Raw genomic sequence first — 72,089 nt, forward strand, 5'->3', positions numbered from 1 at the left:
GGGGATATTCTTTTATGCTAACTCTGTAAATACGAATACATAATTACAGCGTGTGTATGTATATAGATAGATATAATATGCATGGAAATGCAAACAAATTTGTATTTATTAGGGTAATCCATTTCATGAGAAAAAAATAGATAATGTAATTTTTTACAGACTTTGCTTACGTCCTAAGCACAGTTCCCCTTAGAGGGTACAAAGTGAGTAAGAAACTTTCGTCCTTGAGTGCGATTTTTAAAAATAACGGGAGGAAATTTAAAAAAAAAAATGTTCCACAAAAGATTACAATTCTTAAAGACAAAGTATTACTATGCCCCTTGTTTGCATTGGTGAAATTTATTGCAGGTTTCATATTTAAAACATAACAGAAAACTGTTATTTCACGGCATTGACTCACTTTCAATAGACAAAAAATATAACAATTCATCAATAAACAAGTATTTTTATTAAATGGGCGCTCCATTGATTGAATCAGCTCCTAAATTAAGAGCACACTTTTTGTTCGTACAATTTTTTATTTTAATTTATTGGGAACTAGTTAAATATCATCCTAATAAAATATTTGAATATAATACAATGACATTTTTTATCTTCTACCTTTTGCAATTAAATCCTTTTTGATCGACCATTTTTATTTGAATTAGTAAAATCAAAAAATTCTTCAGTCACACCACTTGGAAACGACACAATTATTATTATGATTGTTATTATTTTTACCACATGAAGTAAGAGAGAAATATTTTTGAAAGAATGAAAATAAAGTGTAATAAACAAATTCAAATATCGGTAATGTTCAGTTTTTGGATTCAAAATTCGACGGTTCTTGTATTTTTTGAATAATATAGCTTTTACCGTCTTACTTAATCGCTTTGGACGATTGTTAATAGATCAATGAACATAGCTACGAGTAAAATAAGAGGGACTTCTTAAATATGAAGTTAGTCTCCATCCCTATAGCTTATACACCACGGATAATAAAAGCATTTATAATGACGGGAGTTTATTTGAAGAGGACTCACGACGCAGACTGCGTTGTTGAACATTTTTAGAACTTTTTGATTTCAGAAGGTTGTTTTATCCCGTTTTGAGAAGATGGTCCGTATCAATTGAGAGGGGGCACCAGCGTCCTTGGGAGGGCGGAAGGGGGATGGGTCCCTCTGATCTTGCTAACATCATTACAGAACCTTAAAAATAACAGAACAGTCTTAAAACTTCTGAAAAATGGAAAGAAAAAAAAAACATTTTCAATCCTTTCAGACGTGGCGTTCGGTATACCGGACATTAAATTTAAACAGCTGCTGATCATTTGTAATTGAATAAATTACTTGATTTTTTTCGTAGTTGACTCTTTACAGGCTGCTTATTATTATCTGTTCAAGAATTTTTCATTTTGGGATTGACAACATAAAGAAATAGGGGTTGGGGGAATGGGATTGGTTCATTTTCCCAACCACGGATTCTCGCCGCAAAAGCGAGTTTTTTTTTTTCTGATTTTAAAAAAATATATATAATGTTATATTTTTAATTTCAATATTCTCTAAATAATAATGTTTTATTATTATTTAGAGAATATTTTACAAAGAAGTTTTTTTGATTTTTCATCGTTTCATTATCTGTAATATGTATTACAATAACATATGTCCGGATTATTGGACGTATCATAACTCTTTTAATTTCTCACCTATAAACTTCAAATTTTGTCTATAAGATACTCTTTACCATAGTACACTGTCTACCAAATAAACACTTTTGGTTAAGTGTTTCAAAATTCCGTCTGAAAGGGTTTTAATAATGATGGATTCAGAAAATCTAAAGGTAATCTCAAAACCGAAAAGTTAATCACTTTATCCGTTACAAATTTATCTCATTGAATTGAAAAAAAAAAAGAAAAATACTGAAGCAAACTTTTACAAAAATAACAACAAAAAAAAAAAAAAAAAAAAAAAAAAAAAAAAAAAAAAAAAAACGATGAAGTTCTCCATTCAAATTTTTAGCCTTGTTGCGAGATAATGTCTGATTTCATTTTTCTTTGCTTTTTAAGTCTTCCTTAATAATCGTAACTTATCCGTTTCATAGCATTAAAAATATTAAAGAAAAAAATTTCAAAAATTCACAGAAAGACGGTAGTATAATTCGCCATCTTTTTTTCGATTTTGAGGCTCGTTGCGTAATTAGAAGATGTAATCAGATTATTATTATTATTATTTATTTATTTATTTTTTTTTTTTTTGAAAATCTTCAACCAATCACATTTTTTCTTGGTCATACTAGTTGTTCTTGTTTTTTTTTTTTTTTTTTTTTTTTTTTTTTATTGTTATAAATGACCAAACGGAGCCTGCATGCTTTTCGTCTTCAGTTTGAAGGCTATTTTTTAAATGGCTACGAAACGATACTGTAACGACATCGGAATATCCAAAGTTATTAATGTGTTTCAGTTTCATACAAAAATAACGCTGTATGAAAAATAAATAAAATTAAAAAAGTTAAATTGTACTCGAAAGGAATTTTCTGGCTTTGAATTTGATTTCAGCATGCCAAAATATCCACAAAACATTCAAACCTTGGAGACAGCTATTTCAACTGAACCGTTTTTCTTTCTCTCTTTTCGCCAAAATTACCCTCCCCCTATTGTTCTTTTTAACACTATAAATTAATTGCGAATTAAACGAACTTTGCGTTTTTGTGCTAACAGCTTTGAGGCATTATTATTGCACACTCATATCAGTCGCAGTCATTTTTAAAGTGCTGTTCAATATTTTTTATCTCATTCAGAAAAGGTGATATCATTCAAGACGTTTTTTGATAAAAGTCTCCTTGGGTGCGAACGGGGGAAGAACACATTTCGCGCAGTCATGGCTTACAAAAACGGTTCGATTCAAACGGGTTTCCAGGATATTCAAGTTTATACTGTGGTAAGTTTTCCAAAACACATACTCTTTAGAAAAAAAAAACAACTCATTTTAAGTGTGCTCCCATAAATAAGTCTTTCTGGTTATTGGAAAAATTCTTTGTGTAGGGTAAACAAACCAACTAATGAATGAACAATTAAGCGCAATTTCATTTTTCAAAATTATATAATATCGTTAAAAGTTGTCTCATTTGTCAGATGACAGGAAAAAAACTTTTAGATGATAACTACGATTGTTTTTAAAATTTGGGAGAACTTTTACAACTTAGCATCATGTTTTAGGTATTGTTGAAGCGAAAGCAAATAATATCCCAACGAGTAGACAACACAGCATTTTCAAGTCGTTTTCTTCTTGGAAATGTGTGAGAGGAAATTACTACTACCAATTCATCTAAGACAAATATCTTAAAAGATAATTAAAAAAAAAAAACACGAGCTATACATTCCCGCGAACAAAACCCTATTATGCTGTTTTACGAGGGGCAAGTTTTCGTTATTACCCCCCCCCCCCCCCGTACAGACTGCGAAGGGGAACCAGGATGAGAGGTTGGCAGATCACTGTGACCTCTTAAAAATGTCCTTATTTGACAAACTTTGTCTGACGTTAGGGCAAAATATAACCATTTGGCAAAAGTTGAGAGTTATATTCGGCAAAATTATCATCCTTTGACAAAATTTGGGGTCCCATTCGACATTTTGAGAATTTCAACCCTCCCAAAATTTTAAGTCTTAGGCGCCCCTGAGAATGCGACACAGTTCTCTAGTTAAAAAATTGAAATCCCAATTTAAGCCACACCATCATCAAATAGGTATATTTGGTGTATTTATATTTTATTTTTATTTTATTGAGCAATCAAGAAGTGCTGCTTATTGATCTCACTTTGACGAAAGCCTGATATCTCTCTCTTAGACGTCTGCATCTACTCAGGGATTGGTTGTTAAAGTCACGTGAAACCTTTCTAATTTCCTTGAATATCAACAACAGAAATAAAAACATGACCTTGACTTTTTATGCTAAAATTTATCCGATTTTCTACTCTAGTTTTGGTTGTAGAGAAATCAAATACTCTGTCAAAAACTTGCATGATTTCGAAACATTTACCTTTTATTTGTGTCACAAGAAAATTCGCGAAACCGAAAACTTCATTGAAACAAACAGGTAAACTTTCATCTGTAATATCTTGCTCTCATAAAGTTGTCCCAAAATTTTTGGTAACTCAAAAAGATTGCAAATTTTTTATCGATCAACACATTCAACTTTAAAAAAAAAAAATCTCAGTTTTTTCTGTAATAATTTTTAAATGAAATCACGCATTTATTTGGAGCTCACAATGGGGTTATTTGCGAAATTTTAAAAGTATTTTTTTTTCTAAAAGAGCATGCTTAAAAATATAGGACTTAACTATTTTTTAAATAATTTGACAAAGTTTAATATTTTTTAACAATTATTTTAATCGTTGCGTAGATTGATATTCATTTTTTAGGCTTCTGCACATGACATCACAAGTGATGAAATGCCATTCACTAATGCCATTATGCAAATTCACTAATGCAAATTATTATGTTCTGGCAACATGGTTGTTACCAAAACGTAGCCTGCCAATGGAGTAGCACGCCAAAGTACATCACTTATGACGTCATAAAAACCACGCCTTATTTCCAAATCGGACATTTAAAAAATAAATAAATAAAAAGTAAGTGTTGGGATAGTAAATTTTTTTTCTGACTCCATGTTATTCTTTTTTGCTTATTCTATCAATTTCAGTGACTAAAAGCAGTACTTTTGACTGTAGGAAACAATCCCATTTGAAAGTTTGATGAACGTAAAACTAACGTTCTTAATCCATTTGCAGGGAGTGTAACATTTTTACTTACATATTTCCACTTTTTTCCCGGAATTTTAAACTTTGGCTCTTAAATTTTCTACATTCGAATATGTACCAACTCTCTAAAAAAAAAATAACTTGTATTTAAAAATTAGTGATTTGCACCTGTTGTGGGTGTGACCGTATATCACTCCCGCAACTGGTGCAAATCATTTCTTTTTCAAGAACAAAACATTTTTTTTTGGAAAGTTGATATTACATATTATGATACATAATGGTTGCTTTTATTCGAATACACTCAAACCTGTTTTTGTACTATCATTTTTTTTGCGCGATTTTTTTTTGTACATTTTTTTTTGTGTAGTATATGAAATCGTCAATTAGATACTCAATTGTCGAAATTATTTTTAAAACGAGGGCGAGGTAGTATCTTCAAGTGACGACAGCGGTTCCATGATGGGAGGTCACTGTGACCTCTAAAAAATTTCCTTATTCAGGAAATTTTGTCTGACTATTCGGAAAAATTATCATCACTTCGTTTATTTTGATTTCGTTTAAAGAAGCAATTTCTAGTTATTTCGTAAGTTTTTGGGTTATTTTATACGAGATACCTTTTTTATGCGATCCATATCCACCGCATAAAAAATAGTTTTTAACTGTGTTGCTAAAACAACTTTTTATAACTATTCGTGAAGTTTCGAACGATTTTTGTAATGCGATTTTTTTATGCGGTCCCTATTCACCGCATGAAAACAGGTTTGGGTGTATGCAAAAAATAAAAGCTATAGTTTAAAATTCCGTGAATAAAGGGGAAATGTATGCGTAAAATATCTCACACATGCAAATGGAGTGAGCAAATTACAAGCAAAAATATCGTTAATTTTTTCTCTTTCCAGAAATTACCAAATGTATCAACCAAGCACTTAACTCTACTTCACCGCTTGGGGTCGCGTCTATTGGAACCATCATCCAAACAAAGCTTGCATTCGACGAGCTCGATCGGTAGCGACCGGTAGGTTAATCACATGACAGCTAATGACGTCAGCGTATGCTAAAGAATTGGATCTGACGTCATTATTTGTCATGTGATCAACCGACCGATAAGCTACCGGTCGCTCAACGAACGCAACCAAAAAGAGAGAGAAAGAGGGTCTTTACGAAACCATGCTATTTTTAGAGCAGCTCAAGCAGCTGAAACTTTTCAAAAAACGCATCTCAGAGATTGTAGGTCGAATATTGGTTATGAATGAAAATGAAAAGGCTAAAGGGAAGGCGAAGTGTTTTTCCATTAGTTGACAATGCCACTATCGGAAGTTATTCTAAACGTAAGATAACTTATTTTATTTTGCTGATAAATGGAAGAGGTAGAAGGTGATAAGTATAGAATTAAAGTTTTGTTGCAGTTTTTGTCATGCGTTCATATATCGTCGGTGCGTGCTGCAACTAGGTAACTGCAAATTTGAAAATAATATAACTCTTCTTTTTTGTTGAAAGTTTTTGTTCGAAAGAAAACAAATTCTTCTTTTGATAAAGTTTAGAAATGGTAGTTGAATAACATTGAAATCAAAGCTTCACATTGCAAGAAAAATCGTGAAAAATTTTTTCGGCAAGTTTTCCTGAACAGTATAAGAGAGGGGAAGAAGAAAAAAAAAAACTGAATTGCAGTTGCCCGCTTGTAGCATTTACCCTTCGATATATGTTGCTTGTGTAAGAATCAATTTCAAAACTTGAAAATATAGAGTAGAATCTCGGATTAACCGGAGTGGTCAGAACCGGACTTTCTTCGGTAACTCGAATATTGCGGATTAAAGAGAACAATTAAAAACGGCTGTAGGAGAACTTAGGAATTTTAACTCTATATTTTAACGTGTATGCATTTACAAAATAGTTACCAAGTGTGACGTCTGTAATTGTACTGCCAAGTGAGAAGCATTAAATTTGTTTAATAAATGTTACTTGAGTCAAAAACATTGTGAGCTGGCACAATTTGTACTTAATAAGGCATAATATAGTCAACTTTGACCTTTATTGGGTTATTAATAATGCAGTTGACAATATTTATTGAATTAGTTTGGCGGAATCGCATTGTTTTCAAGCGTATACAGGGTGTTCCTTTTTAACCTTTATTTTCGCAACCGTTGGTCCTAGATGTATACTTCCAATTGCAAAAACGTTCAAAATCAGATGCAGAGTTAAGATATTGAAAGTTTGAAGTAAAAATAAAAATAAATCAAAAAATACAAAATTTAACTTTTTATAAGTGCCCCAGGTCCCATAACTTATGCTTTGGGAAATAATCTCCATTGAAAAATAATTACAACACAAAAAGTTTGAAATTTGTACGACCAATATTCCTCGAGATATGAAACGCAGCGTTTTGTGACTCATACCACTTTTCACTTGCTGTCAATAACACCTTTTGGGGGGAAAATATAACGGCTAACAAGTGTTAAAAATTACATGTGTGCATAGTGTGGTTCTTCAAATTGTTCGAGGTTTTGTGGTGTGTTTCTGCGTATCACGTCATAGTATTTGCATTTATTTTTGAATAGCAACGAAAAATATAAATACCTTGTTTTTCTTACTTTGATGACCTGTCATTCTTCTGAAAGGACGATAAGTTCCAACCGCATCTTCAGTATGGTGCCTTAAAATTTTGAACTGGAGTATCTCCTTGAGTTTTGGTTGCAAAAATGTCAAGTTTTTCATGTCAGTAATAGTTTTTAATGGAGATTATTCCCCTAAATATGATTTAGGGGACCTGTGGCCCGTGTAAAAAGTTAAATTTTGTATTTCTTGATTTATTTTTATTTTTACTTCAAACTTTCAATATTTTACCTCTGCATCTGATTTTGAACATTTTTGCAATTGGAAGTAGACATCTAGGACTAACGGTTTCGAAAATACTGGTCTTGCAGGTTAAAACGGAACACCCTGTACGTACATGTACACTATATGACCAAAAATATTGGGACACTTTCAAAAATTCACATTTTTACGGATTTCTCGAGAAATAAAAGACCAGTTGCCCCGTATTTTTTTCGCATAAAAGGTATACTCCAGCTACCATTTTCCAACAAAAAATAAATCTACTATTCATTCAGGGGACGATAAATAAATTGAGGAATCAAAAAAATGTTTTTTACCGTTTTTCATTGTAAATAGCTGGGAATAAGCTCTAAACTTCAGAAATAAGTTAAAACTTATCTAGAATTTATTTTCATATTTTCGTGCATACTCACAGAAACATTAGCATTTCTTTCAAAAATGCAAATTTTGTTTAAAGGTTTTCGTCTTATATCACACAGAGTTTACCGTTAAACGTTACTAAACTTTTAGAGTATGTAACAGCATATTAGAGAAACATAATAATAGAATTTGAAGTTAAAATATTGAAAATGTAATGAAATATGAACGTTTAAAGCAATTAATTTTTCACTGCGCATGCGCGAAAGATACCAATTTATAATCTTCATAATTGAAAGCCTAGATATATCCTACATCTCATCAAAAAATTCCACCTTGATATCTTTAAAATCTAAAAAGTTATCAGCGATCTAATGAGCCAAATTTTAATTTGTACCAAATCTTTCTATCTATATTTAATGCTGAGTTATCGTCTATTTTATGTTCAAGCATCCATGAAAAAAAGAGGGTTTTTCGAAAAATCAGAGTGCCATAAATAAAAAAAGTAATAGAGATAAAAATCTAAAAATTTGGACTTTTGATTACCTCGAAGGATACAATCGATGAGCCAAATTTCAAAGAAATACAAAAGGGTGAGGGAAAAAATTTCCCAAATTTTAGATCACTTGACATGGAATGACCCGCTGGTGACGTGACCCTTCCAGATCAGAATAAACCTAAGATGTCACCTTAAAGATTGTATTTTCATTTTCTAATTACTGTCAGTCCATATTCCATATAAACATTTTCAAAATATGATAAGTAATAATGTAATAAAAACTCTAATTATAAAAAGGTGCTGCCGGTCAGCTACATTAACCTTATTTCTATTATTAAAATTATCATTATCACGCTATTGCGTCATTTATTCATTTCAATAAGAATAACGAAATTGAGTACATGCTAGAACTTTATAGATTTTGATTGCTTATGAGCAGGGTGTCGCGGTGATTGGGCATAGGCTTCGTATTTCTTTGGTATCAGGTTTGAATCTGCAGTTCAAGTATTCAGCCGGTGGATTTTCAAGACACAGAAAACCGTCAGGATCCTTGTGGCATGATTGCTGCACAAGATCCTTTGAGCGCTTGCTTAGCACAGACACTCTGAGACAAAAAGAACGAGGTAATTTTTTTTAATCTAAAAAGTGTTGATTTTCAAGAACGCATACCTAAAAAAAACACTGGAAATGTGACATATATGTATGAAAACAATTTCACAATGAATTTAGTTAACTTTCACTTTTATTCGGAACACATTTTTCCTGCCGTTTCCGAGATATAATCGAAAATCACAAAATTTGGCTCTTCCTTCCCACCTTTAACTTCTTTTCCCCCCTCCTAGGGTCGGGGAATTTCAGTATGTTCACTTATTAATTACTTCTAGCAAATTTCTTACTGAGGAAGTGCTGGCTTTCTGCACTTACTCAGTTCTCTTTCGTTAAATAAGGCCATGGGTATAGAGCTAATTCATACTGCATATACGTAGTTCTGCAAATCTTCGTCAGATTTCTTGGTAAGGGGCTGTCCATAAATGTTGTTACACTTTTTTTTAAAAAAATAATTTTGACCCCTTCCCCATTTGTCACAAAGTACTTTTCAGAAACTAATTTTTACAAACATATTCGTATTAAAAAATGCTTGGTGTCACACTTTTTACTCTTTCCTTCCCCCTTGTCACAAAGTCACAATTTCTCCGAAAACCCCTTCCCCCAATCCCCCTAGAAGAGGGACATCATTTTTGTGGTAGTAATCAACAAATACTTCTTCTTGTCAATCAGGATTGTCGAATTGAGGAAAGAGAAAGTGCGCCATCCTTTCGAGTTAGTTTGAAATTTGTGAATGGCAAGTATTCCATTTTTTTACCATGAAAGTGCGTGCTTGAAATTCTGTAACTTTTGATTGGTTGAACAAAATATAACAAAAGAGCATATCAAATTAAAGGAAATTTAAAACTCTGCAACTTTGTCTTCGACTATTTTCATAAATACTGATCCTGGGAGGCACTAGGAGCAAATGTTTGACAAAAAGAGAGAATTTTTCCAAAAATCCTCAATTTTTCATAAAATATAACCGGAAAATTGTTGGAAATTTGACAAATATGCGTAGAAACACTTTCATAGAAAGTTTATTTAGCTTGAATTTTTATTTTAAACGCATTTTTTGCGCCGTTTCCGACATTTTCTCGAAAAACTCAAAGTTTACTTCCTCCCTTCCACCTTTAGTTCATCCCAGAGGCGAGGACTTTTAGTATGTTTACTTATTAACTACCCCTAACAATATTCTGAAGTCAAAAATTATCGCTTATTCCATACAAGCTACACCCCTGTTTTGAGTACTCATTGAATGGACTATATACAGATTTTCGTTACAAACAAATTTGAGTTCATGAAGAATTTTTTATTTCATTTTACTTCCATGTTTTGTATCCTTTCTAAATTGGCAGTTTTTTAAATTTACCATTAGATGATTTTTACCAATTTTTCAACAATGTTGGACTTTGCAGATGGAAGTGGAGCAGAATAATCATGAACCATTTTTACATTCTTCGATATCTAATACATAGAAGGTAGTTTTCTATCAATAAAAATTCTCGAATTTATGTGCTCAATAGATGAATCAGTTTGACCATTTCCGGAGAATATCACTCTGTATGTGTGTGTGAACGGTGTTTGGTGGTTATGCGTATTTAGGGCTTCAAATTCAAAAAAACTTTCAGAAATATGCCCCCTCACCATCATTAAAGACCGTCTTTAGTTTTGTTTTTAGGGCTCAATTTCAAAAAAAAAAAAAAAAAAAAAATTTCACGGCAAAACCGTGAATTCCTTTCTTTAGATGCATTAGTATCTAAATTCATCTGCAATTGAGTTTCTGGAATTTCAATTTCTAAAAACTGCCTGCGGAAAGCCCCTCAACTTCTAACATAAATATTACGAAAGATCGTCAAAAACTCTTTTTAAAGATACAAGTGCGAAACTTTCCCAATGCTGCTCCTCTCTTCCTCTCCCTTCTCTGCAGTTCTCACAAACAATATTAAAAATAGTTTTAAGTTTCGTTTTTAGGGCTGATATTCTGAAACATGTCCAGGGGAGATCTTCCGAGAATGCTTCCCCAAACATGATCAAAGGTCGACTAAAATTACCCTTTTTACAGCTTTAATTTCGAAAATTTGCCAGTCTGTAACGTTACCAAAGATGGCGTACAATCGGGTTTTTAGCACTAAAATTTTAAGAAATCTCCATCTCTATCCTTAACATGCTTGTAAGCAATCTACAATTACGTTCTTGGAGTTCCGATTTCAAAAAATTGCCGCGGAGGGCAACGGAACTTCTCTGCCTAACATTACCAAAGATCGTTTAAAACTGCGTTTTTAGACCTACAATTTCAAAAACGTTTCGGGGGGAGCCCCTGGACTCCCTTCTCCCTATCATTACTCAAGAGCATCTAAAACTGCTATTGGAATTTTGATTTCGGAAGTCGAAAGTGAGTGCAATCGAACCTCCCCCTCCCCCCAAACATTACTGAAGACCGCCCAAAACTGCGTTTCAGGACGACAATTTCAATAAAAGTGCGTGGGAGAGCTTCCAAACATCCCCCCCCCCTAACATCATCGAAGGTCGACTAAAATTACGTTTTAAGAGCTTCAATTTTGAAAAACGGATCATTTCCTAATGGGGTAAAGATGGCTTTCAATCGTGTTTTTAACATTTTCATTTCAAAAATTTTCCAGGAAGATCACCCGAACCTTTTTTACCTAACATAACCGAAGACAATCCAAAAATGACGTGGGAGAGTCACCAAGCCTCTTACATTACCAAATATCGTCTAAAACAGCTTTTTAGAACTATAATTAAAAAAAAAATTCTGGGGGAGGGTCCCCGGAACCCTTCCCCCTACCATTACGAAACCTTTGTGCAAAACTGCGTTGTTGGAGTTTGAATTTCGAAAAATTGCCGCGGAAGAGAAACTGAAACCTTTCCTCTCTCTAACATTACTAAAGGTTGTCTAAAACTGCATTTTTAGAACTACAATTTCGAAAAGTTCCGAAACAGAGTCTTTGAGTCACTCTTTTCCTGACATAATCGAAACAATCTGCAATTGTGTTTTTAGAGTTTCAGTTTCAAAGAGTTTCCACGGGGGGGAGGATCACCAAGCCTCTCCTCTCCTTAAAATTACCAAAGTTCTACAAAACTGCAAATTCGTAAATTTTCCGGGGAAGAAAACCCAGGAACCATTATTTTTGAGTAAATATTACACTTAAGATGGGGCTCGTATTGCTTATATCGAGTAATGATTCCCACGCTAATCAAAAGCCGAATTCTCTCTCTCTCTCTGTGTGTATTATAAAATATATTAAAGGAAAAAAGGTGAGGTGAGAGCTTGCTAAAACTCATACCCTTCCCCCTTAGATTTTTTTTTTTTTTTTTAAATCTCGCGACGGCTCTGAAAAATTGAATGTTATCATTTTAACTGAAGCTTATACATAAATTACAAATGTTGCCGACACATGCAATAAATAGAACAGATCTGGTCGCAGTAACACTCAAATTTAAAGTTCTGACAAGCAGCTAAACTAATTTTAGTATTGCAGCGACTACTCGCAAGATCCTAAATTTATTGCAAAAAACTATTGCTTGTACTTTTAATTGCTGTTGTAAATGTAAGCGATCGCATCTGTTGTAACTTTTTTTTTTTTTTTTTTAATCTCAAGCAAGTTTTGTTTTTTTTTGAGTTGTCTTGATTGATTCATTAAATGATTGCAAATGATGCAAATTTAACTGGCAATGTGTGACTCTAAAAAGTTATGTTTAACCTAATTTAAAAGCTAGAGAGCTGTGAATTTTTTTTTTTTGGGGGGGGGGGATGGGCATCCCTGATAATGTCACTCGTTTTATACATTTTCTCGAGTTCCGCATCAGGTATCTGTTTGGAAAGTGGAAGGTCCGTAAGCACACACACAATTTTGCCAATTGAGCAATTCTGTGTAATCCTTTGCTTGAAAATTGAGAGGTGAAATGACAAAATCACTAACAGGTTTCATTAGTAAAAGTTTCAGTCGTGTGGCCTAATTTCTTCAGAACAGGATCAAATACTTATTTCAGATCATAATAACTTGAGCAGTAGGAAACTCTCCAAAAATGCTTGTGCACCGGCTGTGCATGAAGACTCAGTTAAGTGAGAAACCAAACTTTTGAATACACTCTTACAATGTCCTTGAAACTTATTTAGTCTCTATTGCATATTATAACTCTTTTGAACCAATATACACTCAGTGGCCAAAAGATTAGAGACACCCAGCTAATAACGTGTTGGTCTACCTTTAGCTTTGATTGAACAGCCGCTATTCTTTGTGGCACGGACTCCACAAAATGCTGATACCGCTGGAGAGGAATGCCAGCCCATGCCAATATAACTGCAGTTTGCAGTTCGGCAGAGTGGATGATTACGTTTCCAAGCTGTGAACTGAACTTTCGACTTCGTCCCACAAATGCTCTATAGGATTTTAATCAGGGAGCTGAGCAGGCCAGGGTAGTAATTACAACTCCGATTGATGTTCCTCGAACCACTGGGAGACCGTTCGGGCACAATGAAATGGTGCATGTACTCGGTGTTGTTCATAGATTTCTACAGGTATCAAAAGGACCCAGTGTAGACCAGTAAAACATTCCTCACACCATGATTCCACCACCACCACCAACCTGAAGAGCTGTCATTTGGTCGGAGAGGTACATGAACTCGTGCTGTTTACGCCATACTCTGATCCTCCCATCTGCATGATGGAGCAGGAAACGGACCAAGCTACCTTTTTCAAGTCCTCAAGTGACCAATTTCGGCGTTCCTGGACCCACAGGAGGCTTCGCTTGCGGTTGGTCTGTGAAACCAAAGACACTCGTACAGGTCTCCGGGTTGGGATATGTTTGCAATGCACCTGCATTGAATGTCGCTGTAATTTGCCGTGTTGTTGCCCTTCGATTGCTGTGGACGATTTATGCCACTCACATTTCACCTCTACCTTCCACCTGCCTTTTACGATCTGGATTGTCCTTAGCGCTGGAAGTTTTTGTGTTTATTTGCCACTCTCCTAACACCAGAGATATTGTTGCATGTGAAAATCCTTAAAGCGTGATCGTTTCCAAAATGCTTGCCCGACTCTTGTCGCACCGACGATGATGCCTCTTTCAAACTCGTTTTAATCTTTTAATCGCTCGGAAGTTTCGTGCTAACTACATCGTCTGAAGCTGGGGGTTCCTTATATACCCACCATTCCGTCATGCCGTTACTCTACGTCACTGGCGAATTAGTTTACTTTCGCACCATGGATGTCTTTAATTTTTTGACCACTGAGTATAAACGAAGTAATCTGTTTGCTGTTCCAAATCACCATGCATGAAAAAGTTTACCGGGTGGTTTGGTTGACAATGGTTTTGCAGAATTTTCAGAACATAACGCTTAAATCCAGAACATATCGATTTCTATACAGTTCGTATTTGCTTGGATAAATGCCAAGAACAGGCCGATTTGTGTGAGGGGGGAGGGGGTCATAAAAATAATTTCATTACATAATATAATAATAATAAAAAAATATTCTGCTCAGTCGCACGATCGATCGCCGGTAGTCAAAACTAAACAGAAAGAGCTAAGAAAAATATATAATTACGTAAATTTCAAAGGCCTCTGGTGTTGGCTTTAAATGTAATATGATATAATAACTATTTTGTTCAAAGGGTCTTACTATTCAACTATTTACAATACAGGCGATTAAAGAAATGATACGTATGAAATAAAAAATATCTTTTTTAAAAAGTCCATTTTTACATATTTGGCGAAACTTCAGGGACCTTGCGGGGGGGTCTAAATAAATTTTAATTTCCAAAACATTTTTTAAGCGAACATTAAATGTCAATATACAACTTTTCCCACCACTGGCGATTAAAAAAAAATTATGCATAAGAATTTTTTTTTTAATTATATTTTTTTTTATTTTGACATATTTGGCGAAACTTCAAGGGGATGGCATGGGATCTAAATATATTTTGATTTCCAAAAAATTTTTTACACGAACATTTGATGCCAATACACAACTTTTCCCACCACAGGCGTTTTCGATTAAAAAAAAAAAAAAGTTGAAATCGACCCACCCTAATGTATATGTATACAGAGAAGGGCTCCAGCTTCTGATCCTGGTCTAAGAGAGACCATTACCAAAGAGAATTAGCAATTTGAACCTATTCAAAAAAACATAATATAGTAAAGACACTTAAAAAGTCAGGGAAATTTAAATGTAAGCACTATCGTAAAATGGAGTGTTTATTGTACAGAGGAAACTTTACAGTAAATTGTACTGAAAAAAGTAAATGATTACAGCTTCAATTGCCTCACCACGTGACTAACGATGCGAAGCATACATTGGCCCTTTCTCGTTCTCCCCTATCAGTATATAGGATGTAGCGCGTCCGCCTATATCCCAGAAGTCAGTCGAATATCACTGCTTATATTTCGTTCCCTTGCTATAGCGCAACTAGCCAGAACGTTCTGTCAGATTACAGAGTCTTTATTTTTCTTATTTCTGCCAAATTACAGTGTGTTGGTTTTTTTTTCTAATATTTTTGTCAAATTACAAAGTCCTGTTTTTTTTTTTTTTTTTTTAACTTCTGCCAAATTATTAAGTCTTGGGGATTTTTTTTTCTGTCAAATTAGAGTATCTTTTTTTTCTGGATTTAGCACTCTGTAATTACTTCTGCTTAAGTTTTCTGTAATCTTTTTTAAAAAGTCTTCGTAGATTTTCTTAAAATTCTTTGAGATTTTACGTGAGACTCCTAATAACAAATATTTTTTTTAACAGTGTAAAAAAAAGCACTGTGGAAAAGGTCAAAAAAACTTAAGAAATTAATTTTGAATCGGGTTTTAATAGTTCTCAATATTTAATCAAAATGTTACTTATTTACCTGTGTTCTTCAAAGTTTTACAAATTCTAGTTTTTTTCTAAACTTACTTTTATACAACGAAGCTTACAGGACCTCTTTACATATTTCAGAATACCATTAATTATAGTTTGCACACGAATCGTAAATATGTGATCATATTTTATAAGAATACCAAAGTTGTATAGCTTAAGTTGCAAAATATATTGCATACATATGTTTTGCGGTACAGGGTGCTTCTTTATCAAAGCAAAAATGAAAGGGATCTTTGGATCAACGTCATTGTAAAATTGTTATCAATTTATATTCAGTGTTTTATTTCGATTATTCAGAATATAAATGCTTTTACACTATTGGTAATTTCAAAGGGCCATGGTGGCTGATCGGAAAGGCGTTGGACTCGAAACTGGAGTGTCAACGGCTCCATACCAGCCGATCAAAGATCTTCCGTGTACGCTAACGGTGACTGAGACACGTTATATATATATATCATGGTCCATGATCCCAAAGTCCTCCAAAGCCCCCTTCTAAATCAATACATCGGGGGATGCTGGATCAACTGTTGCTCAAATCCTGGTCTGGGGATTAAAAACAGAGCTGTCTTAAGGGCCCCAACCAACCGGATAAGCTATGTGTAGTGGTAGGTATGGGGGGCCCGGGAGTGTAATGTAATGGTAAATTTCAATGTATTCTAAAGTACCATAAGAAACAATGCATCTATATTATTTTTATTTGCGATTGCAGGATAACGACGCCACTCTTCAGAGACTACCTTCCTTCGATCCAGCCAATCGCGTCACCCTCTCTTGGCACAATATCAATGCATTTGCGAAGCCAAAACAAAGAAGGTGCTGGAATTGCAAAAGTGACGAAGAAGCTGAAGAACGAAAGCAAATTCTTAAAGATGGTAAGTATGCAGTAGTTACGAACTCATCTTTTTATGATTGGTCAGGAGCAGTGCTTTTAGTATTTTGTCACGCTATAAAATTTGGAGACTATGTTTCATATTCGGTAAGTAACCGCCCTATAGTCAGGGCTAAGGCAGAAATGCACGAAATACACCGCCAGCTCTGTCAGTTCCAGCCGAGGACTGCAGTTTCGTGCTTATTAGCACTCATCATTATATTCGCCTGCAGGCCTTGCCTTCAATATTCGAGTTGAACCGAACCATTGTTTCGGTCACTCGTTTGGTCAGTGCTAATTCTGTATTAGCTACTAGTTTGTTTGGCACTCTAGGCTTCCTTAAGAGGTTTTCCACCTCCAGCTCAGTCACTCCTATGCCGGGCTGATGAGTGCTAATAAGTACGAAGCTGCAGTGACTGAGCTGGCGGTGTATTTCATGTATGTTTCATATTGTTCAGATTTTTTTAATGATAGATAATCTTAATATATATCTATAGGAGAAATTTCAAAAAAAAAAAAAAAAAAAATGCTGAAATCTGTAATCAATTTTAGCCTGGGTTTTTTAGAATATGATAATAGCAATAGGACATGGCATACAAATATCCATTCACTGGAAATTTTTACTTTTTATGTTAAAAAGAATAAATTTTAGCAAAGTTAAATAGTGGAATTGCAGTTATAAAGAAGTATAAAAGTATTTAGAAAAAAGTTTTCTTAAGAAATTAAATAAAGTAAAATCATCTTTATGCAACAGAAATTTTCCTATTTTCGCAGAATACCACCCCCCTTCTCCATCTCTCTCTCTGTTTAACCTGAAAAGCCTCTATTTTTGCAAAGGTTAAATCTAGATGCAAAAATGGTCAAAATAAGGTACAAAGTTAAGATATTGAAAGTTCGAAACAAAAATAAAGATTAGTGAAGAAAAAACTGAATTGAACTTTTTATACTGATCTTAGGTCCCCTATATTTAGGAAAATAATCACCATTGAAAAAATTCATCCGAAGCAAAAAATGTGAAACATATGCAACCAAAACTGAAGAAGATATTTGAATCCTAAGTTTTAAGGAACCCTGCAAAAGATGAAATTAGAACTTATGTCCTTTCAGAAAAATGACAAGTAGTCGAAGTAAAAAAAACAAAGTACTTATATTTTTCAGTGCTATAGAAACAACTAAAAAATCGCCCGTCAAGGTATGACAGTTGAACATTGCTTCTACATTTGAACGAAGCAATTGCCTGTTAGGTGATATTTTGATTGTTTAAATTTTAGCCTTAATTCAGCCCCTAGCCAGTGGATTAACCCTAAACTCCAGTAGAAGCGTTCATTGTTGATCACTTTTTCGTTTCTTCATTTCCCGGAAATGACAGTCTTACCAGTAAAACAGTAAGTTACCGGATCGAGTTCAGTCTTGTCACAATAAAGCCTTTCCCTGCATGCACTGTTAAAAATTCAGGAAACTTTTATGGTAAATATTACTGCAAAACGGAGCGTTTACAGTACAAGAAACATTACAGTAATTGTACCGAAAGAATAAATGATTGCAGCGCCAATTGATACACCACGTCAAAACACACACAGTGCAAAGCGGAAAACACCGTATTTCTCCTAACTCATGTGTCCTAACTCGTATGGTGGGTAGCAAAGCCGACTGCCAACCAGAAGGTCTCGAGATCGAACCTTCAGTTTGAATTTTGCGTTAACAAACTCTCGTTTATTCTACCGCAAAATTTTACAGTAACATGGAATTTTATGGTAAAAGTTACTGGCAACATGGATGCCAGTAACTTTTACCGTAAAATTTCAGGATTTTTTTTAACAGTGTGTTAAACATTGCCAAAACTTATTATCAAATTATCAAGACGTGGTGCGAGTTTCATTGATGATGACGTTAGGAACGTTACTCGATCATTCGCTATTATATATATGAGGATAAATGCAAAGGTTATGCTACAATGCGTAAAAACGCACTGCAAAAGCTTGTTAAGTTTCTAAAAATCACACTCAATGCACACATAGAATTTTAAACCCTTGTTAACGGCTATATATACCACAAAAAGGTCTTGTTGACTAAGCGTGTAAAGTGATGTAAATCACAAAAACGTTGCTTTTCATATCTCGTTGAATCTAATGTCTAACTTTTTGTGTTCAAATTTTTTTTCATGCTTTTGATTTCCCTAAATGCAATATAAGGACTTGTGGACTATATAAAAAGTTAAATCTAGTATTTTTTCTCTATTTTTTTTTTCGCTTTAAACTTTTTGTATCTTAATTCTGCATCTTATTTTGACCATTTTTACAATCTGGAAGTATGCATCTAGGACAACCGGTTGCAAAAAACGAGGTCTTGCAAGTTGAACAAAGAAACGGAGCTGTGTATAGTCGAATTCTTTCTGTTTTTGCGGATTGGATTCATAAAAGCGTCTGATCCAGCTAACCACTAATTCAATTTCCCGGCTCTCACTGTACATTTTTATTAGGGATGCGCAGATAAGCAAATTGGTCGATTTCAGATTAATAAGTAAAAGATAATCGACTAATACCGAGTAGTTATAATGTCAGCGATTTTTAATTCTACACGGTTTCCATCAACTTTTGTTTTTAATTACGATTTTGGCTCTTCAGAATTAGTTTATTTATTTCTGTGGGTGGCGATTTTATTTCTACATTTTGATATTTTTTATAAAAATAATGTTTCAAAATTTCACACACGTTCTTTCAAACTTTTTCTTATTGTTTTTGATATAATTACATTGTTTCGTTTGTTAGACAAAAAATTTCAATATTTAGTTAGTAGACCGAAGTCTATCGACATTAAAATCGACTTTTTTTGCTATTTGTATCCATTCAATGCAGGCCTTTTATCCTCACGTATTAAAATTTATAAGACAATCTTAAAGCACAATGCTAAAGGTAGGGCGTGAAAAGAGAACTCGATTGACACGTGGCATGTGTGCAACGTTGTATATGTGATAGATGCACTGATCAATTTGAAATAGTGAAATTAATTTTAAAAAAGCGTTGTTTCAAGTGCTCATAAAATTTAAAAATTCAAAACATATTTAATGATATTTAAATTTTTATTGAATGAAAAAGGTAGTCATTTTAAAGGAAAATTACAAAATATGTTGTATTTGTATACATTAAAATAGAACACAGTAACTCAACAAGAAAGATAAAAGTTTGAATCTAAGTATTCCAGCACACCTATTTTAAGAGAGTTAGAACTGATAGATACACATAGAGTTAGAACTGATAGATACACATATAAGTAATCATCTTATAATCTCTTGCTTTTTCAAAAAACATATATACATTAATCCAATAAATATTGTTGTTGCAGAAAATTATTTATTTATTGTTTATGAAATCATTAAGTGTAGTTCCTAGTTCTTGTCATACTTAAGTTATTTCAATGGAAAAAAAATCGCCCAATTAATCGGTGAAAATTGGCCGATTATCGATTACTGCCGATTCATCGGTGCATTCTCAACATACAGCGGCTCCCAAAAGTGTTCGTACACTTTGAAATTTTTAGTTAAACCAAAATAACGCGAAACTGATTTCGAGTATGAAGTCTAATATTTTTCACATCATTCCTATGTCATTCTAAATAAAACCTGTAGTTTTTTAAAAATATTGACGGACCTTCTTTTAGAAATGGGTCAAAAAACGAAGAGACAGAGAAATAATACACCACAAAAGTCATAGTACACTCAAATATTTTCGAATAAATTCACGATTAAAATTATCTTATGTCGTTTTTTTAATTATTTTTGCATTGTGTTGACCTTTAAAAGTCATTTGGCTTTAATTTTTTGCTTATTTATTCCTTAATATTGTGCTTATTTCTTTAAAATGGCTGGTATTCGTTAAATAACACAAACACCATTCGAAATTTGAATTTTTTTCTCACATTAGCGGTAAATTGGTTTGAAATGTCTCTAAATTAGTAAATTTACTCCATTCTATTGTAAAGTGATTGATGAAATGCTTTAAAGAAAAGATCAACCGGCAAAGTTGACAAAACATGATCGGAGATTTACACAGTGTTGCCAGATTGCGGGAAATTTCCCCATTTTGGGGAAATCTGGTGCTCTCTGGGGAAATTTTGGGGAAATGGGTTTTGAGGGGAATTTTTTGGGGAAAATTTTTTTTCTTGGGGAAAAGTTGGGGGAAAAAAACTTCGGGTAAAAGGAATTTGTTTCGTATTTAAATTCGTATCAAGAAGTAGTAGTTACATTGTTTGTATCAAACAGTGTTGGTTTAGCTTTGCTGAACTTTATGGAATTCGCATTTCGCATTATGTGGAACATTATACTACGGAATTCGAATTGATGTTCTGTGTGAGTAACTAGTTGATACGTGAAACAGATAAAAATAAGTAATGAAGAACGTTCTTGGTTAAATATATACAAAAATCATAGTTTAAAAAATAGTTAATCATACAGAAGCAGAGTAGCAAATGTGAGTATAAAATTTTTTTTGATTATTTCTTATCTCTCGGTCAGGCGCTTATATTTATGACTAGTGGTCCCCGCACGGCTTTGCCCATAGTAGAAAATTAAAAGGTCTTTTGGTTCCCCTGCATATTTACAAATAATGCATGATGAAGTTCTCGCCAAATGGCTTGCCCTGCGTTACGGTTCCACTTTATGATAACTTGGTTATTTACTCGTCCATCTTATGATAATTTTGCTTGGGAAAATGTTCTTAAAATTGGAATAGAAAAAGAACGAAATCGAATTTTCGAAAAATCGCTTAAAGGTGCACACCCCCATGCTACAAACTTGCCAATTCTTTGCCAAATTTCATGAAAAATCGGCCGAACGGTCTAGGCGTTATGCGCGTCACAGAGATCCTGAGAGACAGAGATACTTTCAGCTTCATTATTAGTAAAGAAAGATAAAGAAGACAAAAAAAAAAAAAAGCAAAAATGTGAAGAAAGAAAAGTTGGGGAATTTTGTAAGAAAATTTGGCTATTTGGGGAAATTTTTTTTTTCAAGAGACAAAAATATTAGAATAAGTCGATTTATTTTATATAAATATTAGTGAAAAATAATTTTTGAATTTGGGGAATTTTGATAGAAAACATCGTTTTTTGGGAAAAAGTTGGCAGGGAGTTGGGGAAATCTGGATTTGACCATCTGGCAACACTGGATTTACAGTTAAAAAAAATATGAAAGATACACATTTGAGTGTTGTAAAAGTTTCTGCAGAGTTGAATGAAAATTTTTACATTTAATTTTCACCTAAAGTTGTTCGCCAAGTTCTCTGATTAGCTGGATTAAATGGGACCTCTTCCTGCAGAAATATTCTTAGCCGTGCGAAAATCAGAAAGCTTACGCTTTTCACTGCAAAATCAATAATAAATAAGCTCAAAACGGTTTGGAATTACGTCTTACTTACAGATAAAAATGAATTTAACATCTTTGGTTAAATTGTTGTATAATTGTAAATAGAAGAAAAAATTAGGAACTTAATCTTAAGAACTGAGTTGAACCAGTTAATCAAGACGGTGAAGGTGTTCTTGTGTGAGGGTGCATATCAGCATCAGGACTTGGTAGTTTGGAATTTTTTGATGAGATAATAAATCATGCGGTTCATTTAAATATTTTAAAAACTAATTTCAAACTCTTAGCCAAAAGTTTGGTTATCGGAAACAACTTTATTTTAAAATCAATATAACAATAAGAAGCACACGGTTTTCAACGTTTGCATCTACAGCGCCTCAAAAAATGTCCTAAAGTTTAGAAAATACCCTCTCAATCTCCAAATTAGAACTTAATATAACATATTTAGAGTTATCTGGAGGCTAGACTGCGAAAATATGGCTTTGAAACGAAAATAGAGCTAGAAACAGTAAGAGTCGAAGTGTGGTTGAACACTGACTCAGAAATTACGCAAAAAAAAAAAAAAAAAAAAAATGTAAAATCTGTGACCTACTTCCCCCAATTAATTCTAATTTGAATTCCGAAACTTTGAATTCAAATTATGTTTTTCGTAATCACGAGTTGTGACAAGACCCTACTGATTAGAGTTATTGCTTCTAGAAACGGCTCCCCCCCCAAGCATGTCCCTCCTCCTGGGTGATTACGTGTGTATAGTTGTGTGTGTAGGCTTATGTGTGTGCATGTAGGCGTGTGTATGTGTGTAAAGGCGTGCGTACGTAGGGGAGTGTATATGACCATGCGTGTGTAGGACATGGACGCCACCGCCCAGCAAAAGTGGATTCCGGTGGACAGTGCTCAGGACCAGCCGCGCCGTCGCCGGTGGACGGTGGTGCTGCAGCCCTGGTCCAAGCTGAAAAAGGAACCGTAACGTCAAGGACAGTCAAATAAAAGCAATAAGCAATCGTGATTGCTCAAAAAAAAAAAAAAAAAGAAAAAAAAACAGAATGAAATCTATTCCCAGACGCTTAAAAGGTGTTGTTAATACTGCATGATATTCTACTAAATAATAACTTAATCAAAAATTAGATTATTCAATAAAATATAGATATTTTTTAAAGTGTACGAAAACTTTTGTGAGATAAAATTTCCGGCACTTTTTGGTGTTTGATTTTTTAAAAAAAAGTTTTAATATTAAAAAAAAATCATGTAGTTTTGTTGAAAATTGATCATAGATCTTATAATTAAATACCTATTCCGAAATCTTTATTCTAACCAATGGATAGGGTCCTATTTCATTGAAAGTCGTAGGTGTACGAACACTTTTGGGAGCCACTGCATATATACTTTTCTTTTGTATGTATATGAAATTATTCTCCTCTAAAGCATTAAGTACGATTTACGGAACAGTTTTGTGAAAAAGTTAATATCTTAATTAATATTCACGTAGGCATTTATTTTAAACGTGAAATTAGAGAGCGCAACGTTAAGAACGTGAACAACCGATTCACGAAATCGGCATGTAATTAAATCCGGCTGAATTCGAAGTTAATGTTCTTGTTTTTCTCTCGTTTGCGATACCTGCTGCTGCCAGATCCAGGAGCCGGTAAAGAGCATCAGTAAATGAATTTCCCATCTGATGGAGCACCTGCAGCAGCTGGCGCTTGTCACGTGCCGCGTGACGTGCGTGAGCTTTCGCGCCTATGTTTCAGTCGGGTGAAGTATCTTTATGAAGGCGGGGAATGGTTCTCTGTCAGGTGGATTTGGGTTGAATTTTTTATTGGTATGAATAAAGAAAAATTGATGAAGTTGTTCTTGGATGATGAGCGAAAGAAACGAACTCGAACCGCGAACCCTAAGACAAAATTATGTTTTCAGACTTTAAGTCGAACTTGCACCAATTGCTTATATTCTATAAATTCAGTGCCGGATCTTCAATTTTTCGAACCAAGGCAAAAGCTTGAACTACCGCCCTTGCCTATCTTCCTTCAAATTTTCTTGACAAGTTTCAATGTAAAAAAAAAGGTAAATTTACCCGCAGAAGTTGCCACATGGAGCAATGGCCCCTCTTGCTCTCCATTTGTACCAGCACTTAAGAGGATTCAACTAGCTGATTCTGTTATAATGTATTAACTGATAAATACTGTAGCAGGGGTTCCCAAAGTGGGTGTCGTAAAGAAAGGCGAAGAATGCCGCGAAGTTACGTAGTATCAATATAGATACATAGTAGAGGTACTAGAGATCTATAGAAAATCAACAATAAAGGGACGCATAGCCGAGTTAATTTCGCTAAACTTTTAAGGCTAGAGTTTATTCTAAACCTTATTTTCCATTATCTGTAAACACTTACATGATATAAAATTTACACATATCACGGGAGGCTGGAGCGTTCCGCCGCCAAGAAAACCAAACGTCAGGTGCCAACAAAAGCAAATCCACCGCCAAGACGAAAGAAAATGAAAGCGACCAAGAACAGTTTACACAGCAGAAAAGGTTGGGGTTTTCTGGGTTTTTCCCCATTCTGTATCTCAGCCCCATGAAGACCTCCGGAGTTGATTTTTGGTATACTCAATCTCTAGTGGCTCCTGAAGACAAATCCAAAATAAAATCCCCAGGACCATTAGGGGGAGGAGGAATTTAAGTTAGAAAATCGCTGTTCAAAAAAGCTTTCGCTTTCTTTGACAGGGTTACAGTTTAGAAGAGAAAAGGAATCAAGCTGAAATTTCACACACACACATTCTTTGTTCCCTACTGATGTGCTTTTTTGCGGAATTTGATCCCCTCCCCCTTGTTTTTACCCCTCAAATCGTACCTTCCCGACAAAAGTTTCCCTTTCCCCACTGGAAGCTTTTTGCTCACCAAGCAACCACCTCAACTAGAAAAGCTTCCCGCTAAACAAGATAAACAATTTAAAGGATCTAACCATATTTCTGAGGAATTGAAGGTGGGAGAAGGTTTTAACGGAAGTAGGTATGATGAAAGAGGATAACAGGGAGGATGATAGTTTGGCAGATACTTTGCGGGCAAACTAGATATCATGACTTTTTAAGGATGAGGGTTTTTTGGTTTAAGATGAAGGCTTTCTTTTTTGTGGGGAGGAGTGAAGGGTTTTCTTGGCGGGGAAATTTTTACAACAGGGTTGTTTTTGCTGAGATACTTTATACTGTATTCATGCACAAGTCAGATTGCATGGTAACAAATATTCATTATGAAGTCCATTATCATCTTTGCCTGACTCTATACACGAATTGTAAAGTCATTGTACATTTCTTAAGAACCTTATAAGCGATTCGGACGCTCTCAAAGATTACTGACAGGTTGTTTATTACATCATGCATGTATAGTGTTCTTTTGGTTCACTAGATAGTTTTTTTTCTTAAATTTCTACACTTCCTGCTATCCTTAAAGATTTGCAACTCCCTAAATTAAATATTTCATTCTTTTAATTGACTAATTCTGAACTTACCATCATCATCGTTAGAATTTACAAATTTATTTTTTGAATGTATTTAATTTTTTATGTTACTTAGATAAATAAGCACTCATCTTAATCTACATAAAAACTACATAAAGCAGTTTTCTAAATTCACTGTTGCGTGTATATGATATTTTTACGCATACACTTGCACTTTATTCTAGCAATTTTTTACGCTTAGCATATTATCTATACTAATAATATAAAGCTGAAGAGTTTCTTTGTTTGAACGCGCTAATCTCAAGAACTACTGGTTCGAACTGAAAAATTCTTTTTGTGTTGAATTGTCCGTGAGGAGCCTTTTTTTTTAAAAATCAGATTGACCAAAAAATTTGTAATTGCAATTTAAATGTTTAGTTAGATGTTTAGTTTTATTAATTCCTAGCTGATGGCGGGGTAAGTTAACTCATCGAGGGGACGCTGGCCGACAGTGTCGATAGCTGCGAGGAACCTTGCCACGCGGCTCAGACGCTATGCTATTGTGGTACTGTTGTGGTTAGCGAACTGATTTTTGATGCGGTTTTTTTCGATATTCAGGAAAATAAGGTAAATAATTTGATTTTGTAAGATTTTTCTATTGGGTTTTGTTTTCCTTATTTCTTCAACGTTTGTTTTTGTTCTTATAGTTGAAGATAATTACTTATCGCAGTAAATAATTTGATTTGTCGTATTCTTCAATTGTGATTGTTCTTTGTAACGTTTTTATTATGGTATTGTTTATTTGACGAAACATATTAGATTGCAGAAAAAAACCCCGCTGCCCTCGCTAAAGGGCAGGGTTACGGTAGCGTGGTTGCTTGGCGCGTTAAGCGATGAACTATGCAGTATACAGTTGAAGGATTAGTTTGAGTTTTAAAGACTGTTAATCTTTTTGTGTTTTGACGAATAGTTTTAAATTCCAAGTAAACTTTAATAGTTTTTTTGAAAAGGTGTGTACACATTTTAGTTGAAAAAAAAAACGATTATTTCACATCAAAAATGGGGGGAGGGGGCGTGATTTTTTTTTTTATTTAACGGAATTCTTTTAAATTCTTAGCACGGGCATCGCCGTGTGGGTACTGCGAGTTTTTAATAAAATTGGAAATAAGTAGCTATCATGTTTTTTAACATAAAGCCTCAACTTTCTAAAACTTTCTTTTGTAGTTGGAAAGTTTGGCTTTGTACGTGTTGTGGATGCGACATTTAAAGTCACGCCTGGAACACGTAGAAATCATTATTTTTGAATACAAATTTTTAGAAAGTTGATCATTTATATTGAGATACAGAAGGGTTCCTTATGTTGAAATATACAGCAATCAAAAGCCAAAGTTTAAAATTAATGACATAAATTGCAAATTTATGCTTAAAAATGTTACGCCCGCAACAATGAATTGAGTATAAGTTGTCAATGTTTGGCAAAAGCAAAATTAGCTGAGGCGAAAACTTCAAGCCATGAAGGGTCACTTCGATCCAGGGCTTAATTTCTACCCAAATAAATGCAGTGGCCCTGTTCAACTTATTTTTTATGTATGAATAGCCTGAATTTCACCTGAAATGTTAAAATTTGCTTTAAATTGAGAAGAAGAACAGGAGCTCAGCTCCTGTGAGCTCCTCCGAAAATAATGCTCTGCTTCCATCCCATCTTTCATTTTACGTAGAATTTACTTTTAAATTTCGTGTAACATTAACGAAGCTGGTTGGCATGAAATCTATATTTTATGCTGCCAGCTTACATTTACGGATCAGCAAATCACTTCGCTTCAGTTCCCGCCTCCAAAATCAACAGCCCACGCACGATAACGTCAGCCTCGCCTCACGAAATTCGATCGTGACTCCGAGTCCACGACATCCTTTGGGCCCGAAACGAACCCTCGCTCCTCATTCCTTTCTCTTGCAGTGAACGGAGAGGTCCAGCCGGGCCACCTGCTGGCCATCATGGGAGCCAGCGGCGCTGGCAAGACCACCCTTCTCAACACTCTGACCGCCAGGAACCTTCGCAGACTGGACGTGACCGGTGAAGTGCTCGTGAACGACCAGAACGTCGGGGAGAATATGGCCAGAGTCTCGGCCTATGTCCAGCAGGACGATCTCTTCGTCGGGACTCTGACTGTCCGGGAACATCTAGTCTTTCAGGTCAGTGAACTGGTTTTCCGTACAAACTATTAACGGATTTTCAACTCGGTTATTTCGCTCTATTCTGTTTCAATGAATATGTTTCATTGGAACAGAATAGTTCAATTCTGTTCTATGAATGGAAAATAACTACAAAAGACAAAACAAAACCATGTCTAAATCCAAGCTAGTTCAATAACAATTGGTTTTTCACGTCAATAGCAAGTTTCACTCGAATTGAGGAAATATAGCTCGAATATTGAATTAAGTCCAGCAGGGCGATTTCTTCGTCAGAAAACTGACTGTCTGGGAATCTAAGTCTTTCAAGTCAGCGAACAGATTACTTAGTGTTGTCTCTCGTACGGATGAACAAGTTCTCATCGCAGTTATTTTGCGCTATTCATTTTTGATATGTTCTATGAAAACAAAAGAAAAAAACAAAACAGGGCAAAAGAAAACTGTTCTAAAGAACAGCTGGTTTAGATTGCTTTAGCGTGTCAGTGGTAAGATTCATCTGAGTGGAATGAGGTACCGTCACATCAAGATCTTTCGAACAAAAAAAAGTTGGTACAAATCGGACTATTCACTCAAAAGTTATTCAGACAGACAGATCAACCGAAAGACACACATTTTATCCATCTCAAAACCCTACTTTCCTATTTTTAATTTTTCAATATTTATTTAATTATTTAATTTATTTTTTGCTAAATATTTTTAAGATTCATTGATACTTCTTTCAAGCTTTTCCTTTCTGTCTCTTACTTTTACGAGAAAGTAAGCAAAAAGTGCACTTGCCCCACTTTCAAAATAAACGATTTATTTAATTGTTTGTTTAATTTACTGACTACTTTTGCTTTTAGAGTTGCATTTTTACGAGTTACAAAGACTTTTTTCATTATTTTATAATTCTCTTTTTTTTTCTTTCTAAATTTAAGTGAAAGTAGGTGAGTATGCAAAGAAGAAGAGTTTGTCGAGTGACATATGCTCTTGCAAAATTGAGATTTCTGCATTTGATTTTGCATTTCAGAAAACATTTACCGACTTCGAGAAATATTTGTTCATTTTGGAGAGTATTTTCAAGCAATTGTCGATGTTTTCGATTGTTACGAAATAAAGGCATTTTTTAATTTCGCAGAATGGGACGACCGGACGACCTTTTACTCATCATTGAAATAAAGAGTAATAATTTCATAAATAAACATGTTTTTTGAACGGTTGATGCAATCCAGTTTAAAATGTGGGAGATTTTTCTTTTCTTTTATTTGTTTTTTGATGATTATCCGAAGGTGGAGAAACCAGGTCCCGATAATTAGTTAATAAACTTTTGTCATTACCTAGTTTGCCAGAAAGAATTAAGGAACACCATATATGATAGTTCGAAGCAGAATATTAAGCATTGATTAGGATGTAGATACTTCCTTTCTGTATAAAAAAGAAGGGCTGTGGGTTAGTAGCAGTGAAATTGGTAGAAAATTGAAAACTTTCAGCGAATTTGAATTTACGAGCATAAAATTATTTTGAATGTCTTAATGCTGTTATTGAAAAAAAAAATAGTTTATTCTACCAAAACAGTTTCAAAATTTTTTGATGTTAAAAATTTAATGTATTTGAATTTGTTATTTTGTCGCTTGTAATTCTTAGCCATTATTTTTCATGGTTGGTGACCTGGTTTGTAGCATTTCTAATTTTTCCTCATGTATTCTAGGCATTGCTAAGAATGGACAAGCATTTGACTTACCAAGAAAGAATGAAACGAGTTGGCGAAGTTATTTTGGAGGTTTGTATTTCCTATTATAAACTCTTTTATGATTTAACTTGAACGCACCCCTAATTTATTCATCTGTATAAACTCCACGACAAATTGTCATCAATGTACTTTGCATGTTTTTTGAAATGATTCTTTTATGCGTGGGCTTTGAGATTGATCAGTAAAATTTTGTGAGGTAGTTGTTCTGTGTGACTAAAAGTCACACATGCGCTCTTTTCGCTTTGTTTCGTTCTCGTTGTCCGTGGTTACATGTACTGCTTTGAGTGCAGCTGTTGGTTATCAACATAGCATAAGCTGCAACACGGGTGCATAACCAATGCATTTCAAGTATTGTTTAGTGCTCTTGTTGTTTATGATCTACTTTCTTCATAAAAATATACAATTTTGTTGTAAATATTCCTGAAACGTCTTAGACGGGACTCCATTCGTTGTCCGATAGGTTCGAAGTTAAAACTTCTACCGATTGAGCCATTGTGGTTGTCAGTCAGATTGCGCTGTACGGTAATATTAGTATGTATGCGAAAATGATACTTTCCTTGAGAACAAAGAAGATGATGCACAGTGACACAGATGTATATAACCTCATGTAAATAAATCAATAATAAATGCAATGATGTAAATAAATGAGTAACAAATGAATAATAAATGCAATCTATGCTATTCAAAAGTGATAGATGAATCATTAAAACATTTCCCCGTGATACAAAAGTTTCACTTCTTTCACGAGTCTTGACGACGCACCCGGTTTTTTTTATTTTTCCGTATTTTGTATTAAAAATAAGTTAAATGAAAATCCTGTTTGGTAATACATTTCATTGGCAGATTTCGAACAAGATGGAATATATTTAAGAGTGGCGAAAAAAATAATTAAACAAAAAAAAAAGATGACTTTCTCTGTGACCTAGTTAAGAATAATTGAGATGTCTCAAAACGAAAGGATATAAGTAACAAAAGTGAAAACTTTTAGATAACTAATATAAATGCTAGGAGAAATAATAGTCTGTTTTGGGGCAAGACACGTGAATAATAGGGTTGACATGTGCCCCAATCTATGCTTGGAGCAGGCCTAACCTGGCAACGTACATATTGCTGGGATTAGGATCTGCGTTGCCTTCACAATGCTGCTAGGTTAGGTTTGCTCCAAATATAGTGTGATTTTCTAAAGACCACTTATACTAAAGCCAGGGGCGCCCCGATGGCTGGTCACGGAAGATCACTGTAATGTCAATAATATATAAATATTTCTTTATTTCGCAAATTTCGTATGAGGATTCGGCAAAATTATCATCATTTGGCGAAATTTGGACTTCCATTCGGCAAATTGAGAATTTTCGCCCCCCCCAAAGGTAAGTTCAGGACGGCCCTGATTAAAGATCCTACATCATTCGAATTTTACACTAGTTTGATTAAAAATATTTGGTACATGCACTCTTATGCCTGTCGATACATCGTTCATTTTAATAAATATTTTCTTATCTATTACTTTCCTTCGTTGAAAATTATTTTTCTTTTTCAGTTAGGACTAAGTAAATGTGAGGACACCATAATAGGAATAGCGGGAAGAATCAAAGGTATTTCTGGAGGAGAAGCTAAGAGGTTAGCTTTCGCTGCCGAGGTATATGCTGAAATTCTTTTACACGTCCTTATCTGATCATGGATGAATAATTATGTCTAGTTAAACAAGCCTTGCCACATCTTATCTTGCGTTGAAAAAAGAACTTTACGAAATCATTAGTGATTTAATTAGTTTTAAAAGGTAGACCAAACAACGAAAACTTTTTTTTAAAGATAATTATGCAGAGAAATAAAGATATCTCCAGGAGAAAACTGTAAATAACATCTATGAAATAAATTGATAGTAATAGACTGCCAAATCCTCAATTCATGTTCCCCAATAACTAATTAGACGTAACGATATTTTTATTGATGCATTGAATGATACGTTGAAGATCAGATGATAATTAATTAAATGACAGATAGTTATGCAATGTAAAACCAGATGTTTCGCAGTACTGGATTCTCAATGCTATTTTGTGCAGTATAGCTCTTCTTAAATTAGTAACTTCTTTCTTACAATGTAATCATTAAATAGAAATTCATCGTCATCAGTACTTAGCCTAAGCACGTTGTTTTTTAAAACCCACAATCAATATAAAAATAATCGTTTACTTTGATAATGATCTAGACTTCTAAGCGAAGTACAGGTTTTAAACAAATTGTTGACTTGTATTATATGCTTCTAAAGAGAAAGACAACAACTAGATGCTGGATCTTTTTTTCTTTTTTTCGTCGTGTCTAGGAAAGTCGTATTAGACATAGCCATGAGTCTTTTTTTATTCTAAGAATTATACTTTCAAAAGGTATACTTAGATTCTGCTTGAAAATAACATTTTTTTAAATAATCCTTATATATATCATAGCGAATGATCGAGTAACGCTGGCGTCACCAACAATGAAACTCACGTCACGGCATGATAATTAGATAATATTTTTTGTTAATGTTTGACGTGCAGGGAAATGCTTTATTTTGACAAGGCTGAACGGGATTCGGTAACTTAACTGTTTTACTGGTAAGAGTGTCATTTCAGGGGAATGAATGAACTAAAAGTGGTCAACAATGAACGCCATATACTGGAGTTTGGGTTTCATCCACTGGAGTTAGGGTTAAAATTTCAAGTATCAAAATATCATCAAACAGGAAATTGCTTCGCTCAAATGTAGAAGCAATTTCACCCGTCATACCTTGACCGGCGATTTTCTAGTGTTCATAATAAATACTGAAAATGGATGTTTGGAAATGTGAATGATTCAGAGTTTGTATAGGTTACTCATCTAAATTTGTTTTTGATGTCCGCTTCTTACTCGCTGCTCTGAGGTGGAGATTAGGAGGCTCACGTGTTCATATCCGTCAGTCTTTTGAATCTCTCCCCGAGAGCGGCGAGAGGATGTTAACGTCACAGAATTTAAGCAGCATGTCCTGACGATGTCCTGAAGGCGTCCTTGTCTGCATCAAGACTAAGGGATCGAGATGGTGTTAACATCACGGAAGCAGAGCATCGTGTTCTGAAGATGTCCTGGAAATGGCCTTCACTGCAGCAAGACTACGCATGTAACAAAACAAGATGTACAGAGAATATTACTTATGCTCACTTGGAGGAAGTTGGTTATTTAACTTCTCACCAAAACAACAGTTTGACTCCTAACTATCTTTAATGCTTGTGCACTGACAAGGTCAGATTTACGTAGGAGTTGAAAAATTGTTTATCCTTTTAAATCGCTAATTTGCTGCCAAATTTAGAACCAGCTTTATTTGTCTTGCTCCAAATGCCTAGTATTCTGATGCTGTATTTTTACTTTCTTCTATATCTAATATATAGAAGAAAGTATTGGATTCGTGCAAATTTTCGAATTTCGACGGATTCGAACGTTTTGAGGTATGCTGAGTCCATTTCGACTATTTTTAGAAAATGTCTGTCTGTGTGTGTGTGTGTGTGTGTGTGTGTGTGTGTGTATGTGTGTCACGTATATGTGTGACCAGTTTTTTGTGGCCGCTCTACAGCAAAAACTACGCATGAAATCGAACGAAATTCGGTACACATATGTGCCCCTATATGAACTTGTGCCCATTGGTTTTTGGCGCGAATTCCTCCAAGGGGGGTGGAGCAATGGGACGTTTTTTGAGTTTTGCGTGACTGCTATTCCCCAGGAAGTAACTGGCGGAATCAGACAAAGTTTGGTCCATATGTTGTCCCTAACAGGTACAGATCCTGATTCAATTTTGGTATCAATAGCTCAAATGGGGGTTGAGCTATAGAACGTTTTTTGCCGTCAATTGTGACTGCTGTATCTCAATAAATAATGAACGTACTCAACAAAAATTTATCGACAAGTAGCCCTTAGAGGGTATAAGAAATGATTCTATTTTGGTGTCAACAGCTAAAAAGTGGGTGGCGCAATCGAACGTTCTTTTTTTTCCATTGTGAGTGTCATATCTCAAGAAGTAATGCTACGTTCTGGATGAAATTTGGAATAAATATGAATCCATATGTAAACAGGCGTTGGTTTAATTTTGGCGCCAATCTCTCCATGGGGGGGGGGGGCTGATTTTTTTTTTAATTTGTGTGAATAAAAATAGCTTTTTAATTGCAACAATAAGAAAGATAAATCGTAACAGACTGTCGTCTGCGTTCAGCTCGTGCTTTTAATTGCATGGAAATGATCTGAAATATTATCTCAATGATTTAAAATTTTTAACTGTTGCCATCTTGTGTTTGTTGACAGATAAATGTTTGTAATTATTTTAAGCAAGACTTTAAAATAATTTTCAATTTTCATTCTTTGCTTTGCTTTTGAGATAAATTAGGAATTGGGATGGTCATCAAGTTTTGGCATGTGTAATTTTGTTTTCGTTGGGAATATTGCTTCCTCGTTAAGCATGGGGAGGGATCAGAATTATAAGAAAGATATAGAAGAGAGTTCCGTGATGGCCACAACATACTAGTTTTTTTTGTAGTAAAAACAGCGAAAGGTCCCCTTAATAACAACGACATTGTTACTTTCTTCTATATCTAATATATAGAAGAAAGTATTGGATTCGTGCAAATTTTCGAATTTCGAATTTTGACGGATTCGAACGTTTTGAGGAGTGCTGAGTCCATTTCGACTATTTTTGTAAAAATGTCTGTCGGTCTGTGTGTATGTGTGTGTGTATGTGTGTCACGTCTGTGTGTGACCAGTTTTTTGTGGCCGCTCTACAGCAAAAACTACCGCATGAAATCGAACGAAATTTGGTACACATATGTGCCCCTATGTGAACTTGTGCCCATTGGTTTTTGGCGCGAATTCATCCAAGGGGGGTGGAGCAATGGGACGTTTTTTTGAGTTACGCGTGATTGCTATTCCTCAGGAAGTAACTTGCGGAATCAAACAAAATTTGGTTCATATGTTGCCAGTAACAGGAACAGGTGCTGATTCAATTTTGGTGTCAATAACTCAAACGGGGGTTGAGCTATAGAACGTTTTTTGTCGTCAATTGTGACTGCTGTATCTCAAGAAATAATGAACGGAATGAAAGAAAAATTTATCGGCAAGTAGCCCTTAGTGGGTATAAAAGCTGATTTTATTTTGGTGTCAACAGCTAAAAAGGGGGTAGCGCAATCGTCCGTTCTTTTTTTCCATTGTGAGTGCCCTATCTCAAGAAGTAATGCTACGTTCTGGTTGAAATTTGGAATATATGTGAATCCATATGTAAACAGGCTTTGGTTCAATTTTGGCGCCAATCGCGCCACTAGGTGCTGATTTATTTTTATTATCATTATTTTTTTAGCGAATAAAAATAGCTTTATTAATGCAACAATAAGAAAGATAAATCGTAATAGATTGTCGTCTGCGTATTTCTCGTGATTTTAATTGTATGGAAATGATCGGAAATATTTTCTCAATGAATTTAAAATTTTTAACTGTTGCCATCTTATGTTTGTTAACAAATAAAATATTTGTAATTAATTCAAGCAAGGCTTTTAAAATAACTTTCAATTTTCGCTCTTTGCTTTGCTTTTGCAATAATTCAGACATTGGGATGGTCGTCAAGTTTTTGCATGTGTAATTTTGTTTTTGTTGTGAATATTGCGTCTTCGTCAAGCATGGGGAGGGATCAGAAAAAAAAGAAAAATATAGAAGAAAGTTTCGCGATAGCCACAACATACTAGTTTTACTTGTTTTATTCTGCAAACTGTTGATTTTCCAAACTTAAACTGGATCATTGCGGCAGTATTTATAAAGCGCGATGTAAAATGCATTCGCGGATATCCAAAATTTAACGCATTGCATGCAGTGCATTATCATACTGCAACTAATAGACAATATTCTTTTGTTGTCTTCGTCGAGCTCTTACCCTGTTTTCAACTTGCAGGTGCTGACGAACCCATCTCTCATGTTCTGCGACGAACCAACCTCAGGTTTGGACTCTTTCATGTCGCAGAGTATCATCTCAGTTTTAAGGAACATGGCGGAAGGTGGAAGAACCATTGTTTGCACCATCCACCAGCCATCTTCAGAAGTGTTCGAAATGTTCGACCAACTTCTACTCCTCGCCGAAGGAAGAGTCGCCTACTTGGGGAAAGCTTCTAAGGCAACAGCATTCTTCGAAAGGTATGTTATTACTTAAACTATAACTCCTTTCACACTATGTCTTGACGAATCCATGTTCTTCAAACAAGAGTTATAACTTTTTTCTGATGAAGTAATTAAGAATTGGACAATTCTCGAGACCCTATTGATTACTGGTTGCTCCTTATAAATCGCTTAGCATCACAAACATTTTCGCATATGAGAATAGTATTTGAACTCAAGCATAACTTTAGAACTCCCTACATGAAGCTCCAGTCATTATTTGTGGTTCACGATCGCTTTTCATGCCCTTCTATTTCATTAAGTCTTAAAAGTTTCCAAATATCTATTTTTCTTCTTTAGGGCGGGGCTCCGTTGTCCCATCAACTACAATCCGGCTGATTTCTTCATCCATAATCTGGCAATAGTGCCAGGAAGGGAGGACGAATGCAAAAGGAAAGTTCAAGTAAGCCAAAGTATTACATATAAAGATAAAAACCATTCAAAAAATATCTCGTTGTGAAAAGCTAGGAAAATCATTAAATGAAAGATCTGTTGTCATATTTTTTTCTCGAATATGAAAAAGCAAAATTCTGGTTTTTATTTTAAAGGCTTTTCCTGCAATCCGGGAATCTAAAATGCTAACTTTTTGGTTATTTTTCCGGAATCAGCCGTAAAATTTTACTGTTTTTTTTTGTTCAAGTCTGGTTGTTGAACACGCGTCAATTGAGATAATTATTATATTCGAGATAGACCGTGCAAAGCCGGGCTACGCAGCTAGTTCTACATAAAATTTGCACACCAAAAATGGATATTCGTCTTAGAAATATCTGTAAGGGTTATCGTTTCTTTTAGTCATTTACTAAGTGCACTGAACTTTAGTTACCTCTTTATATTAAAAAAAAAATATGGTCAAAAGAAAATTTTGAAAGGAAGTCTGTGGCGAACCTGTGTCCAGGAGACCCCATAGTACCTACAACCTTGAAGTTTTGTACAAAATTACTTCGATGGGGTTTATTTTTTAAATTAGAATTAGATTTTTTGTAAAAAAAAAATTAAACTCAAATTTCTCGTAAATTGCCTATTATTGCTTATTAAAGGGGTGAAAAATTACTTGCTGATATTAATATTCTGTATCGTTGAAAAGGGTAGAATTCTTCCCGTTCTACACAATTTGTTTCAAAGTTGTGTTTCCGTTCAAACTTAAATACGGCGGGAGTTATTTGCGTTTTCAGCTCGAACTTTTTTAGGCTTAGCTAAAATTTAGGCACTACTTTCTTCATTAAAGCTATCAGTAAAAAGTGAAGAAATTGTACGGCAGTTTCCTTTTTGGCACCACTGGAAAGAGCAGCGTTTTTACTCTAGATCCAACTCGACATGGTTCAAAAACTTAGCTTCTATCTCCAAAGAAAAAAAGTTACAAGCAGTTTTAATCAAGTTCGAAAAATCTCATTTCCATTCAAATTATTCATGTTTTGTTATATTCACGTTGCCATAGTTACGTCTTTTCGATTCGTTTGTTTCTTCTTTCTTATTCAGAAATTTTAAGGGTTTTGATTTTAACGGAAAATCTTAGGCTCAACTCAATTCAAGCCCCGAGCTAAAGAGCAAAATATATTACTAGAGACCACGAGTATGAAAGCGATTTTTCAAACGTACACAACTGCAGTTTTGCAATGCTGACCGAGGAACCTCCTAGCTCTTATCGCTTTGCAAGTTGGTACAAATTATTTTGAAACCTTGGGAAGGGGTGCTTTTTGTTCCAAAAGGGAGCTCATAATGCGTTTTTAATCTGTTTCTTTCTAATTGACGATTTACATCTTTGCGAATCAAATAAGATTGTGAAGCATTCTTCCGGGATTGGTGAGCGTTAGCGAACAGCGGGCAGAACCCCCTAGTCGTTTGAAAATAAATTTGCATCGTAAAACATACTTCATTTAACAAATAATATTGTTTCGACGGAGTTGCTGATGATTAAAAATATTCAATTACTCTTGCAGAAAAGTATTGCATAACTTTTTTAAAAATAAAACATTTTATCTTACAAGGAGACCTTACCGTCTTGGAAATACAGGTCGGGATGAAATTCAGCAGATTAGTAGTACCCCTTGAGAGTATCCACACAGTAAATTAATAAAGCGCACTAGCCAGAAAATTCCGAGAAAACAGCGTCTAAATTTTTATGCACTGCTTATATACTAGCAGAGATTTCTGCCAGCAGCAGCTCGGTGGCTATGTGGTCAGCGTACTGGATTCCCGTACAATTCATCCCGGGTTCGATATCTCTTGAAGAATTTTTTTTTTTCACCAAAATGTGCCTCCCTTGTTTAACCTCGTGACGTCTATTTTTATAGACAGGTAAAGAATCTAATATATCGTATACAAAAGTTTGCGCATCTCGTTGAAAGTAACAGAAAAATAAATAGCCGTGAAGGCTGCATAAAAATACAACCAATAGCCCATCATCAACTGTCATCGCCAATTTTTAACAAAGTCGTTCCGCATGCCTGGTATGCTTCCAAATTTTTGAACAAAAGAGAAATTTTAATGCATATTAATGAAGCATGTTTTAATACGAATCTTTTACAGAAAAGGTTGCTCCTGTCAATAATTTTTCTTTATACATTGTGCAAGATGTAAATTGGTTTTCCATGTTTTTATGATAATTATCATTCTGGTGTATGTAAATAAATATATAATTGATAAATTAAAACTATATTGTTGACTTTTATACGTAAAATAACATGATCTACCCTAATTTTGTTGCCGTGGTAATTCAAATTATAATTCATAATCGATTGAATTTATCTCTATTTTCTCTATTAAAAGCACATTGCATATTTAAAAATAAAGTATTTTCTTCAATTCAAATTTCAATTTGCTGTAACAGTCGCTTTGTAAATTTATATAAAAAAAATGCTTCCAGAGGTATTGAACCCGGGATTTATTGCACGGGAATCCAGTACGCTGACCACATAGGCACCGAGCTGCTGCTGGTGAGAAATTTCTACTAGTACATATAAGCTTCATGTAAAACTTTAGAGGCTGTTTTCACGGAATGTTCTGGCTAGTGCTCTTTATTACTTTACTGAGTGGATTCTCTCAAAGTTTGACCGTCGGAGACCGTAAGGTCTCCTTGTTAGCTATAGTAAATTTTTGATAAAGAATCTTTCATCGCCATTTTGAAAAGTTAAATAATTTTTACCAAAAGTTTCATAATTGGAGTCGAACTGTTTTTTGGGGGGAGGGGAAGAAGTCGGAGGCACTAAAATTCCAGGATTGGGAATCAGTCATTAACAATTCGAGTCCGCAGCTCTGCCATGGCAGCGGAGTCGGAGTCTGGGTCGTCGAGCTGGAGGTAAAAATGTCGGATTTGGACTGATTTGGGGGTGACAGAGTTGGATTCGGACTGATTTTGGGATTAAAAAGTCGGATTCAGACTGATTTTGAGGTGAAAGAATCGAATTCGGTCATTTTCCCTCAAATTCTGCAGCCCCGCTTTTAACTCTTTTATTATTGTTAAAAAATGTTTCTAAAAAATATAAGAATGAAAAACAAGAATGTTTAAGAAAAATTTCTTTTTAAGAAAATTTAACTGTTTATTAAATCTAAAGTCATTTGAAAAATATTAAAACATTCAAGAAGCATATGAACAAAAATTTAAGAATTTCTTCGTTAATACTTTACATGACAACCTGCTTCATGAATCATCTGATTTTCTGCATTTATCTTTCCATGAACTTCACGAATAACAATATGTTTTAGCAGAAAGCTTGCTAACCTATTTGCTGCCAGCTTCAAAAGGTATGTTTAAACCTTGCGCAGGGTTGTATAAAAATTAAACTGAAATTACCTCAAGCGTTCAATGTGTTATTGTGATATTTCATGAATTTTTAGTTAAGTTTAAGTAAGTTATCTTCCTTTTTTTAGGCTATTTGCTCCCAATTTACAAAAGAAGGCCTACACATAAATTCGACAACGTCGACCGGTTGCTCCTTTACGGTAGGTTATAGATTATGTCTACCAAATGTATTTTCTTCCTTCAGATAGTCACTATTGAAATAACCTTAGCAGAATTTATATGAGGCAGTAAGAAGCAAATAGATGTAAGTGAACTTTTTAAAGTTTCGAGCAAAATGCGTTTAAAGTTCAAATCCTAGATAGGCTTTCATTGAGTTTGTATTTCTAAATCGTGCTGTATAGCAGCACCTAACAGAATTACTAGAACCATCTCTTGCCCTAAAACTGAGGGGAGGTTCTCCTACCATTTGTACTGATTATCTCCAAATTTTTAATTTTGACTATTACATCCCATTGCTTCTCTCTGTATCATATAATGTTTTGAGCTGTTTATATCCATAAGAGCTATAATATCTATTTACACTGTGAAAAAAGCATAGGATCTTCCAGGGTAGTCCCGAACTAACATTTTTGGAAGGCCGGAAATTCTCAATTTGCCGAATGAAAATCCAAATTTTTCCGATTGGAACTTCAGATTCCGCTGAATGATGACAATTTTTCCAGAACTCCAAATTTTGCCGAATCATCAGACACAATTTGCCGAATAAGGAAATTTTTAGAAGATCACTGTGACCTCTCATAATTACCATCGTGGCGCCCCTGGTGGCCCTTTGAGTCCACTTTGTTTAGTATTTTTTCCGCCGTCTGACACGGTTGCTTCAACAAAATTCATCTGCTCTCTGCCTCCCTCAGCCCAGTATTTTTATGTTATGTGCGTCAAAAAGATAAAGTTGCCACATTGTACTTAATTATGTAACGTCAATCAAGGATATTAATAAGTTTTGTTGCCTGGTAATAGCTCAAAACTTTTTCGTCGATTAGCATGTTTTGTCAGCTATATTCTCAATTAGTCGAATGGTATTTTTTGTTGATCACACCAAATGTTCATAATTTGATACTAGTTAGTAAATATTTCCAAAAATGCGAAAAGAAGCAGATGAAATCCTTAAATATTAACTAGTTATTTGTAGTTTCCCATACTTTGTCAAGATGTCCTAATAAATAAGTATTAAAGGTAAAATTACTTTGCTAATCCATATATCTTAATTTTTATTTCAGCCTGGCGATGTTACTTATAAATCTCGGTAAGTTTAGTTTCATTTTTCATTTGTTAAAATAGGTCATTCGTTAATGATAGTTCCTGCATTAAACATTTATATTTTCAGATACAAAGCTTCCTGGTGCAAGCAATTTCGTGCTGTAATGTGGAGATCTTGGATCAGTATGATTAGAGAACCCATGCTGACTAAAGTTCGATTTTTCCAGACTTTGGTAAGACTTGTCGCTTTATTTTTTCCTTACTGATTGTGACATAACCCCTTCATCAGCTAAAAGTTACCTTCAAAAATGTCTTGGTGTTTTTAGGTTTGTTTTAACTAGAGCTTCCAATCTTTCTGGATTGTAAGAAGGCAATCTCGTGGCATTGATTTTATTCCTCCAAAAATTAAATTTTAAAGTCAAAGTTTGTCAAACGCTTTGCAATATATCGCCAAGCTTATTGCCGGGAAGGTTATTTTTTTTAATTTTTAAATCTGGTTTTAATTCGTCCAATGTTGGTGATATTTAGAGCTAACCACTGAATCACATTAAAATTGCCAATAATGGGGAAATAAATCTGTGTAAAAGGTATTTTTTTGCTTCGGTTCGCAAGAAACTAGAGGGGAAAATATTTAGTGTTTCCTTGCTTGCTCCAAGGCGCTATTATCATTAAATTGGCGTAAAAGGTAGTCATGTGATACACAAATCAGCTCGTTTATACTAGTATACTTCAGTGAAAGATGAAGAAACATAATTTACCGCTATAAATATGATCAGGTAGTTTTGACAACTCTTTTCTGTAGTAACTTGTGCTATTTTGTTACCTGGTAAGAACAACAAACTAATTGATTAAACGCTTTATCATCAACTAGGCTTTCTAGCGACAATGAAGTCACGATCAAGCGAATTTCTAGTGTACTACATCAAAAAATGGTGTCTGCATGGCTTTTTTCAACGCATCCACCTTAGTTCAAAGTGTGACATTTTTTTTGCCTCTGTTTTTGATTGATTGACGCCTAAAAATGTTAAGCTCTAGATAAGCGGTCACCAGTTGCCAACGGGCGGCCATTTTCTTGAATATGGCTACCAAAAAAAATGAAGTCTTAGTCGCCAAAAGTGACAACCATGAGTTCTTTTGTGTTAAAAATCATATCGTGCTACGACAATACACTGGCGATCCTGAGACCTTCAAAGCATCAGATGACTCCACCTTGGCAACGTAATTCGGAGCAAACTCTCTTTAGTTGTTCTTTTTTTTTGCTAACAATGTATATTTTTTTAAAAAAATGGCTACCAGAAGTCAAAAAGTGACTACTACTTTTCGTGAATCTGGTAGCCAGTGGCTGTTATTCAGAATTCCAAGTCTAGTGCTTTACTGGCGACGAAGATTTTGCTGTTTTCGTTGGACCCTGATAATAAGCATCCGAATAATGTTTATCTTGCGCATTTTAATACTTTTGCCAACTGTATTCGACAATATGTGGTCGTTGGGAAAATTTTTGCCCTGCTTTATTGATGCACTGAAAATGTACCGTCGCTGATACGAAAGATAATCTTTTCTTTCCATTTTAATCACCAAAAGGAAAAAATAAAATGCTGTACATGACGTTTGCATTCATCTAACGAAAAAATTAACTGTACATTTAAAAAAAAATGTGTGTTTTGTTTTCAGATAATCGCATTGTTATTGGGGTTGATCTACTTAAGACAGGATTACGATCAGAAAGGCATCATGAACTTGAACGGAGCTCTATTCCTTGCCCTGACGAACGTCACATTCCAAAATATGTTCTCTGTAGTAAACGTAAGTGGAAAAAGTGCAATTTATCATTAATTGATTGTATAAATACATAATATTTGCTTTAGTGAATGGAACCAACATTTGTTTTTGCCAATCATTTTCAGGCGTTCTGTCTTGAGCAGCCGATATTTTTACGTGAACATTGGAATGGAATGTACAGAACTGATGTGTACTTTATCTGTAAAACATTAGCTGAGGTATGTTTGCTCGCAAGTTTTTCCCAAAAAATGTAAACTTTTATCTGAAATAAATTACCCGGTCAATAACAATTTTCCTCCAAAACGTATTTTCGTCCTAAGGCGCGCTTTAGAAAAAGATATCCAATTCTTTTAAAGGAATATTTTTTGTTAGAAATAATTTGGTGCCACTGAAAGATTTGCTACCTTTGTTTCAAGAGATCTTTTCCTTTGAAAGCAAAACTTCAGTATCAAGGTAAGGTATAGGCGGGAGCTGAAATATCTATTTTAGACATTTGCTTTTCCTTAGGTCTCAGATCGTAGTGTTGTTTCAACAAAAGCGAGTTTAGTTGGCAGCTCCTTCACCTTCAGTAAAAAAAACAACCATTTTTAAAAAGAGAAACAAATTGTAAATAAATCGTAACAATAAATCGTATTTATTGATTTTCATGAAACACTTAAAGTGAATACGTTTTAACTCATGAATAATGTAACAACAGTAAGAATTTCAATTATTTTCAGGCACCAATTCTCATGATGATGACAGTTATGTTTATAACTATCTTGTACTGGATGGTTGGTAAGATGATTTTTATTTCAAAAATGTGTATTCTTATGTGCACCATTATGCGTATGTTTGAAATTTCTGTATAAGTGTCCATAATCAATTAACGTAGATTTGAAAAAGGTGTAATTTGAAAACTGCACACACGCGACCTCCGTAAAAAAAGGGCTACTGCCTGGGAAAACGAGTCGCCACAGGAGTAGGAACAGACTGGTTGAGTATATTTTTCTTTCAACAAGTGTTTCTCAACATAACTGACTTCTGATTCTCGGACTAAAACTTGACCACGGAGAGAGATGGTGGATAAACTGGAAGAGGAAAAGGACAACTTTATTTTGGAATAGAGGCGAGTGGTAAAAACGTTACTGCATGTGCGTTCTCGCTATTACAAAATGACATGCTCTGCTTTCCCTACCAGTCCGTCCGCCAACTCTCCGTGATGAAGCCACAGCAAAATGTTAAGCCGGTATCGCGAGCCATATTAAAAGTTTATTCTGAACTGGTGAAAAGAGCAGTTTTGTTTGTTGCTTTTTTTAAAATTTACTGATTAAATACGAAAAACCGTCCAGATGTTACATTGAAACGAATGTATATCGTAAGAAAATGATTTATTTTTCAGTAAAAATCGTATCATTACTGTGCCATTCGGTGAATAAGTAATAATGTATTTAACGGTTTGAAAGCAATTAAACTGTTCAACTTCAAATTATCTGCTGAACAACGGCTGAACAACACGTTGTCTTTTATTTATTTTGTAATAGAACTTACTTTCATTGGTTTAATAATCAACCATATTTACAAAATAATTTTTATTTCAAAACAACTAATGAAAGATCTGAAGACGCCAAGCCTCACAGATGGAAAAAATAATCAATTGAAAAAATAAGCAGCCTTGGCTGCTTTAAAGTTTATCTTGAACGAAGAAGTTCATTCCTTTTTCATATTCCCATACTTCAATCAATGGGCAAACAAGAATAAATTAGAAAAAAATTGAGTAAATTTCCGATTACAAATTTATGAATGAACTAGCAAACATACCCACTGTTGCCTGGGTCAGCAATAATATTGCGAAGCCATTTATACTTTCCTTTATATATTTTTAGCTGTGCCCTGTGGTTTCACCCGCGTTAATAAAAAACTATTTTAAGTACATCACGCTATGAGATATATGTATATATATGAAGAGAAAAAAGTTACACACCCTTATCCACATCGATGTTTTCCGTTAAATGAGAATATCGAAAAAAAAATATATTTAAAAAAAATGAAAATCCTTGATTTATAAATTTTTAAATGAGCCGGAAAAATTTCCCCGCCCACAGCGGGGTTCGAACCCGAGACTCTGTAGTTGCTGGCACAACGCTTTACCGACTGAGCTATTAGAGCAACAACAGTTGAGCTGTTGATGTTATATAAAATAAACGCAATGTTATATAAAATAAATAGACCTTCCTCAATAAATGGACTATTCAACACAGAAAGAATTTTTCAATTCGAACCAGTAGTTTCTGAGATTAGCACGTTCAAACAAACAAATTCTTCAGCTTTATATTATTAGTATAGATAAATATGATTTTCATCTCTTTTTATTTTTTGCTAATTTATTTAGATTTTTAGTTTACAAGTAATTTATTTTTTCTAGGGTTGAATCCAGATTACAAAGCGTTTTTAATATCCCTAGCCATTTTCATCCTGATAGCAAACACAGCAGCTTCATTTGGTGAGTTGATGGGTATGGTTTTATTCGGTGACGTTTTGTAAAAAGATCCAAAAAAAAAAAAAAAAATCATAGCTGCTTGAATTTTAATTTCAAAGGAAGGATTTTTATTAAAACATAAGTGCTTTCATTTTATATTACGCGTCAGCTTTTATGAAAAGTTATTTGTAAGGGGTTAGAGGGGATGACGAAAGGTGACAGGCACGTTTTGTTGAAATAAAACCATTTTTTTTTTTGTCACAATATGTTTGTGCTATATAGCGCGACATTTGACGCGGGGAAAGGAGGGGTTCGGTAAAGTGTGATATTTTGTGGGGGGGGGGGGGAACAGGAGGGGTTTTACATATGTTTAAAAAATGTGTGGCATCATTTATATATATATATATATATATATATATATATATATATATATATATGGACAGACTCTTAGTGGACAACTTTCATGTGCTCCTAGTAGGTACTATGCGAAATTGGTACATTTTATAGAGGAAGTAAAAAGTGAGCCCAAATATCTGCTTAACTCAATTTGTTAAATTTTTGTATTGCATCGATATTATTCTTATCTGTCCAGGCTTAAAATGTTGTTGGTTAAATATAAATTTTTAATTTTAGCTAACAAGAAGCACAAATTAGTATGGGAAGAACTTAATTTCAGTTATTGCAAGAGAAAAAATAGAAACGAAAAATAGTGCAAGAATAAAAAAAAAAAAATAACACCAAGGTTATGAAAAATATGAATTAAGTCTCTTCAACATTTAGAGCTTAAAATACTAACGCTCTTTATTCCCCTCACCTTCTTTTATGATTTTTTTTTTTTTTTTTTTGCTTTTAAAAGCTTTATTTATACTTTCATGATACTTTTGTGTATTAATGTGTACAGGTGAAAGAACAAATTTGGAGAATGTCGACTTTCCCTGATGATTCACAGTAAATGTTCTATCTTTCGTCAATTTTATTGCTATGTGAATGTTGATGTTCACCGGTTAAGCTAGACATTTACCAGATTTCGGACTTTCTCAGTGACATATACTATATCTATATGTGTGTGTATGTTTGTATATTTATATGTATAATTTCATATTTGCAGGCTATATGATTTCCTGCTTGGCAAACACACTAAATATTGCCCTGAGCATTAGCACACCTCTCTTAATGCCACTTCTTCTTTTTGGAGGATTTTACCTCAATAATGCGTAAGTGTTAGCAAGTTTTGGTTTTCCTTCTAGGCGCTTCTTTAGATAAAATATTGGCAGCCAATTTGATATCGGATCATTCACAAAAATCGTTATCTCAAGGGAAACCATAAAAAAAAAATAAAGAAATAAATAAAAACAATTGTGATTGCAAGAAAAGAATGCTCTAATTTCATAAAAATTGCAACGTAAAATAATTAGCAAGAAAATATTTAATGACTAATTTTTTTTTTATTTTTTTTTTTTATTTTCATTCAGTTAACGTCCGTTGGAGCTGAATTTGGGTTTTGATATTAATTTTTCAGTTGTAAATTTTTCACATATGCGTTTGCGTAAAAAAAAAATCGCATTTGTGAAAATATTGTTGATATTTATCGAAGTCGGTACCTGGTAAATCCTCTTGTACAAGTACCTGGTATTTATTTCCACTTTATTTCATAATATGATTGGATATGATTAAAAAAAAAAGAAACACTACGTTAATCTGAACAACTTTATTGGGGTTTAAACCATTCTTCCCTAAATAATTCCGTTTTAGTTAAGGACAAAAACCTTTTATCACATGTCTTTTCAACATCAGCTTTTTTTTTTTTTTGCTTAAAAAAAAAAAGAAAAAAAAAAGAGTACCTTACAACACCAAAACATGTGTCTGCAATTTCTTATTGCTATTTGTACATTTTTAACTACGTTATAACATTTTGTCAGTTGTAAGAAAAAGTTAAACGCTTTGTTAACAAGTACTATGTACTTACTGAAGTGGATTTTAAAAAAGATCATTGAGGATGCCAGCAAAAACACGAAAAGTTAAACTTTTTACATCATTTTGAAATTTCTTATATCAAAATGTTTTTATTAGTATTATGTCTCAATTAGTAAATATTTATCATGCTGTGACATAAACAACATGGCTTTTGATCATATAAATTATTTATTTGCAAGTGTAGATATAATTGAAATGGTCTTTATGTATCGTCACCTCAGAGCAACAGGTATATAGCTAAGTCTGAAAACGAAGTCAGATATCCTATTTTTAAGAGGACGAAAAAAAAAGCTTTCTTTTACACCTCATTGTTATGCATTGTGATTACATTATCATAAAAACATTAAAATTCTCCTCTCATAATGTTTTTATTGAATTTCTTCTTCGAGCCCATCTGTGACAAAGCATCTGTCGACCACATAGATGATTTTAAAAGTCCTCAGAAGTTTTTATAAAGGATTTATCATGGTAAGTCGAACTCGCTTATAGCAAGCCTTGTTTGAACGAGAATTCTGCTTTAGCGAGGAAATCAAAAAGATTTAGTTGGTACAATGTTAAGTCTGTGGGAACAAAACTCGCTTTTCACGAGCAAACCCCGCTTAAACGGGACCGACGCGAATCTTCTTTCGAAGATTCGCGGCGGTCCCGGCTTAAAGCAATCAATGTTTTTGTAATTCATGAAATGTCTGTTGATTTCCTCCTCAAAAGAGATTGTTTTATTTTTGGAAAAATTCCACTTAACATTCTTAATCCAACCGAAAGTTAGAGATAAGACATAAATTATGAGAACAAGTGATGCCACGGCCCTTTTTACTTCCTTTTACAAAAAAGGAAATATTGTATTCGCGAAAAATTTTCACTCAAATATCGGCCTTAATTTCCATTTTGCTCACCCCCGAATGAATGTTGAATTTTTTTTCGACCTGACCACACGTGGATAAGTGCCTAAGAACGTGTAGACGCCCGAAATATCCATTTTGACGTTTTCCGAGTTAATTACAACGAGTTTTCTCGTGACGTCTGTATGTACGTATGTATGTGCGTATGTGTGTCGCATAACTCTTGCAACTTGGCAATTTTTTTTTTTTTAAATCGGTTTCAATTTGGCCACTGTTGGTGATATTTAGAGAATAAACTATTGAATCACATTAAAATTGCAATAATGAGGAAATAACATTAAATTGGTGTAAAAGGAAGTCATGTGATGCACACATTAGCTCCTTTAAAAAAAACTCACGTAGTAGTGCATATAGTGCATTTAAAAATTCAATATTTTTTGAAGAGAATGTTATCATTTTCAAAACATATACTTCCGAGGATATTGTGGCTGAAAATCAAAAGAGGGGGAGGGGAGGAAAACGACCACTATAACGACAAATCTGAAGAATTTGAAGTTAAATAGCCCTCGACATATTTGGCTTCTAAAGTGCAGAAAAACTTCAATCTGTTTGGAAGCCACGGATGCAAATGACGATGTTTTACGTACACCACGTTCCTTGAAAATAACAAGAAAAGGACAATAAGACAGTTCAAATTAAATGACCAACTTTATTGATACTGTAGAAAACTTTAAAAATAACAAAGTAAGCACGTACAAATTTGTGTTTTTCTCACAAACCCATTTTTTACGAGCACTCAGTTGTAACGAGCAAGTTTCGCGGTTCCTTCGCGCTCGCTATAAGCGAGTTCGGCTGTATAAGACTGTTTTGAAAGTGTTCGCAGAAAGCCATGTGTTTCTCACTGGAATAGAAGCTAGATATCACTCTTTTTTGCGCAAAAATATAGCTTTACATGTATCGGGAAAAAAAGAAAAAATGGGGGGGAAAAATTTGAATTCTGAAAATTTGAATTTAAATAATGTTTTTCGCAATCACTAGCTGCGACAGGACCCTAGTGATTGGAGTTATTGTGTCTAGAAATGGCTCCTGTCCCCCCAAGCCTGAGACAGTTACGTGTGTTTAGTTGTGTATGTGTATGCTTGTGTGTGTGCGTAGACCTGTGTCAATGCACGTTGGCGTGTATGTGTGTAAAGGCGTATGTGTGTATGAGCGTACGTATGTGTAGGACATGGACGCCACCGACCAGGAGAAACGGCTAACGGGGGACATTGCTCAGGACCGGAGTTGCCGTGCCTGCAGAGGACGGTGGGGTTGAAAAAAGAACCGGACATCAAGGACGGTGAAATGAAAACTATTGGCAATCGTGATTGCTCAAAAAAAAAAAAAAAAAAAAAAAAAAAAAAAAAAAAAAAAAAATTGAATTCTGAAATTTTGAACTTAAGTTATGTTTTTCACAATCGCGAATTGTGACACGATTCTCCTCATTGGAGTTTGTTTCTAGAAACGGCTCCTGTCCCCCAAAACCTGCCCCTCCTCCTGAGCGATTAACGTGTGTATAGTGGTGTGTGTGTAGGCGCAAGTATATGCTTGTGTGTGCATAGACCTGTGTGTATGCACGTAGGCGTGTGAGTGAGTGTGCATGTGTGTGAGCGTGAATGTGTGTAGGACATGGACACCACCGACCAGGAGAGGCGGCTACCGGGCAACAGTGCTCGGGAACAGAGGCCGGTGGTCGGTGGTGCAGCAGAGGCCCCTGGTCCAAGCTGAAAAAGGAACCAAACGCCAAGGACGGTCAAGTAAGAACAATGAGCAATCGTGATTGCGCAAAAAAAAAAAAGTCCGCATTGAAAACGGGATAAACCCTGTTCGAACTTTCTATTTAATTACTATTGGATATTTCCAACATGTTTTAACTCCGAATTTTATTTATTTTTCATTCATTTTGTTTATGTTTCATTTTAAATTTTGATATTAACAGATCAGTTCCTGACTACTTCATATGGATCAAGTACATATCATGGTTCTATTATGGAAACGAAGCACTTTGCATTAACCAGTGGTCCAGCATTACTAATATAAGTAAGTGTTCTTTTTTTTTTCATTGGGGGCTGATTCTACGGTAACAGACTTATCAATTTTTGCACAAAGCACTTATAAAATAACATGAACTCAACTTGATATAATGCAACTAAATTTTGAAGTTTTTTTTTTTTTTTTTGAAACAATGCTTACATAATATTTTTTTGCTCAGTGACGGGTGCAGTTCAAATGGTACGTTCGTTCCTGAGCCAAAACACATTGAAATTTTGCAGAACATAAACTAAGGACGGATACAAGGAAGGGGCGATCGCCCCCTCCTTGAGAAGAGACGCAAGAACTCTCCCTCGGCATCTTTTCGATACTGAGATTTCAGAAACGTAATTTTAAGTTATCTTTATTAATGTTACGAAACTCGCCCTCGTTTTTCTTTCAGAATTTTTGTCTTGAAAACGTAGCTGTAGCTCATCTCTTAACACTTTAATGATAGGAATCGGAACTTTTTCGAAGTTCCAAAAACTCCAATTTACACGATCTTGGTTAACATTAAATGGAGTTTGGGGGCTCTCCTCCGGAAAGTTTTTCAAATGAAGACCCAAAAAAGAAAAAAAAAAAAAAAAGAGAGAGAGAGAAAAAGAAAAGAACGCAATTATAGGACACGTTGGATGACATTACGTTAATGTAAGGGATCCGGTTCAGTAGATTCCTCGAGAGTTTTTCTAAAATGAAAGCTAAAAAAAAAAAAAAACCTTCTATGATGTCAGGGGGGGGGCGGAGGTTTGGGAACTTATAAAAGGGTAGGTATCTGAAATCAATCGCACCCTCCTTGAACATTTTCTGAATCCATCCAAACATAATTTGTACAAATAAATTAAGTTATTGTGAGCTGAAGTTATTTTATTTAGCAGGTGTACTTCAGAAAATTCATCTAACCAAGATATTTGATTGGAGCTATTTTGATTATTTTTTTTTTACCTAACTGCGTTTAAAGCTTTTTACAGAACTGCTCTCAGCCTACTATAAACATCTTTTATTTCCCTTTACAGCTTGTCCTGAAAATCCGTTGGCTCCTTGCATGTCCACTGGTGAAACAGTTATTGCTAGCTTAAACTTTGAAAAGGTGAGTTTGTGATTTGTATAAAAATGTATTTCACGTGCCTCATAATACTTACTGCAACCACTTAAATGTTTCTTGAAGGTTTTTACGTTTGTATACATGGTTTTATACCATTAAAAGCCCAGCTCACAATATAATACATGTTCTTCATTTCTATTTTTTGGAAAACATGATTATCATTTTGTTTATGGAGTGGAAATCTTTCTGATTCCATACTTTTTTCTCAAAACTATTAGCTTTGATCAGAATGAGTTAATCTATTTAAATTGGTACATTACTTTATTATGTTATCAGTTATTTCATAATGTCTCAGTTATTAACCAAAGATTTTCAAATGGTGAAGGTGAAGCTCGTGCTAAAAGTATTAATGTACCAAAAGCTCACCCCTAGTTCGTCACGAAGCGATGCAAAAAAAAAAAAAAAAAGCGTTTTACGGATATTAGTTTTCCCAATATCGACAATTTCAACGTGATTCAATGGATAACTTTCCAAAAATCGCCAGTAGCGCCAAATTAAAGCCAAATTTGAAAAAAAAAAGCCTAATTTGTTGCCAATTTGACGACCAAAAGCTTATTGATATAAGCCAAATGTTCGCCAAATTATAACATACCTTGAGTTTGCACTGATATTGATACTGATCCCCCCCCCACCAAAGGTGTAAAAGACCCCTTATGGAACATCCGAGTCCAACCAAATGGTGATGTGCGAAATTAGATCCCGCTAGGAGTTTACATACCAAATTTCAACTTTCTACGAAATACCGTTTATGAGTTATGCGAGATACGTACATGCACCTACCTACATACGTACACACATACGCACATACAGACGTTGCGAGAAAACTTGTAGTAATTCACTTGGGAATGGTCAAAATAGATATTTCGGGCGTTCTTAAGCATATATGAACGTGCGACAGGGTTGAAAAAACCACTCAACATCCATTCGGGGATGAGTAAAATAGAAAATTAGGCCGCAATTTGCGGGAAATTGTTTTTGCGAATGCAATACTTCCTTTACTACGTAAAAGGAAATGAAAACGATGATGATGAGGTATTAAGGAAGTTGCAAAGCAATGCGTAGTATAGCAAATAATAATAAATTAAAATTTAAGCTTCTACTTTGTAAGATAGTTTTGAAAAGTTAAATTGGGATTCAACATGTTCAAATTATTATCACCATTATTATTATCATTATTATTATTATTATTATTATTATTTTGAGTTCTGCTCGGATTCAAACTTGCGCCCTCGAGCATAACGCGCTATCCTTCCGTGCCACCGTGTCTTCATTTCTGGATGCTATTTAATAGAGTCAAGTAAGACATTCAATTCACTAATTTAATGAAAAAACAGAAAATAAAAGGTTTATATTTATTACTCAAAAAATGTCTCAGTACGCTTTTTCGATTGCTATACCCGTTTAATGTTTTTTCATTTTTCACTATTTGTGTGGTTCTCCAGTTCACGAAGCATACAAAATTTTAAAATAGCGAAATTTCATGCTAATATTCCTTTCGTTTTATACATGGCAGATGTAATTTCGCATTCCCGGTCCCGTTGCATTGTGCATGTGCATTGCATTACAACGTTCTAAACTCATTATTACTGTAAATTACCAATTCGGAATAATAGTTACTTATTTTTAAACTAATTTCAATAAAAATTTGTGTGATTGACTTTTCAAAGCAGTGTATCTCAGTGGAATTATTAGCTTATTTCTTTAATCTTCCGTTGCAGGATTACTTCGAAAGGGATATTGGACTCGTCGTTGCCTTGTTCGTCTTCTTCAGAGTCTTAGCATTTATTGCGCTCCTGATCAAATCCAGCCGGAAGACGTGATGTTATTGATGCATACCGTTTTTCTGCTACCCCTCTAAGTCATGTCGTTCTAATCAAAGAAATATTTCCACTCGGCTACTTTGTAGTGGCCATAGAGGTTTTTATCTCTTTCAACTTCTTACGAAGAAGCATAAAGCAACGCCCGTACAGTTGAACCTTTAGCTCTTAAATTTTATGTGTACAATCTAGAGTCTTACTTTTTAAAATTATTTTGCTTATAACAATTTTAGAAAAGAAAGAAATTGTATAGTACAACCGTCAGGAGCTGGCACTTGCAAACGCCTCGTTTCAGAAGAGTCCACGTTCATGGAGTCGTTAGTTGGAGAGGAAATGAAGAAATACTGAGAAAAATATGGCTACTGTAACAAGAATATTATCTTTTCTTCTTTGTCAACTTCAAGTAGATTGCCACTGATTTGTGCATTTCAATCACATGACGAAAATATATTAGGATTAATGTCTTCTTTTTTTAACTTCAACTCATTAAAAAAAATTTTTTTTACCGTATTAAAACTATCGTTTGGCGCAGTATAGCCTATTAAAGCTCTAGCACGACGAAGCCCAATAGAGACAACTAACCAAAATGAAATTTTAAAGTTTCAATCATTTAAATAACGCGCGTTTTTCTTTATAATAATAATAATAGGCATCAACTTCAATCAGCAAACGAAAAATTAAAAAATAAGTAATTGCCACTCATAAGAAATGAACTACAATCTTAATTGAAATAAAATGCAAGTTCCAAACTAAATACTGCAAACAATTCTTAAATAACAAATTACTCTTTTATTCGCAGTTCTAGATTTTGAACATGCCACCTTGCGGTAACATAAGAAACTAGACAAAGAGGTAAAAGAGGACTTCGATTTTGCGCGGACAAGGGTGATGTCTCACTGGACTGGTCAACCGAACTGACCTTGGTTTTACCTCTTTCAGTCACCATTCGCAGGAGACTTTGGCCATTCCTATAGTTTACTTAAATTGTGAATAAAACTTGCTAAAAGCATTCATATCGTCAAAATGTTGCGAATCTCAAATATATCAGAATCGTTCTTTCTTTCTACTGCAGAGATTGGAAGATAATGTTTTCGTTTCTGCCGACGTTACCCATGAATGACAGGTGCCAACTTGTGATGGCCGCACTATACAACGTATACATTTTTCAAAACAACTTAATTGGAAAATAATTCAAAGTGGAGCTGCTTTAGATATTTAGTTAACGATCATAGTAAATATTTGATAGAAAAAATGCGTTTAAAATTCCATGTACAGTAATTTGTAAATTCAGAATATTGCTCCACACAATATAACAGCGTCCTATTTTGCTTAGAATGCTCCAAAAGGTGCATTAAATTGTCAACCTATGCATGAAATCACAGTAGAAATATTATAGATGGAAAAATTATCTTATCTGAACAACGCCACTAAAACCTTTTTCAATAATTGACATTGAAACAAATTCAACTGTTTTCAAAATGTGTTAGAAAACGGTTATCTTATTTGCAATCAAAAGTGATTTCTAATTTTACTGTTCTTTTTCTTACAAGCGCATTGCAATTAGATGCAACTAAGGGGGAAAAACAGTGAATTTAGAACGTATAAGCTGTAATCTTTTATTCATGCTAGCATTGAAGTTTACTGCACATGACATAGCAAAGTGTTTTATCACATTTTTTTTAATTACGCATTGTTAAAAATCTTGCTGCCAAATTTATAGAATGAAGAAATAAGGAATAATGGTCTCTTTGAAAAGTTCATCAATTCGACTCCACAGTAGAAGTAATAAAAGCAACCCATAGCACGCATATAAATTTACATATTAATAAAAATAAATGTAGTGCATGAAATTTCTTATGTATTGACCAGCACTTTTTTTTCCAATTTAGATAGGATTGTAAAAATATCCATTCAGCATTAGTCTTGTTTTCCTTTGAGCACAAGTTGATTGCTATCTTTGATGTTTAACCACTGTATTACATTCAAACTCGCTTATAACGAACGCAAAGGGACCGCGACATTTGCTCGATATAACCGAGTCCTCGTAAAAAGCGAGTTCGTAAAAATATCATAAAAATTCACTATAGTTGCTTTTTTTCTTCTTTTTAACCTTTGTTCAGTTCCAAATAAGTTGGTTACTTTACTTTGAACTATCTGAATGTCTCTTTCTTATGTCATTGTTTTTGAAGAATGCCCATATTCACACATATATAATTTTTATATGTTCCTTTACTCCAGAAATTAAAAAAAAAAGTGTTGTCATCGCGTGTTTTCAGGATTTATGATTTATCACTAACTTCGGTTGACTTCGGAATGTAAAAAAATATTTACCAAAAAAGGATAAGCTGAGCCGGAAATCAACAGAAGTATAACGAATCACAAAAATATTGCTCGTTAAAAGCGAGTTATGCTTCCATAGACTTAACATTGTATTTCTGATTTCCTCACTAAATCCGGGTTCTCGTTAAATCAGGACTCGTTATAGGCAAGTCCGACTGAATATGCGAATTAAAAATAGTCATTGATTGATTTATTTTGTAAACTTGGTTATGTAAGTCTAGTCAGAGTAGTTCTAGTCCAAAAGAATGATAAAAAAAATAATAATTGTGTAAGTAATTTTGTTACTATCCTCAAGTAACTGTGATATAGTTTTTAAGAAAAAGTTCCACTATTACATTGACGCAGGTTCTTGTCTATTTACACTTCCTGGCCTGTTGAGTTAGTAGTTTTTTGTAAGTTTAGGTTTGTGATGCAATAGTAAAAATACAAAGAAAGCAATAAGAAATGTTAAGAACTTTAGTACTTAAACGTCAAAAATTGTATTAAATGAGTTAAATTTTTTAAATTGAAATAAAAGAACAAACTTTAAGCAGATAAGCGATATTTCTACTTCGGATAAAGTGTAGAGAAGCATTGAGCGATTTAGTGTGTTAATAGTATGAAATGTAAACGTTTTTGCACACCAATTGTGAAAAAAAAGGTAATCGCGAGGCTTAAAATAACACAATCATTAATTGACCACCTAATTTTGCAAGCAAAATCAATAAATGGCAATTAATCATTGTAATAATTCTAACAATTATTTTAAGTAGAATTTCAGTAAGTAGAGAAATAAATTTTAATCTGTGGTTTTAGATTTTGTGAATTTTGAAAGACTGAAATTTTTAAAAACATCAATTTGTTTTCACTTGTTCAACTTCTTTGTAGTTTTATTGAAGTATATTAATAGTTTATTGAATAAAATATTTTTTTAAGGCTGGTTCTTCTCATATGTTCACATGCATTTAATTTTTTACTCGTCGTAATCACTTTGGTAATTTATTATTTTTTTCGTTACGATGGAAAGAAAATATGACAATTATCGAACTCCAATATTAAGCACCTACTGGACTCCATTCTTTGATGGTGGAATACGCATATATGTAGAACTAGTTTTAAGTAATATGGTTGAATTAAAGAATGTAATACATCTAGCGTGTTCTAAAAGTTCAAAAAATATAAAATAATAGACAATTATAGTCATTTATAGTATAGAACCTCATATAGATTTCAGAGCTCGGACATTATTATTTTACTCTTAACTATTCATGCTGAGGTAAAAAATATTTTAAATATTAACTTCACTTTTTCTTTTTTTTGAGAAATTACGAGTTGCTTATTATCCCCACTTGACCAAAGTTGATGTTGCTCTGATTTATCAGATTGCCATGACGACGAGAATAAGTATAGTTCGTTGTTTTAATATTTATTAAGAGGACACCTTTTTGTCGCCATGGTTACAAATAATTAGGGTTCATTCAAGGCTTAACTTAAGCATAAAGTGTAACTTAGCTCTGCGAACTCCACTGTCCACCTGCCTCCGTGAGCTGAACTAGCTGAACCACTCGTGGGCGGTAACCTTTGTGCCCCTCCCTCCTACACACACACACACGCGCGCACGCTCGCCTGCCTACATACACACACGCGCCTGCACACGCGCACGCGCCTACATGCACACGCGCCTACACACACCCCTCCACACATGCCTACACACACACACACGCATGCGCTCCTATATACACGCGCTCGCTCGCACCTACATACACACGTGCACGCTCCTACATACACACATACACACTCGTAATAGAGAAAAACATAATTTGAATTCAAGATAACAAAGATTCAAGTTTTCTTTTTTCTCTCTCTTTTTTTTTTTTTGATGTCGATTGAGTATGGTTCCAAACTAATTCTGGAAGCGGTAATGAGTTTTATGGGATAAGAAAACTAGTTTTTTGCTAATCCTTTTGAAAGTGCTTATGCTGTAAATTACGTTCTTTTATGAAGCAAGTCTGAGGATGGACATTTTTGTTTAAAAGTAAAACAGGTAAAAGAATTCAGTTGACTGAAATCACTGAAAAATGTTTGTGAAATATGCAGTTGCATATGAAAAAAAAAAAAAAAACTTTGAACTCTGAAATTTTGAATTCAAATTATGTGTTTCGCAATCATAAGTTGCGATAGGACCCTACTCATTGGAGTTATTGTTTCTAAAAAGAGATCCTGTCCCCCAAGCCCCTTCTTCTGGGCCGTTACGTTTGTATAGTTGTGTTTCCGTGTGTGTACAGTGGTGTATGTCTGTGTGCATGTGTAGGCGCACCTGCGTGCATGTGTGGGCTTGTATGTATGCACGTAGGTGTGTGTGTGTGATGTGTATGAGCGTGCGTTTGTGTAGGACATGGACGCCACCGTCAAGGAAAAGCGGATTCCGAGGGTCAATGCTCAGGACTAGACGATCCGCCGCGCCTTCAGAGACCGGTGGACGGTGGTGCTGCAGATTCCTCTGGTTCAAGCTGAAAAAAGAACCAAACGCCAAAGACGGTCAAATGAAAACAACAAGCAATCGTGATTGCTCAAAAAAAAAAAAAAAAAAAAAAAAAACAGCCCTTCTTCTTAATACTGTTTAACTAATGATCGTGTTTCTCGGCAGGCTATATGTTTCTTGCTGAAGATCTCGCCACGGAGTGTTTTTGCCTGGAAAATTTTTTGAACTTATCTTTCAACAACCAGTAATGCTCGTTGCACAAGTAGATACTGAAGGGAAAAACAGTTGTTGCTGATGTTATTGTTGTCGTGTGCCAGCTAGGCTGCCAAATTGGGGTGCGCTACTTCACTTTTCCAACTGTACCGTAATTTGTTGTGAAGTCCGAATTCTACAGTACACACATGCCATAAGGACCCTTTTATAGGGTAGGCAACCATTCACAGCCCAACACATTCACACATAGCAAGGACAGGAGAGAAAGTAGGTCAATGCCCGAGCCGGAATTCGAACCTTTCTGTCGGAGTCAGAATTCTCTGACCACTAGACAAGGCAGATGGCTGCGGACAATCAGTAATAATAATAATAGTAACATATTAATGCATAACTTAGATTTAAAAAAAAAGAAACAGAAATTTTATAAATATTATCCTGTGTGAGGCGTACGTCGGTTGCCATTTTATCAAATTGGCACCTTAACGGATTGATCGCATTAAAATTCCTACATGGGAGATTTGTTTGAACACAACTATGGGGGTATTACGGAATTAAAACCAGGCATGTCATTTCAAATTTTTTCAAGGGGGGGGGGGGCGGTTCAAAGGGTACATACTCTATGCATATTATATTGAAAAACCACAAAATCCACTCACGCATGTATGAAAATGCATTGATTTCCCAAAACCAGGGGCGGGGGGAAAGCAATTGCCTCTTCCTGGCCTCCTAAATGACCTGATAAAAGGGTGAGCACTCAATCGGTGTTGACAAATTAATCGTTACAATGAAAAAAAGTGTCTTCCCAGCAAAAATATTTTTTGAGAGAACAGAAAAAGTTTTAAAAAATGTTGAGACATTTTTAGTATACTTGTTAATCATCAATGAGAGCGTTGTCATGCCCCTCGCAGCAATTTTTTGTGCGGCGCTTGCCGAAGTAAATGACCTTTCTTGCAAATAAAATGTGTTCGTTTGTACTAAACATGGTGAAATACATATAAAACAGATTTTAAAATTGTTAAATTTTTTTCCTAACAATAAATGCAATTACACTGGTAAACAAGGTTTCTGTTCTTTAGTAAGTGAGTTGTGACTTTTATATTTTAGGGGGTGTTGAAAAAGAATATGTAAGTAAAAATATTCCATTACCCACAGATTTTTGAAAAATGGAAAATCTTTAAAATCTCAAATTAATGACATTTATTCAATACATGTGCAACATTTTTGTCGTTTATCAATTTATAAACAATTACAAAGCTTAAAACTAGTATAAAACACAGAAAGTATATTTTGTTTAAAAAGTTACAGGAGAATGGAAGAGAGTTTTGATGAAAAATATAATGATACTTGTAAAAAAATTCCTTAATTTCATATTTCATGTAACTATAAATGCCTTAACTGTGGATGCTCTCTTATCGGCACTATCGCAAACTTAAATAAGATACGATATGCAAACACGATTTCTACAGTAGTCACGAGCGTATTAGGACACAATTGGTCTTCCCATGGTCGTCTCTCACAGCTCCCATACTTTCAGGGGAAAAATTTTCAATGACATTGAAAATCCTGATTTTTAGTAACTTTTAAAAATGTTTTTAATTATTTTTTCATAGTTAGGACTTTTATTAATTCCTAAGAACTGCGTCACAACATTTTAAAAATCAATCAACTCTGTTTTCCTTAAATCACTTAAACTAGCTTCAAAATTTTGGTCCTTCATAAGTTTTTTTATATGTGGATCAATGAAAATACCCTCCTTAATTTTTACATAAGAGAGAACTGTTCCCCTGCCCTAAACATTGGGGGCTATTGTTTCTAGAGACTGCTCGTGTCCTCCCAAGCCTACCTCTCCTCCTGGGCGGTTACGTGTGTACACTTGTGTGTGTGTGTACAGGCGTGTGTGTATGAGAAGGCGCGCGTGCGTGCATGTGTAGGCTTGTGTTGGTGCGTAGACCTATGAGTAGTAGAGACCTGCACGTAGGCGTGTGTGTATGCGTGTAAAGGCTTGTATGTATGAGCGTGTGTGTGTGTGTGAATGTGTGTATGAGCGTGCGTGTGTGTAGGACATGGACGCCATCGACCAGGAGAAACGGATTCCATGAGGCAGTTCTCGCAGCCGCACCTGCAGAGGCCGGTGGGCGGTGGTGCTGGTGTCCTTCGTTCAAGCTGAAAAAGGAACCGGACATCAAGGACGGTGAAATGAAAGCAATAAGCAATCGTGATTGCTTAAAAAAAAAAAAAAAACGCTGAATTTTATTTTTAACTCATTACTGGTCTTTGTATCGGAACCTATTTCTGAACCTCATTGAATAGTCATTTTGTTGTATCTGTCGCACTCATAGAGCAACCATAGAACTAGAGCACGCACTAGGGTTGTTTTGTGGTTGCAATGTAAATATGAAAGCGGTCTTGACCACAACCGTTTGGTGAGCACAACGGTCTTTCAGTCAAGCACGCAAACTTAGTTAAACACGTACTTTAATTTCACCGTGGTGTGGCGAGAAAGATGCTAGTTGGTGTAACCCTCCGCTTATCCGCTTATTTGACTGCCAGTTCCTATGTTGAGTACAAAAGAGCACGCACTCTAGTCTTTTATATAATCTCTATGGTCTTACTCCTAATCTAATGATTTACATCTAAAACGAACCAGAACATTTCATATATATATATATATATATATATATATATATATATATATATATATATATATATATATATATATATATATATGTGTGTGTGTGTGTGTGTAAAAAAAAAAGAATTAAATTAAAAAAATTTTTTTTTTCAGTCTTATAAAATGCAACACAATGCACTCAGTCCAAAGTTGTGTAATTTGTGTCGTTATGAAGAGGGGTGAAAACGAATGTGGTTCAAATGGGCAATGAAGTCAAGCCATTAAAATTAGAATAAGTTTATTAATGAAGTCTAAAGCTAATTACTATCGAAACATATCAAAACAAAGGAGTTAGGCATACGCCTCAACGAACATAGGCGATCTATCCACTTCCAAAGCAAATATACAACTGACTTCAAAGGGGAGTGGCTTAAAAATGACGTAATACAAAAAATAAAAGGAAAGCGAATCAAATCATTCAATAAAAAGAAACCATAAGTTTCGCTTCACACTCCCCACCTGAACTCTTTAACGAGTTCACTAACAAATTTTACTAATTATATCATAGTTATACAAGACATTACTAAATTGATATACCAATTAAAGTATAACTTTACCAAATATGTACTAATATTTACCACTCCTCTTGATTCGAGTTCATGCCAGGAAGCGTTGAAGGGCTGTTGCCATCCTAAATCAAATAATTTTCCGCACACTCCCCACCATGAACTCTCAAGAGGTCATCAATACCTTAATTTCAATCAATGTATAAATCAAAAAATATTAACTTCAAAATTTCAAACACACAGTAACAAATCAATAAATCAAAAATATGCATGAATCCTAACATGTTCAAATTAACATCAAACATTACGTATAATTCAAAAACTGTTAATGAAATATACTAAATATTATTAAGTATCAAATTTAAAAGTTAGTACAAAATATCAATTTAAATAAGTGTTTAATTTAAATCAATTTAGAGTTCAAGTATTAAAAGTTCATCAAAGTTCCAAGGGATACAAATGTTGTATCGTTCTCCGTAAAGGTCCAGAAGCAGTTTTAACTTCGTATGAACGGATATTATTATCACGTCCAAGAAAGGTTTTTTCAATTTTTCCGAGTTTCCAAAGCAGCTTGTTTTTGGAATCCTCTTCAATGAGCACAACATCTCCTACCTTAAGTGCCGGTTGTTTATTTGGATTATTCAAAGAATGAACAGTTCTAAGGTCAAGTAAATATTGCTGTTTCCATTTTATCCATAATTGCCGGAGAAGAAGAGTTTGATATTTTTTCCGTTTCAAAAGTGAAGATCTTTTTGACTCATTTTCGACTATTTCAACGAAATTGATTGGATATTGAGGTTCTCGACCAAAATTTAGGAAGTGCATTGGTGTTAAAGGCAAAGGTTCACTGTTTTCATTGTAGACGTAAGTTAGCGGACGCAAGTTGAGGACGGTTTCTATTTCTGTAAGCAATGTAGACATTTCTTCAAAATTTAATAAGGCTTTTCCTAAAATTTTCCGCAGGCAATCTTTTACGGATTTCACAAGTCGCTCGTAAAAACCTCCCCACCAAGCAGCTCTTTCAACTATATTTTTCCAAACTATTCTTTCTTTAGTTAGGAATTGCGAAAGTAATTTGTCAGAGATTATTTTTGATAAATCTTCTATTTCCTTTTTCGCTCTTTTAAAGGTTTTCGCGTTATCCGAATATATTATCTTACAGTTTCCTCTTCTAGCTAAAGATCTTCGAAGTGCCAATAAGAAGGAGGGTGTAGTCATATCGCTCACGAGTTCGAGGTGAATTGATCTTGTGATCGCACATGTAAACAACACTATATAGGATTTTCGAACTTCTTCAAAATTTTTTACATAAATGGGTCCCGCAAAATCTAATCCGCAAACTGCGAATGGAGGCGAGGTGTTACTTCTGTCAAGCGGCAAAGGAGCTGTAATTTGATTAGCAGCCTTCGCAAGATATTTTTGGCAGATTAGACACTTTTTGATAACACTCTTGACTAATTGCCGTCCCTTTGGAATCCAGAAGCGTTGTCGAATTCTCGCTAAAGTGCAAGCTGTTCCACCATGCATCATTTTCTCATGTTCTCTTCTTGTGATTAAAAATGTCAGCCAGGACCGTTTTGGAAGAATAATAGGATGTTTTTCCTCTGTGGATAATTCAGCAAATTCTAATCTTCCTCCTAGCCTAATAATTTCATTTTCGTCTATGAATGGCAAAAAGTTGAACAAATCAGAATCTCTTCCTATCGGATCTCCACTCTTCAAAGATTCGTACTCTTCTTTAAAAAATGTCTTTTGTTCCAATCTTATCAGATGATTCTCAGCTTCTTGTAATTCTTCAGTGGTCAATGTGATTCCTATACTAGAAATCTTTCTAAATTTCATGATTGACTTTTTCACCCAAGCTGTTACCCTTACTAACTTCTCCATATTACTAAATTTAGTGATGTTGATTGGATTTTCCTCTTCTTTAACAAGACATTCACACTGGAAGATGTCCTTCGATTTCTCTCTGTATTCTAATTCTTCTGTATTTATTGCTTCATAATTTTCTGACTTCGGCCAGTATTCCGGAGGATCTCTTAACCACCAAGGTCCTATCAGCCAGGTTGGATCTTCTAGCAGTTTAGAAACTTTTGCTCCCCTCAACAAGGTATCTGAAGGATTAACCTTTCCGGGACAAAAAAACCAGTCTGAAGGTGCTGTGAATTTGTGAATTTCCTCAACCCGATTCTTGACAAAAGGTTTGAACTTTTCAGGAATTCCTTTTATCCAACAAATTGTTATCTTCGAGTCAGACCAGAAATAGCACGGAATGTCACGTTTCAAGGCTTTCAAAATACTAAAACTTAATTTTGCTGACAGTAATGCAGCCATGAGCTCTAGCCGAGGCAATGTAAGAGATTTCATCGGAGCAACTCTGTTTTTTGAAGCTACAAAAGCCGTTCGAACGTCTTCATTTCGTGATATAACACGCATGTAGGCAACTGTTCCAAATGCTTTCATACTTGCATCACAAAAGAAATGCAATTCAAGAGTCTTGATATCAATATCTGGGTTTTCGGAAAAATAGTAGCGAGGAATTGAAATTTCCGTCAGTTGTGGAACTTCTTCGCACCAGCTTTTCCATAACAAACTTAAATTTTCGGGTAATCTGTCATCCCAGTCAATACGTAACGCCCAAATCTTTTGCATCAAACATTTAATTCTCACTGTAAAAGGACCTAAAATTCCGATGGGATCAAAGATGCGTCCTAAGACCTGGAGTACATATCGTTTAGTGTCCGTTCTTTTCGAAACAAATTTGACTAGATCTCCAACATCAAAATAAAGAATGTCCTTCAAGTTGTCCCAAGCTATACCTAAGACTTTGTAAGTTATATTTTCTTCTCTGAGGGGTTCGGAATTATCATTCGAAATTACCCCATGTTTTATCCACAATTCGCGTAGGGTCTTTGAATTAGTGCGCCACTTGTGTAGTGACAAACTAGCATCTTCGAAAATTGCTATAGACTCTAACGTGCGGGATAAGGCTTCATCTTCTGATGCATGACTACCGATGATGTCATCGACATAAATATTATCATTTAAAAATTTTGTAGTCGCCGGATATTTCTCAGTATACTGTTTCAGATGATATTTCAAAGTTCCGGCCAATAAAAACGGGCTGCTACTGATGCCGAAGACAACACGCGTAAATTTATAAACCTGGGGCGCAATAGATTCGTCCGAGGGGTCATCAGTAAATAAAAAACGAGTTACATCCCTATCTTCTTCGTTGAGCGAAATTTGCAAAAAGGCTTGTTTCATGTCCGTGGTGTAAGCAATGGGATGAAAGCGGAATCTCAGTAAAATATCTAATATTTCAGAGTATAAATTTGGACCCGTATGAAGACAGTCATTTAAAGATAGATCATTAGAATCATGAGAGGAGGCATCAAAAACTATACGCAATTTACTCGTTTCACGATCTTTCTTAATTATTTCTCTGTGGGGCAAATAAAATTTAATTGTGTCTTCCTCATCAGGGTTGACAACTAATTCAATAATTTTCTGTCGTACATAGTCATCTAACACCTTTTTGTATTCAAAATACAACTCAGGATTTCTATAAAATCTTTTTCTAAGTCTAGAAAATCTCTCTTCAGCTATCTTCCTATTATCTTTTAAATCCCGCTTTTCTAACTTCCAGGGTAATCCCACGGTATACCTTTTGTTTTCATATTTGATCTGAGACTCGAGTTGTCTCATGATTTCATTTTGTGTGGAGTCAGTATCTTGCTTCGAATCAATAAGACCTGAAGTCTCTAAGTCCCAAAACTTCTGAATTTGTTCTGAAATCACACCATCTTCGACGACTACATTCATCATTAAGGAAAAGTTATTTTCACTCTTTTTCCCTTGCAAACACCAACCAAAAATTGTTTCGACTGCAACTAGTGATTTGCTCAAATGCTTTATATTTCCCGTGACAACGTTATAATAATAATCAGCACCAATTAAAATTGTGATGGGCTCTTTACTCTCTGGAAAATCCGCGAGTGTCATATTTTTTAGCTGTTTCATACCCTTAAAGTCTTCAACTTCGGGAGGGGGAATATTTGATCTAGATATTTCGTCTGTAACCAACGCTTCAATTTCTATTTTGGAGTCGGGAGAGTTTCTGTTGATTAACGTAATTTTGATGACATCATACTGTTTCTCGATCGGGATTTTACGTCCAAATGTGTACACAGATAATTTTTCTTTCCTTAGTACTTTGCATTTTAATTTATTAGCTATGTTTTGCGTGGTAAAGCTACGCATCGAACCACAGTCCAGTAAAACACGCGTGCCACAGTTCGAATCTAAGTTTCCATTTTTTGCTAACACATAGCTCGTTTGCAAAAGAGTCCTATTTTTATTTCCCAAATGCGATACAGCAGAAATTACATTATCCGTTCCATCGTCCACAAAAGATTCTTCATTAGGTTTATCTTTAGCCAAATCGTTAAATTTATAGCAAATATTTTCATTGTGTTTCCCTTTGCAAATTTCAAACTGACTTTGCAAATCTACAGTCTTTGATTTTATGTTTTAGCCCTAAACAAAGATAACACCTATTTTGATCCTTCAAAATATCCCTTTTCTCCTTAGTACTTAAAGCATGACAAAAGGACGAATCATGAAATGAATTACAAAAAATGTACTTACTATTCGGTTTTGATTTTTCTTCTGCAACTGCGACAAATTCATGTGTGGAGGGAACTGACTTCGGGTTCTTCCAAAAGGGTTTATTTCCAGAGCAATCTGGTTCTTTAAATCCGCTATTATGATGAAAAAAACTACGCTCTCGAACTTTGATTTCAGTTTGAATGAAATCCAGCAATTCAAAAATATCAGTATTCGAATTATTCACATTTTTTCGATTAAATTCCAAAGTCAGAATACTAGGAATATTTTTAAGTATAACTGCGGTAAGCATTGGACTATACGTTTCCGCTTTAATTCCCAAAGATGATAGACTTCTTACATTTGTTTCTATTTCATTATGCATTTTTCTTAATTTGGAAATGTCATTCAATTTATACACAGGAGTCAAATTTAACAGTTTGTCAAAATGCTCTTGAATTATAAGATCTTTCGATCCAAAACGCTCCTCGAGAATTTTCAACGCTGCGTCATAATTGTCATCGGTAATCTCAAATCCTTCTATTGCCATAGCGGCTGGTCCACCTAAATAACTTCGAAGATAATTAAATTTCTGAATTTTTGAAAGACCAGGATTATCATGAATCGAAGCTTTAAAAGTATTCCAAAAATTTAAATACTGAGTAATTTGACCAAAATATTTCGGAATAGTAAGTTTAGGTAGTTTAACAAATTTATTTTCAGAAACAGGTTCTGATTTGGAATGAAAAAGCGAAGATCGTTCTGAAATATTACTACTATCATTACTAAAAGATGTACTTCTCTTTTCGTTATCTTTTAACTTTTTACGACCGCGAAAAAGCATCAAAGTAATTTTATCACGATATTCATAAACAGAAGACACTTCAGAATCATACTCTTCAGCTTTAACCAACGGTTCAATTTTATCGTCAATCTTCATTAAAGATTCATATTTAATGTTCAGCTGATCAATGTTTTCTTCTAAAGTATCGAAATCAAAATTTTCACTCTTCAAACAGCTATCAATTTGATTACTTAATCTGGTACAGGATGATCTCAAAACAGTTCTGTTTTTCTTATACTTTTCAAGTTTATCACACTGTTCGTTATCAGACATTTTCATATCAAAAAGAAACAAAATTCTTCGCTTACCTAAAATCTTCAATAACAGCAAAAAAAGGAGAAGGGGAAAAAACGATATCCGTTACCAAGAAGAATGGATGAATATGCATGGAGAGTCTTAGGCGCCGTTATGTCTCACTGCTTTGTTCGAAATCCACAAAATAATCCACGGCATTCCAAATTCAGAATGTTCATAGTTCTGTTTTCTTGAAGAACTTATATTCTATTTAACAAACTTGATGAAAATCGCAACTGTTTATTTTTTCTAAGAATCCTTCAACAATAATATTCGACGTTCGTGTTCAAATTAACGAAGGAACTTTCGATTCCCGGCCGATGCACCATGAAAACGAATGTGGTTCAAATGGGCAATGAAGTCAAGCCATTAAAATTAGAATAAGTTTATTAATGAAGTCTAAAGCTAATTACTATCGAAACATATCAAAACAAAGGAGATAGGCATACGCCTCAACGAACATAGGCGATCTATCCACTTCCAAAGCAAATATACAACTGACTTCAAAGGGGAGTGGCTTAAAAATGACGTAATACAAAAAATAAAAGGAAAGCGAATCAAATCATTCAATAAAAAGAAACCATAAGTTTCGCTTCAGGGGTGCCACAATGGAGGTTCATGGAAGGACACCGTGACGTCCCCAAACTTTTCTTATTTGGCATACTTTAACCGACGATTCAGAAAGTTGGATAGAAATAGAACAATATTGCAATTTATTGTTTCGAAAAAATATTCTTCTAAGCCGAAGGTTGGAAGTTTGATTCCCGCTGGCACCCTGGTGCTATTTCCTTCTCTTGTGTTGTTAATCTTAACTTTATGTGTCCGAAGGCAAGGCTCTTTGTTCCCAGTCCTCTATGTATGCGAAGCTGTTTAGTTTTTGTATAAATAAATAAATAAATATATAAATAAAATATTCAATTTTAAATAGTGCCTAGGTTGCATTCGGAAACGCGGATCGGTCGCCTCGGTGCAACCGCAAGCGTTCGGAAACGCTTGCGGTGGAACCGCTGACGTCACTTAACCGCGTTCGGAAACACTGCGGTTGTTTTCTGGCGGACGACTTGGTAGCAACCTGTGGCACCGCTGTCAGGAAGCGGTTAGCGAGATCACAAACGTCACAAAGTCTGTGTTGGCCAATCCGGTCGTGTTTCATGTTTTGATCGTAACGCACGTGACTTGCCTATTATGAAAGTTACGCGTTGATTGGAGTGTCGTTAGCTGCTGAACTAGAACTACCGCGGTTTAACCACGAGCGTTCGGAAACACAGCTGTTCTACCGGAATTCCTAGAGAAATTCCAAATACGTCATAACCACACCGGACTAACCATGCGGTGTAACCGGTGGATCGTTTCCGAACGCAGCCCTAGTGTCTTTTCTCTTTAGAATGCAGGAATATGTGTGTTCGTATTTCATCATTCGGTAAAACTCGGAGTTTCATTATTGTAAAGCTAGAATTTCTCCTTTCGACAAGTTTAAATTCAGGGTGCCCTTAGTATGAAGTTCCGATAGCTCATTAATTAACAATTAAAAATGTAAACAAATGTTCCATGCCATTTTTTTCAAAAAGATCGGTGTATTTTGAAGGAATGTTAACAGAACACTTTTTGTGTACTCCTATATTCATTACAATATTAATTTTCCTTGTAAAGGATTAAAGAACTCAACTTTCAAATTATTTCCAGCTGTGTAATTTGCAAGCTGTGTGAACTTTCATTTTTAATGTGTTTGTTTCGAACACTTCGAACGATTAATTCTGTCCTGTGTTATTTGATTCGTTGTTTGTGCTTAATAATGAATAACTTAGGTTCTATTTTACGATTTAAAGTTGTTTCACGTTTCTTTGAATTGTTATTTATAATATAAACTTGCAAACTGCCCAGAAGCAAACAGTTTTGGAAACGGCAGCTGTAAGATTTGGTGATGAAGAGGAGTTTAAGGTAAAAGTAACAAAATGACAACTCGATTCTAGTGATATATTTTGTGATACCGAACTGCATTGTAATGACAGTCGTCCGCGTGATTGGGATAGAAATATTATGACTTCCAAACGATCTTTGGAAAATTATTACTGAAAAATTGCAATATACTATGTTGTAGGTAAGTTCACACTTATTCCTGTTTTTCTCATGTTGTATGTTTTTAACTAAGGGTTGGCTGCGAAAATTATTCATATTATTATTACGAAATGTTTTAATATTTATTGGCATTACGCTTGCGTTAAACCAATTTTTATCCACCTGAGGAGGCTATTTACAACAAAAAGTCTGTGTACATAGTTCCAAATTTCAAGTTATACAATACTGAACATTTTTCATGCATTTATTTTCGTGATATGTTGGAATGCTACGGTACGAAAATTCCTATTTATATTTCTGGTCTAACAATGGAAAAAAAAGAAAAAAAAATTAAAAAAATTAATTTGAATTCTTAAATTTTGAATTCAAATTATGTTTTTCGCAATCACGAGTTGCGACAGGACCCTACTCATTGGTTACTACTCTACTCACTTGTTTCTAGACACGGCTCTTGTCCCTCCAAATCTACCCTCCTTTTGAACGGAGACGTGTGTATTAGTTGTGAAAGTGTAGGCTTTTGTGTGTGCGTAGACCTGTGTGTATGCACGTTGGCGTGTGCGTATGTGTGTGAGTGCGTATGTGTATGAGCGTGCGTGTGTCTAGGACATGGACGCCACCGACTAGGAGCGGCTACCGGAGGACGGAGCCGCGCCTGCAGGTGGCGGTGGTGGTTGAAAAAGGCACGGAACATCAAAGACGGTCAAATGAGAACAATAAGCAATCGTGATTGCTCAAAAAAAAAAACAATAGCTATACTTTTAATTCGCAACTCCAGAGCTCGAATACTTTACCTTGCCCTGATTTATAAAATTGCCGAAAAAGGTAAAACATTGCGTTCCACGTGTACCATTTTGGGCAAAACAAAACGTTTGTTACGTGTATTTTTTTTATTTGCGTGATTCATCATTTGGAATCGTCATTCGCAACAGCGTAATATCAAAAATATCTGCTAAAAAACTGAGTACACATTTTATTTATCTTGTTCTGAGTGAATTTGAACAAATATTAGTTTTTCATTTCGATGAAAAAAAGCGGACTTAATAAAATTGGCTGGACACTAGGGCCATGCTGAAAAATTACTGCTTTTTCCTTCACCTAATTCCAAATAATTGATTTAAATAACCTTATTACTACAGCATCTAACTGAAATGGATAGTATGCAGATAAATATTCTTGAAAATATTTATCACAGAACGGATTGGAAAATCCAGAAATAATGTTAAAAATTTGAACAATCTATCTATCTTCTATACATATCTTCTGTCTTCTATACATATAATAAAATAAGATGTTTGTGTGTGTGTGTGTGTGTTTGTGGCGCGCATCCCAGGAAAACGGTAAGGCCTAGAAAGATGAAATTTGGTATACAGGTGCAGTTTTTGCTGAAAAACTGCACTTCGGGCTTCGATTTTTGATATTTTTATTAGAAAAAAAGTTATTTAATGTTTTATGCGTTTTTTTGCACTTTTTAGTACTTTTTACCTCACAGACCCCGAACCAATCGCACCACACAAATATTTTTTGTACTATAATGTAGGAAATTTAGTTTTAAATATGACGATTGAAAAAATTTTGAAGATAGAGCAATTTTTGTATTTTTTATTGATTTTTGAAAAAAACTTTATTTTACATTTTTTTCTGGGTTTAGTTTTTTTCGAAACCCATCCTGCGACAAGTATTGAACCATCAATTCTAAAATTTTAGTTGGTAATAGTAAAAACATTCCGCCCTCTTCAGAAGAAAAAAGTTTTGAAAAATACGCAATAGTTTTTTTTTTACAATTTTTTTAATGGCAGAACACAACGCGCGCTGTTCGCTTGCCGGCTGAGTTCCGAGTTTACCTCATCACGTGATCCAACTGAAATCGTTTGCCTTCTCTTCACCTTTCTTTTTCTTTTTTTTTTTTTTTTTTGCAAGCGCTACTTTTTGAACACTACGGGTAATTTACTGAAAGAGCTTTTATTTTTAAGGGCTATTTTGCTTAAATAAATAAAGTCCGCGATTTTTTGCATGATCTTCGTTTCTGTTACGAATTGGAGGTTAGGTTAGGTAGATACAGAGATAGATAGAGGTTGAGTGGGCAAAAAATGTTTTTGTTTTCGAATTAATACTTATATAAATAAAAAAAGATTGTACTGTCAGGAGGTAGATATGCGCAGATCGTATAGATTGATAGATAGACAAATATAGAGTTCGATATAGCAGATGGACAGCAAGAAAGAGGCATGTCCGTCATTTAAGGAATTTCAACGGGGTGTCAGTGCCCCCCTCCCCATACACACCATGACTTTGAAAAAACAATGCTTTCACATAAAAGTGGAAGTGCTTTTTGTTATTTTTCGACAAAATTTGCATGAAGAGTACGTCGTACCCCCTCCTTAAAAAATATTCCAAACGACGGATCTGGAGATAGATCTAGAAAATATTTTATTCAAACTACTAATGATATACATAGATATAGATTGATTGATACCGCCACGAAATTTGTTTAAGCAGCCGCCGAAGGCGGCAACATCGGTGTAAAAAGGCGAATGATAATATTGAGAAAAAAAAGAGAAAAACGTTGATTAATACCGTCGCCAAATTGTCTAAGCAGCCGCCGAAGGCGGCAACTCTGGCGCAAAAAGGCGGATGGCGTAAAAAGGCGGACCAGCTGGTCGCCGCAGGCGGCTAGTACATATAATAAAATAAGATGTTTATGTGTGTGTGTGAGGCGCGTATCTCGGGAAAACGGTAAGACCTAGAAAGATGAAATTTGGTATACAGGTGCAGTTTTTGCTGAAGATGTGCACCTCGGGCTTTGATTTTTGATATTTTGATTAGGAAAAAAGTTATTTAATGTTTTATGTGATTTTTAGCACCTTTTAGTACTTTTTACCTCACAGAACCCAAACCAATCGCACCACACAAATATTTTTTGTACTGTAGGGTAGGAAATTTAATTTTAAATATGATGAATGAAAAAATTTTGAAAATAGAGCAGTTTTTGTATTTTTTATGAATTTTTGAAAAACCTTTAATTTGCATTTTTTCCTTGGTTTTATTTTTTTCTAATATCATCCTGCGAGAAGTATCAAAGCCTCATTTCTAAAATTTAAGTGGGTAATAGTAAAAACATTTCGCCCTCTTCAGAAGAAAAAAGTTCTTAAAAATACGCAATAGTTTTTTTTTGCAATTTTTTTAATGCTGAACACATCATGTCTCTTCACGCATCGGTCGAAAAAAAGCGTTCTTCAATCTCTTATGCTTGTGACGTCACTACTTGGATTTCGATTCGATATATACGATGGAATCTTAATCGCAAGCAATGTTAATCTTTTTTTTTTTTTTTGCTATATAGCTTACTTCTACATTTTATGACGTGATGACCATGTGTTTTTCCAGCAGCGCTTCCTTTTCTTTC

General features: G+C 34.6%; 1 protein-coding gene across 1 annotated transcript; it reads left to right on the forward strand.

Annotated features, from left to right (window-relative positions):
- The first annotated feature begins 2,834 nt into the window (after positions 1 to 2,834).
- Positions 2,835 to 52,960, forward strand: LOC129228489 (protein white-like). The gene is made up of 18 exons (XM_054863173.1): positions 2,835 to 2,915; positions 16,586 to 16,748; positions 27,485 to 27,720; positions 29,405 to 29,476; positions 30,984 to 31,082; positions 35,379 to 35,617; positions 35,939 to 36,041; positions 39,506 to 39,577; positions 40,655 to 40,680; positions 40,762 to 40,867; positions 42,306 to 42,437; positions 42,539 to 42,631; positions 43,133 to 43,190; positions 44,818 to 44,895; positions 45,980 to 46,085; positions 49,663 to 49,763; positions 50,768 to 50,841; positions 52,575 to 52,960. Exons 1-18 carry the CDS (start codon positions 2,856 to 2,858, stop codon positions 52,674 to 52,676), a joined length of 1,920 nt encoding a protein of 639 aa, XP_054719148.1. The 5' UTR covers positions 2,835 to 2,855; the 3' UTR covers positions 52,677 to 52,960.
- The last annotated feature ends 19,129 nt before the right edge of the window (positions 52,961 to 72,089 follow it).

Source organism: Uloborus diversus, chromosome 1 (genome assembly GCF_026930045.1).
Source record: "Uloborus diversus isolate 005 chromosome 1, Udiv.v.3.1, whole genome shotgun sequence".
NCBI lineage: Eukaryota > Metazoa > Arthropoda > Arachnida > Araneae > Uloboridae > Uloborus > Uloborus diversus.

Coding starts and splice junctions, on each gene's coding strand:
- LOC129228489 (XM_054863173.1), top strand. CDS start 2,856: ATGGCTTACAAAAACGGTTCGATTCAAACGGGTTTCCAGGATATTCAA. Junction 29,477..30,983: donor TTGGCGAAGTTATTTTGGAG/GTTTGTATTTCC, acceptor TTTCTTTTTCAG/TTAGGACTAAGTAAATGTGA. Junction 42,438..42,538: donor ATATGTTCTCTGTAGTAAAC/GTAAGTGGAAAA, acceptor AATCATTTTCAG/GCGTTCTGTCTTGAGCAGCC.